This window comes from Spinacia oleracea, chromosome 4, assembly GCF_020520425.1.
Source record: "Spinacia oleracea cultivar Varoflay chromosome 4, BTI_SOV_V1, whole genome shotgun sequence".
Lineage (NCBI taxonomy): Eukaryota > Viridiplantae > Streptophyta > Magnoliopsida > Caryophyllales > Amaranthaceae > Spinacia > Spinacia oleracea.
In genome coordinates, this window is record NC_079490.1 from 128,399,667 (window position 1) to 128,471,755 (window position 72,089).

Here is a 72,089-nt window from a genome sequence, read left to right on the forward strand (position 1 = left end):
GCTATTGATATGAAGATTTGACTAAAATATTACCAAAATTGTCTAATAATGTCATATTACATAATCTTATAATTTTTTCCATATATAAACATTTATAAAGAAAAAGGAAAGAAAATAAAAAAGAATAAAGTAGATTTTTTTTTAAGGAAAGAGTTTTTGGCAGGAAAATTTTTCACCAGGAATTGACACGTGTCATTCGTGGTATCTCTTTTAGTATATAGTAATAGAAGTTAAGCCAACATTTACATAGTTAAGGCAACAGTCTTCGCCAACTTAAGACAACACTTATTAGTTTGGTTTTGGTAGAAGTTTAAACCTAAGGCAACACTTTCTTAACTTATGGTAACACATCCAATTGTATTTATAGAACGCTTTCTATTTAGTGTACGACAACGTTTTTTTTTTTTTATGGCAACACTTTTGTTTTTTATTATGGCAATGCTTTCATTTGAGTTTATGGCAACATTTTCAATTGGTCCAAAGTTATATTCTCAAATGATTTAGTTATCCATATACATGTAATAAATATGAACTGCGTATATTAAGATTTTCATAACAAATAAGTTAAAAAATGTATACATTTCAAATAGCTTAATTTCATAAGCATAATATCTATTACAATTTTTTGAATACTAAAAAAATATAGGTTCTAAAACTAAATCCATTAAAAAAAATATTGCAATCACGGTCCAGTTACTCTTTTATTAAGACCTATCTACTCCATAATATTTATGTACCAAAAACCCTATAAATTTTCACATATTTAAAGTAGCTTGTAATTCTTGAATATATGCACCATCCTGCACAACAAAAGCAAAAAATTAAGTGTAACATTTTTCAAAAGAAACTTATTATCAATTAATAAAACCCAAATACGTAAGAAAAAAGAAGCTGGAAATGAATGACTAAAATTAAACCTTAAGAATAATGGATAAATGACAATTTTTTCAATACCCAATGATTCAGGTAAATTTATCAAGACTCCCATTGTAGACCCTTATCTATTACAAAAGTCTTTAACATAAAATGATAGTGAAAGTGGAAAATCCGGTGGAAAATTTGTTTAAAATTGAACTATCCACAAAAATTGAACTAATTAAAACCTGTTCAAAATCCATATGACAAATAATGTCAATCCAACACAAGAAATTTTGAAACAATAAACAAATCGACAAAGAAAAATAAGGTACAAAAAAATAAGTTCAAATAAGTTAAGTTCAGTTAAATTCAGTTCAACCAAACATACCCTTATCAAAACTAATCTGAACTTATTAAACTTTATTCGAACTTATATTGGTTGTAAAATGAACTTAAAATCCCTAACCAAAACTTAACCAACTTATATTTCCTAAAGAAATTACCTCTCCTGTAAAATATACAGGAAGCTTTTACTTTGCTAATTTGGTTGGGCCAAACTTGCTGCCATCGACCTCCCTTATTTTATGAGAAGCCCGCTATAATGTAGCACCCGGCACAGAGAAAACAGAGGAAAAGAAGGGGAAATATATAGAAAAAAGAATTACAGGGTAACAATTGAAGTACTAGTGTTGCAGTCTAATCTTACATCAGATACAAAATGATAAGAACTCATTCTCCTAAAGCTTAATTATATTGCCTTTGTAAATAATATAGAAGATAGGTATTCCAAAAAGGTTTACCAAGTGATAAATAATGGAAACTGACGGAAAACATAAGAATGTAGTGGGTATATAAAACTAAGAGCGCAAAGAACTATAAAAGCCTATTATCTGACCTTATAGGTTGAGGGAGTGGAAAGTAAAACTTATTTTCTAAAGCTGCAGAATAATAAACAATAAAAATGAGATAATCTCCTCGGTCTAGTCTGATTTAATTTCTACTTAATATACACAAATCGAAACCCGATATAAAGCCTGAACTTAAATTTACACATATCTAAAGCATTAATATGAAAATAGTGAACATCAAACAATAATATTCAACCGTAAACAAGTACCTTAAGACCCTAGATATTCAAATGGTGAAAAAAGGACAAAAATTAAACTAAGAGTGGAAATTAGAGGGATATTGGCACAAACCTTAATTCAGTTTACCAAAGCCAAATAATAAATAATATCAAGATTTGAACTTTTTCCAGTAATAGCCTTGCAACTAGAACCACTTAGCTATACGTGACAGTGATAAGAAATGTAAATAGTCTCAAAAGGATAAGTAGAAATACCCAATACATATAAGAAGAGTAACAATATCAATACAATAAAGCATCAGACTTGTCCAAAAAGAATTTTAATTTGTATAATGAAGATCCTCAATCTCCATCCAATATTTTCAGAAGCATCCATCCCTTTTGTCAAAAATTATTAAGCATATAATCAAAGTATAGTCCCTGAACCACATACATTAACAACACAACTGAGAGTAGGCAATTTCACAGCTCCGTATTAAAAGGGACGAATGAAAATGCCCTTTTTCGGCAACAGTTTCATTAACCATGAACCACATAAATTAACAACACAGCTAAAAGGGAATGTCCGACTTCCTGATCCAGTATATGAGTGTAATCATTTGCAAGGGTAAAGATCAAATTCAGATTTTATTAGTTAAAACATGTGTAAATATATTGTAAAATGGAATTTTTGACAGAATTTATGTCCTGACAAAACATATACTCCGTACTGAATTAGTATACTATGGAACACATGAATGCATGATACAAACATGAAACAATGGGTTGCTCTTGATTGAAGTGAAAAGATTTGTTCATCAAATAAAGTCGTTTAACCAACATCGTCAACTATAATGGGATAACTCATGGAGGCAGCATAAATTTGCACTACGCTCTAGACCGTAGAGTCAAAATAGAGGAACAAGTGAAGGTAATTATCATATGAAGATTGTTGAGTAATTATTGTTTCATGTTCATACTACATACTAATGCAACAAAATCATTGATTTTCATGATTAACACTCTTTGTCAAGGTTCAACATCGTGTTTGACAATAGAGTGAAACAACATATGCAACCATCAAAAAAAAAAAAAAAACTGTGATCATTATACTCACGTTCTTGATCCAATCCCATGACCTCGAAAGCTGAACCAATTTGTTTGACAGATTCTTGACCCTATTGCAATATCCACTATCCACAGTATGTTTTACTGAAAATCCAGAAGCGCAAATACTGATTAATTCAGGGTAACTATCATGATCACCTAAAAAAGGTAGAATTTCAAACTAAGATAAGTTGAAACGAAGTGAGTATATTAAGAAGAGAGATTCCATCTGTGTGATAGCAAAGAAAAGGATTCTACAACCACCAAGTCAGTCACAACTCACAACACCTAAAGGCACCCTTTCCTGTATTATGTATGCTACTAAAGAAATTACAAAATCTTGATTGAAAACGAATCAAATGGTCGTAGCTCACGTCTTGTCGAGTTGTAGACATGGAGGAATGTATTCTTCTAAAACATACAGATATTTAACCTTTATAAGAGAAACTGTCTTCAAAGTTTGTTTGATATAGGAGAGATGATAACTACATTTTAGAGATGTACCAAAAGAATCCAACAGTAAGGCTTATACCAATACAGTAGTAGTATTCTTTATATTACTTGTATGATAGTATTCGTTACTTTGTATCTATTACCAGGAGCTCCGAGTTACGTTGGATGAATCTCTTTTATAGTAATGGTCCTTCAACTCACAATTTTGTGCCAAACAAATACTACGACTTTGTGTTTCATGCCAAACATAAATAGTTTATACTGGACAAGTATTTAACTTATGAATCTACTGGAAAGTTAAGAATGACCATTTATAATGTTGATTCATGCATACAATGATACGAACTACAATTGTGAAATTAAGGTCACTCTAACAAAGCAAAAGTCAGAAAACAACTCAGCTACGCATCAATATAGATAAGGAGTCACGACAATACGACATAACAAATTTGGCACTTTGATTCCTTATTCTCCCTTCCATCTCATAAAATCAACAACAACAACGCAACTGAAATTACTTCCAATGAAAACAAACAAGAGTTAAGTAGCAGACCCAACAACTACATCAGAACCAGAACCAACAACAGTGCAACCCATCAGATACAGACCCAAACCCAGAACCAACAACTACAACCAACCAGCTGCAAAACACACACAACCTAGCGGCAGCAACACGTGCAAGAACAACACAATCTGCAGAAACAGCAGAACCCCAACAAACTACACAAAATGCACCAGTTAGTCTACCTCTCCATCAGACTATACTAACATCACCACATCAGCAAAGAGCTAGAACCAACACCCAAACACCCAAAAAAAACTAGCAGCATCACATGTGAAGTTGTTTGCTCGTGGCATTAATAATCAGGTTTGTGAATCTAAAAAGGTAAACAACGAAGTGGAAGCATATTGTAGTAGATTAGAAACTTTTAGATAAAGAACTAATAGGAAACAAACTTGCATTTAGAAGAGAAATAGATGCAACTGTATACATAGAAGTAAGAACTCAGAGGAAGAACAACTTCAGAAACTGAAGAATGGGACATTAAAGAACAAATAAATTGCAGCAGAAAGTACCAAAATTCAGAATAAAATCATCCAAAATAAACCATAGATCGATAATACAGTTGACTGATGTTGTGGAATCTACAAAAACAAATTGTAAATAAATCATACGCACACAGAATAAAAATCAACAGAATTCCCAAATTAAGAAACCTAATTTTGGACTCACAACCACACGAAAAAATTCCTATTGAAAACGGTTAATTAAGCAGCGTAACTGTGAAAATTAAGACCAAGTTCGATGAAATATATACAAATTAAACTTACCTTGTCCTTCTTGCCAATTCAGAAACGCAATTTGCAAATTTCTACTTTTCTCCAATGAAAAGACCCAATTGAAATTCAGAAACGCAATCTCCAATTTGCCTTGCTTCTGGAAAAGATGAAGTACAAAGAAAAATAACGAAGCAGATGGAAAAGAAGAACAGAGAAGAAGAAGAACGTATCAGACGGAAGAGACGAAGGGTTTGGGTGAAAAAGAAGGGTCTGGGGACTTTGGGGTGAAACAAAAGGGTTTGGAAGCAGGGAAACCAAAATAATTAACGCTTCACCAAAACTTTTCAATAACTTTTCAGTATGTTTTAATTTTTAAATTTTAATTTTTTTGTTTTTTTAGATACTTGAAAAAAAAACCGTTGCTATATTTCATCAAAGTATTATATAAATAAAAACTGTTGCAATAAAATAATCAAATTATACAATTGTTGCCATAGTTTTTCTATAGTTACGCTTTTTTAAAGTTAAACTCTACTCAAATTAACAATTATTTAACTGTTGCAATAACTATGATATAGCAACGCCAGTGAAAATGTTGCGTAAAAGGTTGTTGCTATAACCCGTTTTTGTTGTAGTGACCATCCGATTCACATATCTCTATCCAAGGGAAAGGGTCCACTGGTGACTTCCCTGACAACATTACCTGACCTAGACGGCGGGCGTAATCTTTATGTCCCCTCGTGGTGGGTCCCCCAGCAGCTGGTGTAACACCCTAATAATTCCTTGATTTTATAAAACCATTTTCCAACTTAAAATAAAGGAATTACTAAAGTATTACCGCCACCGTGATAACGGTTAAGGCTATTACCAGAATTACACAGCGGAATTAAATGTCAACTAACTTTTAAAAACATAATTAATGAAATATTGATGCCTCCTATAATTTGGAACCATAATGGCCCAAAATCCAGAGTATAAATAATTCAAACATTTCAAACATAAATAAAGTAAAGTTAAATAGTTCGAAATACGAAAACATGCAACTCTCTCGATCATCCCAAGCCACATGATTCCGATCTACCAACCTGCTATTTTATTGTACTCCCCATCAATGCAAGTGCAAATGATAGATCATTATAGGGTCATTAAGGCAAAGGCCATGACCAAAACACACAAAGCACGTAGTCAGCAAAAGCTGAGTACTTACAAGAATAGAGTGAAATGAAACTAAAACATGCATCACTCACTAAGTACTAATCAACATGCAAAAGCCATATAATAATTAACAACCAATCATGAATACAAGACTCGACACTTGACTCGACTCTTGACTAACAATTTAATTAGAATAAGCTTCGAACGGGCCAAAAGAATAATCCACAAAGGGAAAAGGTGATGGGAGCCAACCATACACCAAATATATAATAATAAAATCGGGCCATACCGAGTGTCGGGCCATACCGACGGAATTCCTGCGCATAATATAAATGAAACAACGTCTTGTATCATTAGTAGGAGTACGAGCTTTCCGGAAAGACTCCCCCCATTGTTCATACTCAAGGTATATACGTTCCAAGAGTTTTGAAGCTTGTTCTGGTTGCACTTTACGTTTATTAATATATTATTAAAGGCGAACTCAAGACTCACCAACATGCACACATACAATTAATAAACAACAACCAAAACAATCTTATTTTAAATGCTTTAGGACTTGTGATCAACAAGGAATGACACTTGTGATATTACTATCATGTTCCTCCTCACCAAGGTGAGACTCCACATCATGCACATTAACATGAGGGTTGTGCCCTTGCACGACAAATCCCAATTCATTTCATACATAATATTCCCAACTGAACCCTACATGTGCGGTGGCTTACGTGAGCTAACCCTTCACATGTGGTAAAATAAATAGTACAACGAAGTACGAATAATTGGCTCAAAGTATGCTAGACATCCCGTACAATAGCATACAAATAAATAATCCATCCCTTGCATGTGAAATAAACCATACATGCATAAATATTGAACAACATGATTGACAATGAAATCCATACTCATAATAATTCCAACTTGCATGCTTGTTCAACAATTAATCCAATAAATCCAACATCACAAATCACATGCTCGTTCACCAAAATAAACATGATTCCACATAATGTAATTCACATCATCAACAATCATGTAATGTCATTGACAAAAGGTGTGGTCGCCCTAGACTTGTACGTACCTTGAATACCTAAGCGTAGGGGCCACTTTGCAATAACGAGCACTCAACTAGAAATCACCTCCTATCATCAAAATAATGAAACTTAAATTATTTCCATGTTCATTAAATTTCCAGCAACTTTATAAAATTTAAAACCACCTTTAAACTTTAGAATTCAATCGTTTTTCAATAATAAAATCGTCTCAATTTGCAAAATCAATCCCTAGTACAAAAACATACTTTTTCCGCCTTTAAAATCAATAAAAATCGACACTTTAAACCTTTATTCAAATCTGAAAATATAATTGATTATCATAATTAAAATCATCACCTAATTATGCTAATCAAGTGACTCATTAGGTCTAGGTTAAAACCCTAACTTGAAAATCCCAATAACACTAGTTTATTATCATAAAAATCAATGCTTTATTCAATAAACAAATCTGAAAATTCATCCTTTAATAATTAAAACAAACCTAATGAATCACAACACGCAAATCCTCAAACCACGGTATTCATAACCGGTTCCCAGCATTTTAATTACTCAAAACAATATTAATATAATAATTTAAAAAACGGAATTTAAATAGAATAGGTAAGGAAGAAGAGAATTATACCAATCCGGCCTATAGCACGGAACAACCACGAATTTAAAGTGATTGGGCGAAAAATTGAACAAGAACGAACACGAACAACACACGAACAACACCGCACACACACACGCACGACTTGTGTGCGGGTGCGCGCAGCGTCGAAGGGGCGAGGCAGCAGCAGCAGGCGCGAGCAAGAGGGGGACGCGCGCGCTGGGGCGCGAAGGAGAGAGCGAGAGTGTGGGTGCAGCGCTGTGCGCGAGGGCACGAGCGAGAGAGAGCGAGGGTGTGGGTGTGCGATGCACACGAAGCAACAACACATCAGCACAACACCAGCAGCTATGCGTGCTGGCTGGGCGGGCTGCGAGAGAAAAAGGGAGGGCGAGAGTGTGTGTGGGCGAGAGGCGGGCGAGCACGAGGGCTCGAGGGCACGAGGCCGTGCGGGTGCCGAGCAAAGAGAGAGGAGAGGGAGTTGGAGTGAGGGGCAAGAAAAACAAAAGAGGGTTTATGAATTTTAGGGGCTCATTTAATGATGGGGGAGTCCTATTTATAGGCTCCCTAATCCCTTGATGGGCTAGGCTTAGGAGATTTGAGTTGGGCTTAGTAAATAAATGATTTGGGCTAGCTTAGGATTTAAATTGAACTCTTTTGATTGGGCTCGTTTAATAAAACGAATTGGACTTTTTATTTAAAACCCGAAGCTTTAAAAATCATTTGCAACTCATTTAATTTCCCGACTCAAGAATTGAATTCGTTTCGTAATTAATTAAAATAATAAATATTCTAATTAATTAAAATACATTAAATAAAATGCATTTAAATATTATTTAAATGTTAATAAATCGTAAAATGCTTTATAAATATAATAAAATATACTTATAAATATTATAAAAATACGAGGTATTACAGTCTACCCTCCTTAAAAGAAGTTTCGTCCCGAAACTTGGGTTCGGAAATCAAAATTCAACTCAAAACTTGAGACTTTCTGAGACTTTCAATACGTTCATTTACAAAAAATTTTAAGTTGTGTAGACACCTACTTTTGTCCCCATTCCCGGAAGGGAAGGTTCGATGATGAGAACGTAAATCTCCACTTGACAACGCATCTCCTATAAAATAACGAATCTCAATTCCCTTTTCATTTCACCCGAAACCTGCTATTTATAGAAACCTGCTATTTATGGAAACCTGCTAAAAATAGTAACTGCCATAATGGGTAGTTGTTAAAAGTGGCAAGTCATAAAAGATAGAAACCTGTCAGAATTAGGTGTTGCACTCCAACATAAATCCTAAGTGAGATAGAAATTGCGAGAGAATCATATTCCTAATATGATTCGAAAGTAAGAGTCACGTATTAATTAAAATCCTAACGAGCCTAGAGTTCGTAACGGGCCCAGACGCATCCTGTCACAAGGTTAATACGCACCAAAGGACTCAATTAAATCTCAAATACTCTGGATTCTAGGAATCCGAATCTGACTAAGAAAAACAGCCCAGACCCTGTTTTCAACGCCTGGCTCTGGGCGCCGAAATCTTCGGCGCCCAGGCCTGGGCGCTGAAAATACCTGGTACGTGTTTTTTCCTAATTCCTCGTGGATTAGAGTTCTGCAATTCTATCTTTCCACGAACTCTTTTCTATAAATAGGGCCTTAAGTTCGACGTGAAAAGGACACAACAACACACAATTATATTCTGAGTATTGACTCTAAACCCCCAAGCCTAAGCCTCACGCTGCAAAACTGATCACGCGTTCTGTCGCAATCGATCCATAAATCGAACAGAACGTATCTTGTCCCATAATTTGAGATTCGTTAAATAAAAGGAGAAATAGCAAAGTCAAAGTGGTTAGTTTTCTGAGAACCGTGACGCACCTCTCAAGGGTGCGTCGTAATGTGTCCCTTTTCCGTGGTTTAATTGATTTCCTTGCCCTTTTATGAACTGTTAAACTAACTAAAATCTGATTGTTCGATCACGCTTAATAAATATGATATTTTAGGGAAATTGGATTATCATGCTAGGTCCCTTAAAACAATCTAAATCAGATAATCGCGTTCGATCTAGTACTATATGTTGCATATTGATAAAATCAAATCAGATTAGTTTAATAGTTAACGCATGTCCCTTCAATTATTTATGCTGAGCTAGTAAGGATATCCTGCCTCTGGAGTTATCGAAGAGCGAGTACTCCTCTCGGTAGTTACAGTCCCCCGAACCCTCAATCTCTACCATGCGGGTGTACGTTGAGCGATCCCCACCACCAGGGATCACAAGGGAACCTACGGCCGTCGTGGTCAAACATAATTGCACTCCCTTTATGTCACGATAACCGGGTTTTGTCAGTTTTTCTCATTGTCGTTAAAAACTGAATGACGACTCCTATATTACTAGTCAATTGGGTGTAAACTCACAGGAAATCCAATTACACTTGATTTGACAAAAAGAAGCGTCACACCCACGAGGGACGAGGTCACGCATTAGCCTCGTGCTTTTTCGACCCCCTCACAGTGGCGACTCCACTGGGGATAGTGAAGGAAATACTCGTGCTTGTAGGTAATCAAAATAGCCGAAGGGTGAAACGATCCTACCCCGCGTTTATTTCCCAATCAAGTTGGGACGACCTGAAAATCAGCATATTAATGTGAACGGACAGAACCGCATAACGAATCTTGGCTCCCTTGGTGTTTCATCTTGGGAGTTGGGACTAAGGATACCCATCGCCAACCGGGGGGTGCATACGCTTCGAATGTTGTCCACTCGGCACTTTCGCTAGTAGTACACCCGTCCCAAACCCAATCGCTCGCCCATTAGGTCCCTCTCGCCTGCATGCCCCCTTGGCTTGCACTTGCGGGTTGGCCTCTTGAGCGAAATTCGTCTGCTGAAGACACTACCTCGACCGGGGCATGTGTTGGATCTACGATAGAAGCGGTACCAAGCCAGGCGCAAATAACTACCCATAAAAGCCTATCATAAACTACATGACATATTATTATTGCCTCATGATGGAATGTTAGTTATGTGTAGCGAAATATATGATTGTGTGTGACAAACTGTCCTAGAAAAACCAACGACCTTAAAAATTTCCCAAACATTCATAAACCAATTCGCCAAAGAGTTATACCGAAACACGTGTTCCGCAAACCCGAACGATCGCCACAAAAATAAGCGACGCTCGGGATGGCCTGTAACGAATCCCACAAACGCTGCACAACGCGTAAAGGACGTTATTAGGCAAGCACGCAAAATCGAAGTCGCGTAAACAAAAGTAGACGCAAACAGAAAACGAGAACCAGCCAGGGACGCATTTTCAACGCCCCTGGCTGGGCGCCATAATTTCTCACGCCCTACGCTGGGCGCTGAAGTTGCTGCTTGGCCTTCTGGTCAGGCGCAGCAGCCTCGGTGCCCGTGCAAAAGGAAAATACGTAGCACAAAAAAAACTTTCGTAAAAATAATTGCTACGAGGGCGTAAGAAAAGCACTCGATTTGAAAAGCGACTCGTAAAAAATTAATAAAACGACGACAATGCTCGACACTAAAAACCGAACATGCATGCTAATAATTATGAATGTCACACGGGCAAGTGTGTCAAAAATCCAAAGAATGACCAAAAGAAAGAACTAAAAAGTGTACCAACAAAAGAAAGAGTGAAAAACCAATAGAGAGAGTCGAAGTCTAGACTAAGTAATACTTGAAACTTTGGGACCTAAACTTTAGCTTATCTTATGCATAGGACTAGTCCTGCCACTTGGTGGCCATCAGGAAATCAACGGTTAGTGCGCCTCGAAGATACATCACCAACACCAGGTTTAGCGACTCCAAGCTCCGTCCGTCATCCCTCATTTCAAGGATCTCCGCTTCCCCAACCTCGACTCGCACCCTCAAACATGTCCATCGAAGAATTGCAAGAGGAGATGGCTCAAATGACCCAACTCATGGGCCAACTGAAAATGGAAAACGAAGCCTTAGCGGCTGCGCAAGCCAAAAACGACCTCGATAACGAGAAGAGGATTGAAAAAATAGTCCTACAGCAAACCATGGGGAGCAAGTACTTCTCCCTCGATCCTGAACCTTTTCCTGGAAAACTACCAGAAAAGTTTAGTTCATCGGACTTACCAAAGTTTAAAGCCACGGATAATCCCCGTGATCATCTATTGAGCTTTGTGAATGCCATGAACTTGAAAGGCGTGGACAAGTCCATGTATTTACCTGCCTTTCCTTTGTCCTTGGAACCTGTGCCGCTCAAATGGTACTATCACCAGGACCCTAAGCTCTTCCCCACTTGGGGAGACTTTGTCAATGCCTTCATCAAGCAATACTCGTCGAACATGGATTTTCAAGTCACCATGCGCGAGCTGGAAGTTCTCTTCCAAAAGAAAAATGAGGGTTTCACAACCTACTTTGCTAAATGGAGGGATCAGGCGGCCCAGTTAATCAATAGGCCTCCCGAAACAGAATTGGTCCAAAAATTCATGGACAACCTGGACCCGGCCTACAGACAGCACCTTAGGTACCTGGGACTTGACACTTTCAAAAGAGTTTATGATGTGGGAATAAAGATCGAGGATGATCTCGCAAAAACAATAAAAAGTAAACCCGCATACAAAAGCAATACCTACAACAGGAGCAACACATCCCAAGCCCAAGAAGTCCATGCCGTAGAGGAGACTCCCACCCGAAGAAGCCCTGGAAGATGGGTCCGAGACCGAAAATTTGCCCCACTCGGGTCGACTTTGGTACAAGCCTTTGAAAGACTAACCAATCAAGGAAAGTTGAGACCTATAGGCCCCACCCGTGACCCTCCTGTCAAGAACAAATATTGGGTCGAAGGTACTTACTGCAAATTCCATCAAGGAAATGGGCATGACACCGAAAACTGCTGGAATCTAAAACATACGATCCAGGACATGATAGAGGATGAAGTGATACATCTCCCTAACGTTGGCAAACCCAACAACAACAAGAGCCCACTCGGCTCTTGTCACATCTCTCTCGACCAACCAGAAAATGAGAACTTCGACCCTACGGTGTACATTACGCCCCAAGGTGCACCACCCGCTGTGGTCCCTATGGATCGAATCGAGAGAGAAGTGTGCGGTGTGTGGGATGATGATGTTGAAGATATTTACCTATCTTAAGCGTCGGGCCAGGACCTCTTTACTGAAACTTGGCCCGGGTATGCTCTCATTGACACCACCCCTCAGGAGCCCGAGGTCGACAACCTCACCCGATCCGGAAGGATATACTAACCGGATATTCACCCACCTCCTATGGGCGATATCCCAGTTAGGCAAACTCCTGAGAATGGACGGCACACCATCGTCGCGGAAGTCATTGAAAATCCTCTCTTGAAACAACTAAAAAGAATCAAAGCCGAAATTACCATTTGGGATCTCATGTGTACTTCAAAGGAACATCGCGAAAAGCTTATTCGCTCACTCGACCTCATCTCAGTACCTACAGATATCACACCTTACTCACTGGTTAGCCATGTCACGAGAGATGCTGGAGAAGAGAAAAGGCCATAGTTTTCACTGACAAAGACTTGCCCAAAGAGGGGGGTGCTCACAACAAAGCCCTTTATCTTGTGGTTGGATGCAAAGGACAAAACATCCCCCTAGCGCTCGTAGATAACGGTTTAGCGGTCAATTTTGCCCATTGCGAACCGCCAATTGCTTAGGGCTAGGAAATGATGACTTCCAAACCTCCACGCAAGGGGTACGAGCTTATGATAACTCCCGAAGGCCTGTGTTGGGGAAAAATCAACCTCACCATACAAACCGGGCCTGTGGCACGCACCACGGAGTTTCAAATAATTGACATCAAGCCCACTTTCAACCTCCTCTTGGGGCGACCTTGGCTCCATGACTTAGGAGGTGTGGCTTCTACCTTGCACCAAATGGTTAAACTTAACCATAACGGGGTAATACTAGAAATCCGCGCCCCTCCTCTCGACGTAAGTTGTACTATGGTTGGAACGGCCGAAACTGCAGACGACCTTTACGGGTTTCAAATGGAAGAAACAATCCAGTTCATCGAAGATTATGATCCAGCATTCCTAGACCCGCATGCATCCCGAGTCATCCCTAGAATGCTGTTAGCTCAAGGTTATTTCCCTGGAACCCCATTGGGCATAAGGAAGAAGGAATGCACATTCCATCCTTTACCCAACAAATCTACTCCCTTTGGCTTAGGCTATGAACCAACGGAGGAAGATATTGCTGACCGCCTGTCTAGGCTACACCTTAACAAGGCCAAACAAACCACCCTCCTTCCCCCATATCAAAGAACCCTTAACGGGATGTTCGTTCGGGAAGGAGAAGGACACCCATGCTGTTATTTCCCTGAACCCTTCGTTCAGGATGGCTTGCTAAAACCAGGATTTGAAATCTTCCATGACTGCCACACCTTGGATGAGGCACCCCACCTCACCAAGACTAAAACAACTGAAATATTGGACGACCAGGCTCTATGGACATTGTTTAACGAATCGAGGCCCATGGAGGACGAGACTGTGACGACTACCCTAGCTTTACAAGATGAAGGTTTCGATCCAACCCGGTTAATCGCTCCTGCATCAAAACTAGAAGAGATCGAGAACGGATGGGTGAAGACATATCAGTGGGTCAATGCAAAAGGAATAGAATTCAAGATGAGTACCGGTGAAGGACCAAAGTTTTAAGAGACTAAACCCAAGGCTTGAGCCACATAGAGCACCGTAGTAAAAAGCGCCTAGTAGTTCTTTAGATTGGTAGAAAAGTAATAAAGACTTTAGATGGTCCTAAGACCCCTTAGAATATAGGTCAAGTTTGTTTCAGTGTGTTTTCCTTACTTTCCAAATTAATAAAGGCGTAATATTTCTCCTAAAATGTTATTCTAACACTAAGTGAACACCAAATGTACTTGCAAAATACAAAAATAAAGAGGCGGCCCACTCTAGGTCCAACAAACGAGGCCCACTCGGTCTTGAAATAGTGCCATGGGAACTAGCTCCCGTAACCCACAAAATAAACCGCACCATCCCATTCATATCCCCAAAAACCTAAAAAGTCAACCAGTGTTATCACAAAGAGTCAATCCATGCAACCCAAAGAAATCAAAGGAAATCAAAATCCAAAACAATGCAAATGTTACCAAAAAAAACAGATTCATAAAACATAATTCCATCATACCCTTCACTAACAACGCGCACCTCAATCCACCCAAAACGCCTACACAAAGATCTGCATATCTTCCACACCTTAACCCCATTTTCAAAGCCGTTTCGAGTCACAGGATAAAAAAATTAATCCGGAGAAAAATGCATCTCACGCTAACAGTCAAAAGGCCTCCGAATTAGCCTCAAAATTGATTTTAAATACGAGCAAAATCAAAGCACTAAAAAAAGAGAAAAAAGAAATAAATGCAAGAACACGTGAAGCAAAGCGTCAAAAACGACCGCCCAAGTCATTTTCAGCGCCCAGGGCTGGGCGTCGAAATCTTTGACGCCCCAGCCTGGGCGTTGAAACTCTCTGCCTGCCTAAATTTTTTTTAAGTGCTCGTCATTTTATCCGCACATAACGGAAAAATAACGAACACTTGGGGGGTACATCACGTATCCAAATAAGCTCACCAAAAAATATAGCCATACAAAAAGTAGTTGAATTTCATTTTTTACGCGACTTACGGCAAACAAAAAACGGCAGACGAAAATAATGATAATACTTCACTCATTTGACCGATTAAGTTATATGCTACCACCTCAGGGCATATCTATTAAAATCTGGCACCCTAGAACTTATTCTAGCCAGAACTACGCGCGACCTGATTCTGACAAGATACGTAGGCAATCCTTACCAAGGATTCGGTCCAATCAAAAAACAAACATACATAAATTGTGCAAAAAGTGTTAGACATTTAAAAATATAAAAAGAAGGAGAAACAAAAAATGAAAATGAAAAAATAAAATACGCCTTTATTGAAAAATAATAAGAAGGAAAACAAAGTGCTAAGGAATGAAAAAACAAACACAACTGAAATAAATAAAGGGCACCTACACCCTAGCAAGAACAACACTACTCTAGTTCTTCCGGATCATCAAATAAAGTCTTGTAGAGGGCAATGTTCGCAGGATCCATCCCCACAGTCTTCTGCGCTGCCCCAATATCAATCTCCATAAGAACCGGCTCCTGGACACTAACTTCCAAAGATGCCAAGGTTTCAGAAACATTCTCAGTTATAGCCCGCTCAGCCTCAAGGGCACAGACAATGGTGGGAGAAGGATTATTATCATCAACTAGACTAGCCAGTGTTTCTACAGGTGGCTGAGCCTTCTTAACCCATACATTGTTCCGGCGACGATCTCCGCGAGAGCTTGCATTTCTTTTAACAACAGCAGGCACCTTCATGTTAGGCATCTTTTTAGGCCTGAAACTGGAACGGGGAGGAACTTCCTTTCGCTTTCGATCAGGACGAGCTTTCACAGTCTTAATACCATAGGTACGAGGTTTGGCAGAATCAGGACCCTCATACTTAACACGAATACGAGGTATCAAAAGCTCAGCCGGCTCCTCATTTCGAGCCTCGGTCCTCACAGCTTTATCATCGGAGCTCATCCACAACTTGTAGTTTTCGGAAAGACCCACAAAGCCATTTGTAGCTACGGCCCAACGCGGGAGACCATCATAATACTTAGCCCACGCTAGAACCCGTGCTTGTGAAAAGGCCGCTACCTTAGGTGGTACCGTATCAGAAAAGGGGATAGTCTGCCTTAAACCATATTGACGCATGACTCGGTAAGGGAAAATATAAATGGGTCGAGATAGCCCCAACAAGGAAACATAAACCGATACATCAGAACCGCCCGTCATAGTAGTCAAACCCCACCATGGTACCACCCACTTAATGAACAAATGCCATAAGTAAAAAAGGAGGCCCATTCGGCCTCGTCCTGGCCTTGGTGCAAGTATTTTCGGTTACCCTATTTAGGATCGGCAGGAGCTTCCAAGAGTCTAAGCCGTTCCACGAGCCAAATCTGCAAAAAACGTGTACGATCAAAAAATAATAATAAAAGAAAACGGTTCCTGGGGCGCAGTTTCAACGCCCAGGACCAGGCGCCGAAAATTCCAGCGCCCAGCCCTGGGCGCTGAAACTCAGCCCCAAGGCAGGACGAATAAAAAATGTGTATGCAAAAAAAAAAGTGTGTACGTGCGCAAGAAAAATCGATTACCTGTAGTAATAGGGGGCTTCCCTTAAAATGTTCAGATTTGGCATCCTTCTTCAGCTCGTCCGCACTCAGCAAAGTCTCGGCAACAACCAACGGCATAATAGAATAGCAAATTTCCATCTGGCTAATCAAGGGGATCAACCTTATATCACCGAACTCGTCATTGTTATTCGACAGCAAATAATGATTCAACAAGCAAAATACAAGGCCTAAAGTGGTGTTTTACAAGTTTTGCCAAATTAACCTCATCACCTACAACAACTTCAGCAAGCATGTTAGCATCTAGTCCTAGGAAAGCCCCTATGGTTGTTTTACTCTCTTCGATAGTGCCAGGAGTGGCAGGGGTAGCATTAGTAGGATAACCAAGGATCGCAGCAAATTCATCTGGCAAAGGACATATTTCGTTGCCCCGAAAGACAAAAACATGATGATCGGAGTCCCAAAAGCTTAGGGCTGCGTGCAGAAAATTATAGTCAATGTTAATTTGTTGTAAGCCTAAAAGTGCCTCTAAGTGGTATTCTTTCAATAAAGCCTTTTCTGTAGGATTAAGGGCCCGTAGCCAACGCCTAACAGCCCGTTGGAGGGAGAAAGTGGGAATCGACATGACAAAAGCAAGGAGTAATTAAAACACAACAAAGAAAAAAGGAAATTGAGAGTGATGGAAAATAGGGACGTATCTAGCCCCTATATATAGCTGAACGCATCAAGTCACATCCTGATCCCATTCGGAAACGCGTTAAGAAATCCGAAAGTCAAAATTCGCCAGGAAAGGACTTTCAGCGCCCGAAGCTGGGCGCCGAAATATTTAAACGCCCAGCCTTGGGCGCCGAAAATGCAGCCCAAGGCCCAGATTTCACAAAACGCGGAGCAGGAAACGACTTAAAACCATGTTGCTAGACACGAGGCCCTATGTACAATTAAGATCAAGCCCAAAAGCACCTTTAAGCTCCCAAATAGCAAAAATGAATGGTAAAACTTGGTCGAAACTTACACTTGTCTCAAGAAACATATATGTACACTTTTCAAAACAAAAAATATTAACGTCATTCTTCGAAACACCAAAAAATGTTGTTAAGTCATTGGTTTCTCAAATAAAAATGTCTGTCTGTCAAAGGATTAAATCGGGCCAAGCTAAACCGAATGATATTTAAACCTTGTCGCCCGAAGACTGAAGTCGCACCCCATGACTTCGCCAAAGTAGCACACCACTATGAAAGGTCGCTCGCACATACGAGCTCGACCCCAAACATGATTAAAAGACGTTATGAAGTATGCGAAAAATGACCACCAAAGCCCGAGTGCTTGGGGGCTCACGAAAAGTATACTCCAACAGAGAGCGCGCGATCAAAATCACATTCCCGGGCTGCGCTATACACAAGTCCCGTGTTTGGATAATCTCAAAAAAAAAAAAAGGAAAAAAACGGTATTTTAAAAAATATCGTTAAACAGAAATATACTGAGTGTGGGCCCACTTATAAGACACACCTAATCAGGAAATGTTGCGATCCACCAACAGGTTGTAATCACAAAAGCCCTTCTACATAGGCAAAATGAAAAGAAAGAAATTCAAAATGGGCTCGCCCACCTTCCACAGGCGGGGTCTGCGTCACTAGCCGCGCAGGTCCTCAGTTTTCGAAAAATAAAGTCTTCAAATTCAAAATAGGCTCGCCATCTTTAGCCGGCGGGGTCTACGTCACAAACCGCGTAGGTCCTTATCTTCAAATTTCAAAAACAGATTCGTCCACTTCTATCGGACGGGGTGTCCACCCTTAGCGGACAGGCTCGCCATCTTTAGCCGGCGGGGTCTGCGTCACTAACCGCGCAGGTCCTTAGTCGCTGCAGCGATAACCTTTATCGGTTTTCCCTTTTTCCAAAAATTAAAGGATCGGTTTTCCCTTTTTCCAAAAATTAAAGGATCGGTTTTCCCTTTTTCCAAAAATTAAAGGATCGGTTTTCCCTTTTTCCAAAAGTTAAAGGATTGGTTTTCCGTTTTTCCAAAAAAGAACGATGTGATCGGTTTTCCCTTTTTCCAAAAATTAAAGGGTTGGTTTTCCGTTTTTCCAAAAAAGAACGATGAGATTGGTTTTCCCTTTTTTCCAAAAATTAAAGGATTGGTTATCCGTTTTTCCAAAATAGAACGATGTGCTGGATTTTCCTTCGTTTTACGTCCCATAAAAACAAGGGGGTTTTCTCGTTTAACTAGCCTTGAAAATGAGAATCTTTAAAAACGTTTTTACCTCGTGGTTGGGCTTGGCCAGGCCCAATTACACTTTATAGCTTTGATTTCGAAAACATCTGTAGCTACTCCCAATGAGAAAGTGAAGGAGTTTCTACACTTCTTTAGATCCTTCCAATGACAAAGTGAGGAAGTTTCTATACTATCCATTGACAAATCCCAATGACACGTGAGGGATATGTCGACACTCCAAGTGATGACCCTTAAGTCAAATGTTATCACTCGGGGGCTCGTGAGACCCTCGCAAAAACAGGTCACCATGGCTTGTGTGGCGCACTCCTTCTAGTACTTTGACCATCGTCTTATTCCAAGACTCAGTCAAAGTGGGGGCTAACTGTAGACACCTACTTTTGTCCCCATTCCCGAAAGGGAAGGTTCGATGATGAGAACGTAAATCTCCACTTGACAACGCATCTCCTATAAAATAACGAATCTCAATTCCCCTTTTCGTTTCACCCGAAACCTGCTATTTATAGAAACCTGCTATTTATGGAAACCTGCTAAAAATAGTAATTGCCGTAATGGGTAGTTGTTAAAAGTGGCAAGTCATAAAAGATAGAAACCTGTCGGAATTAGGTGTTTAACTCCAACATAAATCCTAAGTGAGATAGAAATGGCGAGAGAATCCTATTCCTAATATGATTCGAAAGTAAGAGTCACGTATTAATTAAAATCCTAACGAGCCTAGAGTTCGTAACGGGCCCAGACGCATCCCGTCACAAGGTTAATACGCACTAAAGGACTCAATTAAATCTCAAATACTCCGGATTCTAGGAATCCGAATCTGACTAAGAAAAACAGCCTAGACCCTATTTTGAACGCCTGGCTCTGGGCGCCGAAATCTTCGGCGCCCAGGCCTGGGCGCTGAAAATACCTGGTACGTGTTTTTTCCTAATTCCTCGTGGATTAGAGTTCTGCAATTCTATCTTTCCACGAACTCTTTTCTATAAATAGGGCCTTAAGTTCGACGTGAAAAGGACACAACAACACACAATTATATTCTGAGTATCGACTCTAAACCCCTAAGCCTAAGCCTCACGCTGCAAAACTGATCACGCGTTCTGTCGCAATTGATCCATAAATCGAACAGAACGTATCCTGTCCCATAATTTGAGATTCGTTAAATAAAAGTAGAAATAGCAAAGTCAAAGTGGTTAGTTTTCTGAGAACCATGACGCACCTCTCAAGGGTGCGTCGTAATGTGTCCCTTTTCCGTGGTTTAATTGCTTTCCTCGACCTTTTATGAACTGTTAAACTAACTAAAATCTGATTGTTCGATCACGCTTAATAAATATGATATTTTTGGGAAATTGGATTATCATGCTAGGTCCCTTAAAACAATCTAAATCAGATAATCGCGTTCGATCCAGTACTATATGTTGCATATTGATAAAATCAAATCAGATTAGTTTAATAGTTAACGCATGTCCCTTCAATTATTTATGCTGAGCTAGTAAGGATATCCTGCCTCTGGAGTTATCGAAGAGCGAGTACTCCTCTCGGTAGTTACAGTCCCCCGAACCCTCAATCTCTACCCTGCGGGTGTACGTTGAGCGATCCCCACCACCAGGGATCACAAGGGAACCTACGGCCGTCGTGGTCAAACATAATTGCACTCCCTTTATGTCACGATAACCGGGTTTTGTCAGTTTTTCTCATTGTCGTTAAAAACTGAATGGCGACTCCTATATTACTAGTCAATTGGGTGTAAACTCACAGGAAATCCAATTACACTTGATTTGACAAAAAGAAGCGTCACACCCACGAGGGACGAGGTCACGCATTAGCCTCGTGCTTTTTCGACCCCCTCACAAGTTGTTGTACTCTTTACATGATTAAACATGACAATAATAAGTGCAAATTCAATAGAAAGCACTAAATTGAGCATAAAATAGGGGAAAACAAGGTAAAAAGCGCGAAATTCTACCGCACTCTACCCCCCTTAAAAGACACGAGTTACCACCTCGTAACTCAACTAACCTCGGGAAAAAGCTCGGGATATTTAATTCTCATTTCGTCCTCCGCTTCCCAAGTTGCTTCCTCAGATTCTTGATTAGACCACAACACTTTGACAATTTTCACATCTTTAGTATGCGTACTACGCACTTTGCTTTCAAGGATTTTGACAGGTCTTTCCTCAAAGGTTAAACTTTGGTCTAATTCTATGGTCTCCGGTTGCAACACATGCGATTTATCCGGGATATATTTCCTTAACTGAGATATGTGGAACACATTATGCACTCTATGCAAGTCCATAGGCAAGGCTAGTCTATAAGCTACCTTTCAAATTCTTTCTAAGATTTCATATGGGCCTATGTACTTAGGGCTTAACTTCCCTTTCTTTCCAAATCTCATGACACCTTTCATTGGTGACACTTTGAGCAACACTTTATCACCTATATTGAACTCTTCATCCCTACGTTTCAAGTCTGCATAACTCTTTTGGCGATCCTGCGCCGCTTGAATCTTGGATTGGATGGTTCGGATTTGGTTCATGGTGTCCTCTATCATTTGAGGTCCCAACACTACGGTTTCACTAATGTCGTTCCAGCAAAGTGGACTTCTACACTTTCGTCCATACAGAGCCTCAAATGGTGTCATTCCAATGCTAGCATGATAGCTATTATTATAGGAAAACTCAATCAAATCCAGGCTATCTTCCCAACTTCCTTGGAAATCAATAACGCATGCCCGAAGCATATCCTCCAGGGTTTGGATAGTCCTTTCAGCTTGCCCATCCGTGGCTGGGTGGAAGGCTGTACTCATTTTCAATGTTGTACCAAAACTTTTCTGCACACTTTTCCAGAAATTCGAAAGAAACCTTGAATCCCTATCTGATACGATATCCTTAGGAACTCCATGTAACCTCACAACATTCTTAATGTAGGCTTTAGCAAGTTGTTCCATTTTCCAGGTTTCCTTCATTGGTATAAACACTGCTGACTTAGTCAACCTATCTACCACCACCCAAATTGTATCATTCCCAGTCTTTGACTTACGTAAACAAGTGACAAAGTCCATAGAAATACAGTCCCATTTCCAGCTTGGAATCTCTAAAGGTTGGACCTTCCCTTGAGGTCTCCTGTGCTCTATTTTAACCTTCTGACAAGTCAGACATCTAGCCACAAATTCAGCCACTTCGTTCTTCATCCTTGGCCACCAATAGACCTTCTTCAAGTCCTTATACAACTTGTCACCACCTGGGTGCACAGAATATGGCGTATTATGCCCTTCTTTCATCAATCTCTCTTTCAATTCTCCACACTGTTGAGGCACGCACCACCTGCCTTTGTACCTCAAACTTCCATCATCATGGATTCGGAATTCTAACTCCTTACCCTGCGAAATCTTTTCCTTGATTCGCTCCAACTTTACATCACCAGCCTGATTCTCCCTAATCTCATCAAATATCGACGGTTGGATGGTTAAGGCATTCATTATTCCCACAAGGCTTTCACCACTTACTATTTCAAGGTTCAAACGCTGCATGTCCTTATACAGCTCGTTAGCAACGACTAACGCATTAACACTATGACTTGATTTCCTACTCAAGGCATCCGCAACTACATTGTCTTTTCCTTCATGGTACTGGATATCCAAATCATAGTCCTTAATTAACTTCAACCACCTTCGTTGGCGCATATTAAAATCCTTCTGTGTGAAGATGTACTTCAAACTTTTGTGGTCCGTAAATATGCTACACTTCACACCGTACAGATAGTGTCTCCATATCTTCAATGCAAACACTATAGCAGCCAGCTCTAAATCATGGGTAGGGTAATTGGATTCATATGGCTTCAATTGCCTTGACGCATACGCAATAACCTTCCCGTTCTGCATCAATACACACCCTAAACCATTCTTAGAGGCATCACTGTACACATCGTATGCACCACTCTCATCTGGTAAGGTTAATACTGGCGCGGTTGTCAATCGCGTCTTTAAGGCTTGGAATGCTTCCTCACACTGGTCACTCCATTCAAACTTTGCTTCCTTCTTCATCAAGGTAGTCATGGGCTTGGCTATCCTAGAGAAGTCTTGCACAAAGCGCCTATAGTAGCCAACTGATCCCAGAAAACTACGAATGTCAGTCACACTCTTGGGTGTAGGCCATTCACTAACAGCTTTGATCTTAGCAGGGTCAACTGCCACTCCTTCTTTTGACACAAAATGTCCCAAAAATGCAACTCTTTCCAACCAAAACTCACACTTTGAGAACTTGGCATACAACTGGTTATCTCTCAAGGTACTCAACACCGATCTCAAGTGTTCTGCGTGATATTCTTCACTCTTTGAATATACTAGGATGCCATCTATGAAAACCACTACAAACTTGTCCAAATAGGCATGGAATACACGGTTCATTAAGTCCATAAATATTGCAGGGGCATTGGTTAACCCAAAAGCCATGACAGTGAACTCATAATGTCCGTATCTAGTCCTGAATGCGGTCTTTGGTATATCGTGATCATCGATTCTCAATTGATGATAACTCGAACGCAAATCGATCTTCGAAAAGATTCCAGCTCCCTTCAGTTGGTCAAATAGGTCTTCTATCCTAGGTAATGGATACTTGTTCTTGATCGTGACCTTATTGAGCTCCCTGTAGTCTATACAGAGCCTCATACTTCCATCCTTTTTCTTCACAAAGAACACTGGTGCTCCCCAAGGCGATGCACTTGGCCTAATGTAACCTTTCTCCAATAGATCCTCTAGTTGGCTTTTTAACTCATTCATTTCTGCTGGAGCCATTCAATAGGGTGCTTTTGAAATAGTGGCGGTTCCAGGCACTAAATCTATGGTAACGTCAATAGGTCGATTGGGAGGCATCTCCGGGATCTCTAGGTTTCTCACATTATATAAGGAGGCTGGGTTCCCTTTACTGACTAGCTTCACGAGTTCCATTGCCGTGATGATTCCTATGTTCTTAGGCTTACCAAAACAACGATATGACACTACTTTGCCTAGGCTAGACCTCAAGTGAACCTTCTGCTTCTCACAATCTATCTTGGCTCTGAACTTGGCCAACCAATCCATCCCTAGAATTACATCTAGCTCTCCTAACTCAAATTCGATTAGGTTAGATAAGAACACGGTCTTGGCTATGGTCAAAGGCACATCTCTATGAATTTTGGTACACTTCACTATACTACCAGTAGGTATGACTATAGGTACCTCAATTGTTTCAGGTTCTTTCATCCCTAGTTTCCCCAAAGCATCTACTGATATAAAAGAATAAGTCGCACCAGAATCAAATAGAACTTTAACTAAAACGGAATTAATAGAAAAAGTACCCGCTATGACGTCAGAGGAAGTCTCCGCTTCTTGCCTAGATATCACATTCAACTTTCCTTGGGCAACTCCTTTGTTATAGCCACCTCCATTGGTGTTCCCATTGTTGTTTCGGTTCCCATTCTGCTGTTGGTTCCCTCCAGGCTTTCCATGGTTCTGGTGATTGCCATTGCTATTGCCATTGTTATTGCCATTGTTACCACCTTGGTAGTTCCTTTGGTTTCCACCTCCATTTCCCCCATTCCGGTTCTGATTGTTCCGGTTATTGCCTTGGTGGTTACCTTGGTTAGGCTTTCCATTCTTAGAATAGAATTCATACTCCCTATGGCCTAACTTCTGACAGAATCTACAAGTCACCAAATTTCCATCACAATCCTTTCCAGGGTGATTCATGTTATAGCACCTACAGTCGTAGGTTCGTACTCCATTCCTTCCAGACTGATTCCCACCACCTTGGTTGTTGCGATTACCACCATTGTCAGCCCTAAACTGGAAATTCCCATTTCCTTTGTGCTTCTTAAAATTCCCCTGATTTTGATGGTTATTCCCTTGATTCGAGCTTCCACCATCCTTTCTCTTTTCAGCACTACCATTCTTCCTTTTCTGTAACCCATACAGGTGAGCAGCTTTTCCGTACAGGGTGTCTAATAAGGTAAAGATCTCTCCAGGCAACAACAGCTGTAAGTCCATGGTCAAACCATTCTCAAATCTTTGAGCCCTGAGCTCTTCCATTGCCACCACTTCAGGTGCAAACCTAGACAGCTCTATAAACTTAGAATAGTATTCTGTCACAGACAGACCTCCCATTTTGAGTTCAATGAACTCCTGCGCCTTTTGCTTCTTCAGATAAGGTGGGTAAAACTGGTTCCTTAGTGCAGTTTTGAATGCTTCCCATCCAAAGTTAGGTGTGGCTCTAAGGGTATTTTCACATAGTTGCCACCATAAATCAGCTTCACCTCTCAGGTAGTACACAACACTATTCACCCTAAGGTTTTCGGGGCAATTCACAGCTACAATGAGCTTATCAAACTCTCTCAACTAGTTCTCAAGTACACTGGGTTCAATCTCTCCGCTATAGAGTGGAGGCTTTCTTTGAGCTATTTTCTTAAACATTTCCCCAGCCGGATCATGCACTGGGTTGGCTCTAGTTTGAGCTAGGTCTCGAACTACCTCAGCTAGTTGTCTAACCACTTCAGAAATCTCTTGGTTAGCCATATCCCTTCTCCTGAATAAATAAAAAGGCTAACTTTAATATTGGTTGGACATGACATTACTAAGGCACTAGTTCAACAACGAACCTACTCACAACAAGAACACATTTAGGCGCAACCTAGGGGAAGAGTTGGCGCCATTCTTGGGCCTTCTCACCCCACTATTCGATGCAGGTAAATTTAGATGGTTGCACTAAACCACCTTGCACATAAAATTTTATTGAAGAAATAACAAGTAATCCCTTTGCGATACCCACAAGACTTAGAATTGAGAATTGAACTTAAAGGATAACGAAAAGGAAATTCTATTCTTTTATAAAACTCCAATGAATAAGTCTTACATCCACTAATGCCATAGCATTTATTCTCCAACTATGATAAAACTAAAACCATAAATAGTAGCTTTGCCACTTTATTAATCAACGAAAAATAAAACTAAGGATTACATTTCTCTAGAGACTAACGTCATCACGACGATCATTTCTTTCCTTGTATTGCTCTGGAGTAAAGTCTTGATCATTAGGATCATCCAAGTCTTCTTCCGGATCCGAGTCTTCATCCATAGCCTCATCATTTTGCTGTGGCTCACTATCAACCACATTATTCTCTTCAAACTCATCTTCAGATCCACTGGATATCTCAATGGTGGGTTCAGGAACTATAGGGTTAGGATTTTCAATCTCTACCACATCATCATCACTATCCTCCTCAACGTCACTAGCTTGCTCATCATGGATCATGCCATCCTCACCATCACTTTCTATTCCTCCATAGCCCATACCTAGACCCGCAGAGTACTTCCCATCCTCATAGCTATTTTCCGCAACCTCTAAGATAGTAGCAAGAACCTCAGAATCATACTTCCACCTACCATCACTAGTCCCATATTTGTACCAATTAGGGGTACCATCACCAAAATGCATGTCACTTAACTTGTTCTTGAGGTCTATGTAAGGGTTCTTTTGGGGTAAACAATGTATAACCATACTAGCCATCATATCTTTGTGCCTAAGGTGGGGCATATTCTTGGTCGAAGCCAAATAGTCACAAGCAAACACGATCTTCTGAACATACGTGCGAGGAGTCTCATTATCCATCTTCTCTTAAGTATCCTAGACTGGTGAACTTAGAAGGTAGCATCCTTAATTCCTGAAAATTCACAACTCAAAAGTCTTACTAACGCGTTTCCATAGAAATTCCAACCCCAAAAGGATACAATAAATAGTTCGTGGAGCCATACAATTTCAATGCACAAGTATATGATCAACATGAAATATGATGCAATCAATCACATAAAGCAAGATAAGACATGGTCAAAACATATACATGGCAATTAATAAATCACATTATCACATGATATGCATTCTTAGACTAATATGCCCTTCTTAGTCTACCCACTCCTCACTTGATAATAATATTAATTTTCGAAATTAATTAAGAAATGACTCCTAACTTAGTTGAAATTATTAAAATTAAAATCGAAAATTAATAAAAATTATTAATTAATTAAATAAATTAATTTCGGAAAAATTAAAAAAAAAGAATCCGGAAATTAAAAAAAAATAAAAAAATTATAAATTCGAAAAAGATTCGAATAAATAAATAAATAATTAAAATAATTCGGATATTTAAATAAAAGAAAATCCGAAAATAATAAAATTAATTCGAATTTAATTCGAAATTTTCGAATAAAAAAAAATTCGGAAAAATTAATTAAATTAAATAATAATCCAAACTTTTCAACTTATTTCAAACGACCCAAAATAGTTGATATTTGACCTTTAAAATATTGAGTACTCAAAATAATACGTTTTGACTTTAGGAAAATAATATTTAAAAATCCTAAAGTTCCGCATTAGTCTCCGATTACCACTTTGTAGTATTGTTTACTACAAAGAAGGAATGAAACTAAGGTCTAGTATACCACTTTGTAACACCCTAATAATTCCTTGCTTTTATAAAACCATTTTCCAACTTAAAATAAAGGAATTACTAAAGTATTACCGCCACCGTGATAACGGTTAAGGCTATTACCAGAATTACGCAGCGGAATTAAATGTCAACTAACTTTTAAAAACATAATTAATGAAATATTGAGGCCTCCTACAATTTGGAACCATAAAGGCCCAAAACCCAGAGTATAAATAATTAAAACATTCCAAACATAAATAAAGTTAAGTTAAATAGTTCGAAATACGAAAACATGCAACTCTCTCGATCATCCCAAGCCACATGATTCCGATCTACCAACCTGCTATTTTATTCTACTCCCCATCAATGCAAGTGCAAATGATAGATCATCATAGGGTCATTAAGGCAAAGGCCATGACCAAAACACACAAAGCACGTAGTCAGCAAAAGCTGAGTACTTACAAGAATAAAGTGAAATGAAACTAAAACATGCATCACTCGCTAAGTACTAATCAACATGCAAAAGCCATATAATGATTAACAACCAATCATGAATACAAGACTCGACACTTGACTCGACTCTTGACTCACAATTTAATTAGAATAAGCTTCGAACGGGCCAAAAGAATAATCCACAAAGGGAAAAGGTGATGGGAGCCAACCATACACCAAATATATAATAATAAAATCGGGCCATACCGAGTGTCGGGCCATACCGACGGAATTCCTGCGCATAATATAAATGAAACAACGTCTTGTATCATTAGTAGGAGTACGAGCTTTCCGGAAAGACTCCCCCCATTGTTCATACTCAAGGTATATATGTTCCAAGAGTTTTGAAGCTTGTTCTGGTTGCACTTTACGTTTATTAATATATTATTAAAGGCGAACTCAAGACTCACCAACATGCACACATACAATTAATAAACAACAACCAAAACAATCTTATTTTAAATGCTTTAGGACTTGTGATCAACAAGGAAAGACACTTGTGATATTACTACCATGTTCCTCCTCACCAAGGTGAGACTCCACATCATGCACATTAACATGAGGGTTGTGCCCTTGCACGACAAATCCTAATTCATTTCATACATAATATTCCCAACTGAACCCTACATGTGCGGTGGCTTACGTGAGCTAACCCTTCACATGTGGTAAAATAAATAGTACAACAAAGTACGAATAATTGGCTCAAAGTATGCTAGACATCCCGTACAATAGCATACAAATAAATAATCCATCCCTTGCATGTGAAATAAACCATACATGCATAAATATTGAACAACATGATTGACAATGAAATCCATACTCATAATAATTCCAACATGCTTGTTCAACAATTAATCCAATAAATCCAACATCACAAATCACATGCTCGTTCACCAAAATAAACATGGTTCCACATAATATAATTCACATCATCAACAATCATGTAATGTCATTGACAAAAGGTGTGGTCGCCCTAGACTTGTACGTACCTTGAATACCTAAGCGTAGGGGCCACTTTGCAATAACGAGCACTCAACTAGAAATCACCTCCTATCATCAAAATAATGAAACTTAAATTATTTCCATGTTCATTAAATTTCCAGCAACTTTATAAAATTTAAAACCTCCTTTAAACTTTAGAATTCAATCGTTTTTCAATAATAAAATCGTCTCAATTTGCAAAATCAATCTCTAGTACAAAAACATACTTTTTCCGCCTTTAAAATCAATAAAAATCGACACTTTAAACCTTTATTCAAATCTGAAAATATAATTGATTATCATAATTAAAATCATCACCTAATTATGCTAATCAATTGACTCATTAGGTCTAGGTTAAAACCCTAACTTGAAAATCCCAATAACACTAGTTTATTATCATAAAAATCAATGCTTTATTCAATAAACAAATCTGAAAATTCATCCTTTAATAATTAAAAAAACCTAATGAATCACAACACGCAAATTCTCAAACCACGGTATTCATAACCGGTTCCCAGCATTTTAATTACTCAAAACAATATTAATATAATAATTTAAAATACGGAATTTAAATAGAATAGGTAAGGAAGAAGAGAATTATACCAATCCGGCCTATAGCACGGAACAACCAAGAATTTAAAGTGATTGGGCGAAAAATTGAACAAGAACGAACACGAACAACACACGAACAACACCGCACACACACACGCACGACTTGTGTGCGGGTGCGCGCAGCGTCGAAGGGGCGAGGCAGCAGCAGCAGGCGCGAGCAAGAGGGGGACGCGCGCGCTGGGGCACGAAGGAGAGAGCGAGAGAGCGAGAGTGTGGGTGCAGCGCTGTGCGCGAGGGCACGAGAGAGAGAGAGCGAGGGTGTGGGTGTTCGATGCACAAGATGCAACAACACAGCAGCACAGCACCAGCAACTATGCGTGCTGGCTGGGCGGGCTGCGAGAGAAAAAGGGAGGGCGAGAGTGTGTGTGGGTGAGAGGCGGGCGAGCAGGAGGGCTCGAGGGCACGAGGCCGTGCGGGTGTCGAGCAAAGAGAGAGGAGAGGGAGTTGGAGTGAGGGGCAAGAAAAACAAAAGAGGGTTTATGAATTTTAGGGGCTCATTTAATGATGGGGGAGTCCTATTTATAGGCTCCTTAATCCCTTGATGGGCTAGGCTTAGGAGATTTGAGTTGGGCTTAGGAAATAAATGATTTGGGCTAGCTTAGGATTTAAATTAAACTCTTTTGATTGGGCTCGTTTAATAAAACAAATTGGACTTTTTATTTAAAACCCGAAGCTTTAAAAATCATTTGCAACTCATTTAATTTCCCGACTCAAGAATTAAATTCGTTTCGTAATTAATTAAAATAATAAATATTCTAATTAATTAAAATACATTAAATAAAATGCATTTAAATATTATTTAAATGTTAATAAATCGTAAAATGCTTTATAAATATAATAAAATATACTTATAAATATTATAAAAATACGAGGTATTACAGCTGGTCCTCCTGATATGACGGCTACATATCCACCTTCGTTGTGATTTCCCTCTGTGGCTTAGACGGGTGACTTGTTTTTCTTATACTGATTCTTCCCTGTGCCGTGAGTGGGCCTTGGAGGCTAGGCCGTCCAGGGCTCTCTTCAGGCTTCTGCACTCTTTGGTGTCATGCCCTATATCTTCGTGGAACTGACAATACAGCTTAGGATCTTGACTTTCAGCTGGAAATTTCATGGGGAAGGGTCGTTCAAGATCGAACCTGGTCCCGACGACCACTAGGATCGTGAGAAGGTCTGTATTGTATTCGAAATATTCTCTTTCTTGTGGACGTCTTCTCTTCTGTCCGGGAGAATTGGTATCATGCTCTTTCGAATGAGCCCAAGTACCATTTACCCGTGGGGCTTTCCTATCTATCTTCTCTTTCTTCCCTGAGGAATCTGTCGCCTTACCCGCCTTTCCATCTTTGGACGCACTGCATATTTCTGTTGCATGGATAAATGCTTCGTCCTCCTCCAAAACTTCAGCCATAGTCCGGACACTCTTCTTAACCAAGTCAAATTTGAATGACCATTTCTTCAATCCTCTGATAAAATTATCGAAGGAGACACCATCAGGAAGATCCGGGATCTGTCCGGCCTCTAGATTGAAGCGCTTAACATAGCTTCTCAAAGACTCATCATTTCCTTGTTGAATGCGTCCCAAATGCATGCTTGTTTTCCTTTCTTCCTTGTGTGCCATGAACCTGGTGGAGAACAAGTTTTGTAGCTCGTTGAAAGAGGCGATTGATCCTGGGGGAAATCGTTCAAACCATTTGGACGCCACTCCTTTAAGGGTGGCCAGAAAGTATTTGCACCACATGGCCTCGTTGGTTCCTTGAACATACATGTGGTGACGGTATGCAACTAGGTGCATGTCTGGGTCGGTGGTGCCGTCATAAGCTTCAATGGTGGGAGTTTTGACTTTAGGTTCTTTCGGGGCGTTCATTGTGTCCTCAGAGAAGGGAGTGCTCATATGCCTCAACGTCAAGTTATTCAACCCCTACTGGATATGATAAGTTGGTTCACGGCGGCTGGAGATCATACGAGGACGCATGCTCACTCTGTTAGGCGTCATCTGGGTTTGTCCTCGAGTAGAGGGGTAAAATGGGGGATACTCCATAACTGGAGTAGATCCAGTGTTTGATAGTTCAGATTCAGCTTCATAGTGTTCCTGACGTCTAGAGGATGGCCGTAAGATGGCCGGTGGGTTTACCCTGGAAGGTGGTCGCACGACCTGCTCTCGCCGAGGCAGAAAGGCTTGATGGCCGCGGTCAATCTCTGAGCGTTCTGCCAAAGGAGTGGCTCCTCGGCTAGCTTGTGGACGGGAACTTTCTCCTGCTCTCCATACGTTGGATCTGAATGGCATTCTGTTTATCTGATTGACGCCAAGACTGAGAGGCCTCTGCGTAGCCGCCCTTTCAGTGCTGTAGATCAACATGTTCCTTCGTATTTTATCCTGCAACGTGGTACTCATCTGCTGTCAGAAGGTTTGATTCATTTGTTGTTGGAATCCTGCCAGGATTTCACGCAGTGATCCTACCGAGACAGGCAAGTCCAGATTTTCATCCAGCACGGCGTCCCGGACACTAGGGCTTAGATGGCCGCCTGGTGGAGGTGCTTCCAAGACGGGTTCCTCTTCTACGAGCACCTCGGCCTCCTGAACTCAGCGCGGCGTGTTTCCAGCGTTTGCAACTCGATTTGCTTCCTCTATATGGCGTTGACTCCTTTCCCGGGGCTGCCTTTCCTCTACTTCACCATTATACTCTCCTTCAGATTGTGGCTCAGCCATGATACTATACCTCCCCACAGACTGCGACAAATGTTGTGGGATGTTTTACGGTGATGACGTGTCACGCGTTCCTCGGAGGTATCAAGTATGAGCTGGCACGATCCTCTAGAAACCTACAAAACTAGAATATTCCCGTAGGAATATTCCCTCCGATGCCTAAGTGAGTATAAGCTAGAGAGAGAAGTAATTTTAGAGAGAAGGCAGAGCAAAGATAGTTTAAGGTAGGTGGGAATAAATTGAATGCCCACTTTTACCTTGGGATCTTCACTATTTATAGTGCTAGGGTTTCTTGGGATTTGATCCTCAAACCCTGACCTGATGATTGGGTGATTTTCCAGATTAGGACATGTGTCTAATAATAGGATGTCTGATTAGACCTGTTGGTCCCGTTATATGTTGGGCTTTCAGTCATAATTTGACTAGGGTCTTTCCAATCAAAATGGGGTCATGGGCCTAAGAGATGGACCCTGGGTCTGGATGCGGATATGGGCTCAGTATGGATTCTGGGTATTCATGCTGGAGCATCTTTGTCCTCCTTTTTGGCCATCCTAATAAGGCCATGTGGCAGTCTTTTATTTTAGGCCACATCAACAACCTAGCTTGTCAAGAATAAAGTAATTTTTTAATATATATATATATATATATATATATATATATATATATATATATATATATATATATATATAATTATCAACATGGACAATATTTATTGATTGACCAAGTAGAGTTATAAAACTACTATCAATATTAACTCAATATATGTTATCAATGCACGACATATCATGCAAGCTAAGCATATAAAAACTGGCAAATGCTTTGGACTTCATGTTCAGTAGTTATACTGGAATCACACCACTAATTTAGTGCAATAGGCCAATAAAGTTTAGTAATTGCAAAACCAACGTTAAATTGGAATTTTCCATTAGAAAAAACAATCGATGAAGAATAAAAGATTTTCAAGGTAACCATCGATGATGGAGCTAACCATTAGACCTCCAATTATAATGAGTGGCAGTTAGCGAAGACGATCATGGCCAATCCCAAAACGTGATTTTAGAATATTTAATTCGAAGCAGAAATACATAAAGAAGTTGTAACCTATGAAGGGGTGTCTACGCCGCCAATGTCTCCATTGCCCCCCCCCCCCTCTAGCATCATGACCCGCAAAAACTTCAAGGACATTCATAGATTTGCTAGGCAAAAGGTCCAAATACGCAAGATTTCGATCAAAATTATGACGGTAAATAACTAAGAACAAAAACTTACATAAATGCAAGAAAGAAATTAACCGAAAAAAAAACAAAACAAAATTGTTAAAGTGATACAATGATGCAATCATAGACGACTCGTAGTACTCCATTTCGTATACCTGAATACCTCCATTCTCAGTTTCGTCTTATGACATCATTGTAATTAATAGTTGGGATTACCGAAATATAACAATACTTTAACCATTATTTTACTTTAACGTAAATAGTCTAAAACAAATTAGGGAACACAAACAATTGACAATTATAATGACTTATATTTGTAACTATCAACCAAAGGATTATAAAAACAATCAACAAAATAATGAAAAAAATCAATAAAAAGAACGGGAAAAAGATCGAGACTAACTTAGATAAAAGAGGGAGATATAGTAAAATTAAAACAATTAGAACACCTTCATGTGATCATGTCTATATAGTTGGGTTGTAATAGTATATGTTAAGATAACTAAACAAAAACCTCTTTATTGATGATCATAATGAATAATCATACTGCGTGAATTGTTAAACCCCACCATACTTAAATATTCCCTCATCAACATAATATATAGATTTATGGGAATGACGATAGTTCCTGAGAATGTATTGCAATGAGAACGTATTGAAATGAGGAATGGAGGAATGAATGAATTATACACAAAACTCAGACATAGTAAGGATTTCTTATATCTTAACAACTACAAATTATATATGGGGTGCGTTCGTCAGTAGCTTTTGAGGTAGTGGGTAGCGTTTTGACTTATTCAAAACGCTACTTGTAAAATTTTCAAGTGTTCGGCAAGATTGCGGTTTAGGTAGCGGTTAGCGGTAGATGTAGCGGTTGAGTAGCTTTTGTCTAATGTTAAAATTAGTAGCTTTTAAGGAAACTAGCGGATAATGTTTGACAAATCTATAGTAAAGTTTTGAACAATATTCAAGCTTTTATTTTATTTTACAATATCAACCGATACTTTTACCGAACACTCATATTAGTTACCCGCTACTTTGGCAGCTAACTGTTAGTACTAGACCTGGTTATTGGACGGGTCGGGGCGGGTCAGGGCGGGTCATTAGCGGGTCGGGTCATTTGCGGGTCATATAAAAATACATGCGGGTCAGGGTCGGGTTAGGGTCATAAGGGTTAGGGTCGGGTCAGGGTCATATCCAAAAGCTAATAGGGTCTATAGAGGGTCATGGTCATAAACCACAAGTTACCAGTTGTAACTTCTCCTCCAACAAGTTGCTGGATGCTGGTCTCTGTGACAAAAAATGTGATCTCAGTAAATATTCATATAATTACTACAGAGTACATATTTTAGGTAAATATTCAATTTGTAATTATAATGATTTCAAAGCAAATATCTACTACAGAGTACATATTTTAGGTATTTTGAAATCATTATAATTACAAATTGAATGAATTGAAAAATTCATATACTTCGCAGCTCAGTAGATAATTTAAAAACATGGACCACAATAAAAAAGCGTTTCAAGCAGGCAGCTGTAGTTGATGGGATGCATGTAGATGAAAGCCCAAAAATGCTTTGTTGTCTTCTGCTAAGATTACAGCAGCTGCACCGCAACTTCACCAATTGCAAAGTACATTGTTGGTCACACAAAGTTAATTAAAGTAATTCAGGACCTTACTATTTCATCAATGGCAACAAAAATTGCTGATAGAAGCAGCAAAAACAAATTTCACAGCACCTCATCAAATCATCCAAGAACAAAGTCAACAAAAAAAATTCCAATCAAACCTACTTCATCAAAATAGACAATGAATTAAACAAACTAAAGTTAGATGGAAATAAAATTATCTGTATTGTATTCTCCAGCATTACAAACAAAAATCCTTAGCAAGAGAACGACAATAGTAGACAAAGTAAACCCAATAATTTTAGCAAATCAAAATCCAACCTGTACGGGATACTCCCGTAGGCCCAATTCTATACCAGAATATCATATTCTAGTGTTATGGGCTCAAAGTGCAATAAAGGCCAAGGCCCAATCTATGACCTAATAATCCATCAAACCCCTATAAATACTCATTTATGGGGGAATGTAAACTTAACTTCTCTGCACTCTCTACTCCCTCCTCTCTGTACTCCATCTCTTTATGATATATTACTAATGTTGGGCGTCGGAGGCTCCGATCCGGGGAACCTCCCTCGGGTTCGGGGTTTACTTTGCAGGAAATCACCTCCACATTCAAGATACGAAGATCCGACCACACCACCGATTCCAATACCGGAACAATTGGCGCTAGAAGGAGGGGCACAATAACATACCATTGTGCCCAGAACTTCCGACAACGAAACACATTCACATCCCCCCAAATCTACAAAAAAAAAATGATGAATATTGTGTACAAAGTACATAAGCCCATCTCCATTTTTCGACATAGATAATTAAGCAAAGACAAAGTAAAATAAAAGCAAAACCATTGTTAGGTCTATTACCCAAAACGAATTGCTCCCCAAAAACAAATTCAATCTCAAAATCATCAATACAGAAGGTAGGAATTTCATATATCATGAGCAAATCCCTTTATTTGTGAAGTTAACTTGACTATAGAGCAGCAAAAATTTGCATTGAGTCGCGAAATGTTCGGAAAATGTTCGGATCTAAGAAAGTCAGTTAAAAGAAGAAAAAGAAAAGACAAGCAACAATGGAAGAGTAAAAGGAAAGTGTGTAATTTGGGCAAAAGCATAGCCAAAAAGAGTGCAGATTCAAAGGGAACGGAGTAAATCAATTTTGTCGGCATATCTCCAACCGGTCAGTTTGCTACCGGCGTTACCGGTTTAGCAACATTTTGTACCAAAGCGCCGTCACCAAAGCTAAGCTTTCTCTCTCCTTATTTATGTGATTAAGAGGGGGTTTTTAATTCTTCAAATGCTCATCCATGATTAGCGTACCCACTAATTGCTGGCTAAGATTACCTGATTAATTGCCGACTGTATTATTGCCGGATAAAACTACCTGATTTTTTGCCGGTGGTTTGCTCCCAGGGTAATCTGAAATTACCTGGTTTATGGTGATTATTAATAAGTGGTTAATTATGTCTTTCCGAAATCCCACGATAATACTAGTGCCGCATACAATGCTATATGCCTCCTACCATCTAATTTATTACTCCATAGCAAAAATGCTGGTTACCGCTATAAAATGAAATCATATTTTCTGCTTGCTACTGGTATAATTTACGTTTGGTTTGAAAGTCATACTTGTTGCCGGACTGATTTGAAAAGCCATGCCCCATGCCTCTAAATTAGCTGTCGGCTCCGCCTGCAAGGTTCTTGTTATTTAATTGTCAGAAATGTGTCTTTTCGAAATCCCACGGTAATGTGAGCATACGAGCATTTTTGTCGGCTACCAATATAAGGTCAAACATTTTTGTTCTGGTTGTCAGCCAACCTTATACCGGTTGAATTTTGCTACCAGTGTAGTCTGAAACTACCTGGTTTGTGTGAAGTAATGTTAAAAAAAAAAATAAAAAAAAGAAAAAATAAAAAAATTTAAGCAAGGAATTATTAAAAAGTGATTAATTATTACCTGATTTACTACCGGCATGATTTACTACCAACCTGATTTGAAAGTCCATAACCCATAGTCTGGTAGTCACTGTTGGAAGTTCTTGTTAGGAAATACAAAAGAAAAGAGTGTAAAAATGTGAATGTTGTTTTTGTCCCACATTGAAACTATAACTCATTTCCTCTTTGTTTATATATTGGGTTGAAGGTGTAACTCTTGTTTGAGAAAGTGTGAGAGTGGTATGGGTGGACACATAGCACACTCACGTGCGCGCGTGTCGGCTGGCCGGGTTGGGTCAGGCCATGGGCCTTGGGCTCTTGGGAATGTGATGCGCGGGCGTGGGGTGGGTTTTGTGGGCCTTACATATTCTTTTCGTACCGGGTTGTTTCGGTTAAAACATTGTTACGGGAATCTATATTGATTACGTAACCGTTGGTTTAATTAGCCTTAATGGCGGCCGTTACAATCTTTATTATTCTAGCCGTTTTTGGTCTCTTGCTTTTCCTAAAATTTGATTATTTAATCAAACTTTGTACCTTCCAAAAAAGATATACGTAATACACAATTCCAGAAAAACCAAACACATGCTTTCTCTCCCAAATTGCTCTTGGTTTTGGGCATATGTTCTGACTCCATTCGGGTTTGTGCGTGCACACAAATTCGGAGTTGTGTTAATCCTGGAGGGCGACCGCTTTTGTTCTACTGCACCAGGAGGTAGTGCGGAATCGTCTTTTAGGACAGTGGTATCCCACGGCACAGCAATTGTTTGTTATATGTTTATCCGATTATTCGCATCTACCAGATAAGTATATTCTATCTACATTCTTATAGCAACATTATTATTATTATATTGTGCTAATTTGCAACAATCTAAAAGACGATTGATCAATGTTGCGTATGTTTTTTATGGTGTTGGTATAAATGTTGATTTCCTTAATTGGTCGGACCTTTAAGACGATCTGAAAATATACGAAATCGGAAATGACGAAAATGTTGTTGGTATTGCTTGGCCTTGCATCAGAGTGCTATTACTAAGGGAGTTTTCTAATTTCTACTCATATTAATGACACCGCATAATCTGTTGTTGGTATATGTGAAAGGAATTCGGTAATTAATTCGATCAAGTTTATTCTTGTTCCATTTTTTGGCATTTCGGAAACTGTGTTATGGAGCTTTTATGCATTTGTTATAAAATTGTTGTGCCTGGTTATGTATGATTCGTTATTGGATCTTTAATACGGAGTATTACGCATGTTAGTATTTTTTCGTTATTGCTACGGAGTATTGCTTCACTATTGTGGATTATTTATTTAGCATAAATGGGCTATATTAGAATTGTTTATAGTCTGTTTGTGGCCTTTGGAAATCACTTGGAATGTAAACCTGTCTGAACCAAATGTCACAACCTTGGATCGGGAGCTTTTTTTTTTCCGACTGAGATCATGTGATCAATATCATCAGAGCAATGCAATTTTACAATGATACGGTATACTCCGTATATGGTTATGCAAAGCGGTTCTCAGCATCTTGATAAGTCATACGTTTTGTATACTGCATTTATTTTCAGCCGGTTTGGTTTTTTGTTTGACTGGCATTTGGTTTTTATTAAGTTACCATTAATTTGGTCAATCATATATGATATATCGTGGTAGTCGTACATTGTGATTAGCTAAGTTTTAGCCTCAAATTACGTTAGTGTCTTTGTACATAAATGGTTCAAGGATCTTTTAATTTCTCATAACTCTTCGTGAATTATGCCGCCTTAATTACATTGGTTCTCCGTGAAACTCAAAGGACTTGTGTGTTGTGTTTATGGTGTTTTATGTAATTCTTGAGATAAGACGCCAAACAAGAGGAGTTTTATTTATTGCGGTTAGAGAAGTGTTCTCTGAATTCTTTCTCCTCGGACAAATAAATGTTGTTGTAATACTCATATAGTACTACCAGTATGTCCTACTCTTTCTGGTTCTTTGTCTAATGTAATACGAAGTAGGAGTACTTGTAGGAGTCATCCCCTTTTCTATTAAGTAGTCTTGATAGTTGGTTTTTTTTTTTTTTTTTTTGTGTTCCTTGTTGGGGCATGAACTCCTCATCCCTCGAGATGGTTATCCTTCTTTATGGGCATAGCAATTAGCGACTCATATTGGGAGGCAGCAGCATGGATTAGACTTGTTGATGTTGTATGAGTTTTTTCAAATGCGTTATAAACTTATAATGTTACGGTCAACTAAATTTTTATTGTTGATTATTAATTTAGTTTTTCTTGTTTGACCTTTGTAACTATTTAATTCATTTTCCTCATACTTTTCTAAGTTAGAACTTGGGGGTAAGGATTGTTATTGTTATGGAATTAAAAGACAAACTTGACCAGCTAATGGAGTTCTTTGGTCTAGTTTTAAGAATCAGATGTCGTACTAATTACCTTTACTTTGGAGGTTTCGAAACGGTCGAGTGAATTTTTATTTATTGAGTGATATAGTTATTTCTCAATTTATTATCATTTTATAACTTATTTACATATTTTAGTTTATGTACCCTCTCATAGGCTCATGTTGGGTACTTTTTTGTTTTTTTTTTTTTAACTCTCTATCAGCTAGACTATGTGGGGGTTGGAGTTAAAATTTGAGCCCTAACGAGTAAGTAAGTTATGGTGCGAAATTGGTCGCTAGTAAGATTATAAGTGTGCTAAATGTACTCACAGTTGTCATGACTACTTTCCTGCGATGCTATCAATACTAATGAGGTTACTCATATTCTACTCGGCGAACAGGTGCAGTGATGGTAGCACACCCATCGAGCACGTTAGTAAGGAGGTCTTTAATCGCTTTCTAATATATGAATATTATTATATGTTTTACTTGTACCCCGTTTATGCATAATATTTATTTTGGTAAATAGTTTTGCAATGTGGGGGTAAGCTAGTATTTGAGACTAACTAATAAGTTAGTTGCAAACCTAGTTATGTTGAGTATGTTTGTAAACCTACGAAAGAATCGTTGCAACCACCTAAATACAAAAGTCATATGAGAAGTTTTATTCTTTTCTTGGGTTATAACGTTTGGGATTTATTGCATGTGTGTAGCCTAAATTTTAGCTTTGAGTGTGCCAATATGGATTGAGGTAATCATGTTGTTGGCTCTCACACGCTATAATGATGTTGGTGAGACTAATGTTTTTAATGTCTTAAGCCAAGATGAAGGTTCGCGGTAAATTATATGATACTTGATGGCTTGGTAAGGCAAATGAGTTGGTACATGTACATTTAATCTTATTCTCACCTCATGGAAAGTGTTTGGTAATCGTCAATTACCTAATGTACACTCGTTGTAGTTCTAGCATATTATTGTTAAATTTTGAGAAAGAACCCTCAAAATATTATGCTAATGTGTTTGTAAGTATAATGCGGTGCCCACTTACTCTTGATTGTTGTTGCTTTACAGTTGGGACGATCATATCATTACTAGTAAATTTGTTCTTCACCAGGTGATAGTGTGTAATGTTATGAAAAGATGCAAAGCATAAGTATATTGCACTTTACAATATGAAGCTGAGCTCATAGGGCTGATTTCAAGATGTCAAAAGAACAAGGTCTGTAAGTTGGTTAAGTCATACGTTGAAAGACTTAAGCAAGCTCCTAAATGACGGTATTACAAGTTTGACAAGACTATGTCTGGTAATGTTTTCATGTCATTGAAGGTGACGCTTGTGTTTATTCTAAGCATGATTCTCTTGATTGTGTTTGTCTTTACGTGGATGATATAACAATGTTTGACACTAACTTGAATCGAATAAATGAGATAAAAGATTTTTTTTAATTCGGAATTTTGAAATGATAAACCATGGATGAGGCAAATATGATTTTGGGAGTAAAATTTATAAGGACTCCAAATGGCGTTTTTCTTGGTCTGTCTCACTAAGCTGGAAAAAATGTTTAAACGTTTTTCTCATTTAATGTCGATCAAGTTAGGACTCCTTTTGATCCAAACATCCACTTAAGGATAAAAGTGGTCTAGTTTGTCAAATCTGAATATGCTAAGATTGTTAGTAGTATTATGTTTCGTATGAACTACACTACGCTTGACATTGATTATTATGTGAGTGGTTTGAGCAGGTACAATCATAGCCCAAGTAATGATTATTGGGATGCTATAAGGTGATTGCTTCGGTACCATGTAGGTACCATGGATTGGAGTTTGCACTACTCCAAATTTCCAGGAGTGATTGGAGGGATCATGTGATTTCTATTTGGTATCTGTTAATTATAAAGTCCACTCCAATAGTCGTTGTTCTTCACCCTAGGGGGTGGAGCTGTATCTTGGAAATCTTGCAAGCAATCTTGTATAGACTGTTATGACTAATATGGAATATGAATTTATTGCTATTGATCGAATTGGCAGGTTATGAGGCAAAATGGTTGAGGAATGTGCTTGCAGATATTCCAGTGTGGGGGAAGCCAGCTCCTTGGCAATTGTTGTTGCAAAGAACCATGCCTATAATGGAAGATAGACACATTCGTTTGAGGTATAAAGCCGTCAAAGATATGTTGTCTATTGAGTAAATCTTTACTGTGTAAAGTCTGAAATGAATAAAGCGGATCCGTAAACGAAAAGGCCTATAATGAAAACTAGTTCTGGAAACATTGGAAGGGATGGACTTGAGGCCCATTGAATGAATTGTAAAATAATGAACTCCTACTCACAGAGTTCAAAGGACGACATTATGTTATAATTCGGAAGCACAAAATTTTATTTTTTGTCCATCCCCTAAATGTTATAATGTGCTTGCTACAATCGGAAAGAGGTTGAGCATACGGCTCTTAATGAACCCATACCATATGTTTGGTGGTGTGAATGTAGCTCACACTTGATGGGATTCACCTACGTAGGTGTGGAAGTGTGGCCGCTTCCTATGAGAATTGCGATATGGGCTATTCTCTAGAGCACCTATGAGCATATCCAGGTCGGACGTATGGCCAGTATAAGGCGTCACTTTATTCGCGGAGTTAGAATATCATACATATTCAGTTGTGTGCTTTGAGTGACGGGTTTCTAACCCCCTATCAAGTTCAATACGAAAGTCACTTGGTAGGAAAGACATCATAGCTCAAATGTCACTAAGTGTTAATTCAAGTCGAAAGACATTGGCACCTATTCAATTGGTATGTTTTGTCCAAAACCAATTCATTCTTTTCTTTCTTTTTCTCATCTTCGAACCTGTGGGGGATTGTTGGAAGTTCTTGTTAGGAAATACAAAAGAAAAGAGTGTAAAAATGTGAATGTTGTTTTTGTCCCACATTGAAACTATAACTCATTTCCTCTTTGTTTATATATTGGGTTGAAGGTGTAACTCTTGTTTGAGAAAGTGTGAGAGTGGTATGGGTGGACACATAGCACACTCACGTGCGCGCGTGTCGGCTGGCCGGGTTGGGTCAGGCCATGGGCCTTGGGCTCTTGGGAATGTGATGCGCGGGCGTGGGGTGGGTTTTGTGGGCCTTACATATTCTTTTCGTACCGGGTTGTTTCGGTTAAAACATTGTTACGGGAATCTATATTGATTACGTAACCGTTGGTTTAATTAGCCTTAATGGCGGCCGTTACAATCTTTATTATTCTAGCCGTTTTTGGTCTCTTGCTTTTCCTAAAATTTGATTATTTAATCAAACTTTGTACCTTCCAAAAAAGATATACGTAATACACAATTCCAGAAAAACCAAACACATGCTTTCTCTCCCAAATTGCTCTTGGTTTTGGGCATATGTTCTGACTCCATTCGGGTTTGTGCGTGCACACAAATTCGGAGTTGTGTTAATCCTGGAGGGCGACCGCTTTTGTTCTACTGCACCAGGAGGTAGTGCGGAATCGTCTTTTAGGACAGTGGTATCCCACGGCACAGCAATTGTTTGTTATATGTTTATCCGATTATTCGCATCTACCCGATAAGTATATTCTATCTACATTCTTATAGCAACATTATTATTATTATATTGTGCTAATTTGCAACAGTCACATCACATACCCTCTAATTTGTTGTCAGCTGTGTGAGTAAAATAGTTGTTATGATGATGTGTGTGCATAAATTTCCACAAGTACTCCTTAACGTTTGATTCGCCGCCGAGTGCGCATCTCGTAAGTTGCTCAGCCAGTTCCAACCTTATACGTTTTGAAAATACTGACAGCTAGTTTATTGTCGGTCATTTTGGTTTGCTGTCGTATTACTTCTCTGTCGGCTGCATTAATCTGATATCGGTCATAGTGTAATATAGTCAGCAGCATATACCTCTTACCAGTTCAAATTTGCTATCCGGCTATGTTATATGCCTCCTACCGGCAAGTTTGGTGAAGTTATTCTCATGTTAGTTCCTACCGGCACTTTAACCACTCCATGCTGTTAGATGATGTTTGGCAAGACTCATAAGCCTCTAATAGTCATAAATCCTAAAGTCATGGGTAGTGACTTCCTGTCTATCTAAAACCAAGTTGCCAGCACTTCGTGGCTGCCCCAATACCTTGTCAATAGCCATGGAGGCATAATACCAAGGTTGTTTAATAAATTAACCAATATTGTTCTAGACCTTGTGTCAGTTAAGATCGTTTTTCTAATGAGCTGCTTAAGACAATTTTTATTTAATACCGGCCTATTAGTCACCCGATACTATTTTAAGATGTTTGGTAACACTTGCGAGGTATAACTTTATAAAATCCTAATACCCAGAGAAAAACTGAACTATTTTCTTTTCAATACTCTGTTTTATGCTACCGGCAGTTATGTTCGGTCTGTCAAAAGTATGCATTCTCTACCGGTCTAATCCTTCCCGGACTCGGACATACGAGTACGAATCACTTAGCAAACCTAATTTGCCTTGCCAACAACAATTTACTTATGAGTCACTATGTGCTTCCCAGCATGAGTAACAAGAAACTTAAGGGAGCTGGTTAGTACTTGCTAAATATCACAATTTTTTCGCATGACTCTTAACTAGAAAGGTGCTTTTAAAACTATGAATCTGAAGTCACACTATCTGCTACCGTTCAAATTGTTACCGGCCTGATTTGAAAGGTCATAACACATAGTCCCATACCTTCTAATTAACCGTCTGTAGAGAAATTGTTACGTTGTCTGAGTGCATTTCATTGTGCTATTTGAGGTTATGTGCTATTCCAAAGCCAAATTGCCGCAAGTGTGTATCTTCAAGATTGAAGGACTATAATCTTGCCGAGCATTCATCTCACGAGTCATGGCAATGGGCTGCAAATGGTCGTCATTATTATTATTCTACCAGCATATTAATCTCCCCATGTGTGATTGTGTGCTAAGACCGAAGCTGAGTTTCATTAGCAAAACTTATCCTTTGGTAGTTAGTGACTCCAATTGTCATAATACACCTCTTACGGTGAAATGTATTCAATTTGTTAGCTAGTAATTGTTGTTTTTTGTCAGAAATGTCAAGCCAATATCGGGCAATGTCATAATCCATATCATTTAATTTCCTGCTTTTTACCAGCAATTTTCTATTTGCCCAATATAAGAGCTTGTTTTGAGCAAACGTTTTAGAAAGAAAATGTCATTTATACCATTTTATTTACTACCGTGAGTTCAAGCACCAAAGGTTGTTAGATGATGTTTGGTAAAGACTCATAAGTCTCCAATAACCAGAGTAAAGCTAATCTACGTCTTAATTGTAAGTCAGAGCTATCTGTCTAGTATCGTAATTTCTGCCGGCCAAGTCCTTGTCGGGCTCATAAAATGCAAACCATAGTGTAAATAATTTTGGAAAAATCGCACTCATGCCATTTAGTCAGACAATGTGGGGCTATCCATATTGCCGTCGCGGTAAGTTTAGTCGTACCCCATTCAGTCTAGTTTAATTGTTGATTGCTCTACAAATTGAAGAAATTTCGGTACCAATCTAAATTGCTGCCCAATAAGTGTGTATTAACCAAGTAAATACTACCGTATTAGCTGGTTAGTCGGTTTGGTTTAAAGACCACCGCAAGTGTGTATCCCACCAAGTGTCCTTTTGTCAAAATTAAGTTGCTTTGTGAGTTTATGATGTTGTCAAAATAATTCTCGATCGTATCGGTCAAGTCTTTTAATTATATGGCCAAGGAATGATTGATGGCACATCATTTCTTTGCTATAAACTCTTTGTTTTGGTTTTTATCAAAAGTTGGCTGATAGTAGTAAAAGTAGTAAAACTCAGAAATTCAATTCAATGTCCTGAACATTAATTCAAGGGTTTTTACATAAATGGCTGGCAGTAAGATAAGTCATAGGGTATTTATGATGGCTTCGTTAAGACTTAAGAGTCCCATTGCAAAGTCAATTTAGCTTGAAAATGAAGAGTGGCCAATTTCAGTTTATATATAATGTGTTTGACGTGTGCATTAGGTGCTTAATCCAGCAAATTGCTTCGCTACTTCCTATCCGGAGTCTAAACATCCCATGACGACCTATGGAAGAACACCTCATCGTGAGCATAAGCAGAAAAACACTGAAAAGAATAAGCTCGCAGCAATTACGATAAAAGTCAGGAAAGTCTCTCTAAATCCTTCTTGTGTATGCTCGATGTTAAAGATGGTTATACTTGATTGTATGCATGAGAATATTGCCATTTCATTTTTCATTGTAAACACATGAGATGTGTGGCTACAAGCCCACCTAAGGCACAAAGGCAACCTAAAAATAAGCATGATAGCACTGTGAACTTTAGATGTTGTTTTGTTCCAAGTATGTTAGATGTTACCAATCATGATGTGTGTTGCAGCAAATCAAGCATTGAGGTATCAAATTTCTATAATGATAGGCCTTATGCGACATTGCCAATCGGCCTAAGGTCCTAATAATCATGTCCAGTTCTCTCATATGTTATTGGTTGTAACCAACAATGCAATCGAGGTGGAATAAGACATTAAAGACAGACTCGTCTAATGTGTCAAGCATGTCACGATAGTTGTACCGCTAATAAAGATTGAGTCAAAGAAACGTTGTTTAAACTCTATGTATGTGATGAGTCCTTCACAATGTTATCCTAGTATGTGTTCCTTAATTGCCAGAAATCTCCTTTTACTAATGTTAGTAAGTAATAAGGTTAGTATCATTATAAAAATTCCACCCGTATTAGTCGTGATAGTCTTGTACCCACAAGAAAACTTTGAAGGGGCTTTGTACCACTATTAAAGTATTGATTGTAAAAGTGATACGCAAAACTAATGGTTAAAATAATCATAGCATCACCAGCGCGTATGGAGGAGGAGGAGAGAGAAAAAACGCTGGGTACTATTTTTTTGGAACTTTCTAAATTTAATTTATATGATTTTTTTAAGGCAACATGGGTATTTTTCTTGACCCTTATATTTTTTGTGTAAAGTTATTGGGCTTTTAAGAAAACCCTATAAAAGCCCTATAAGAAAATACCCTATAAGGGCCCTGTCCAATAATAAGGTTAAGGGTCAAGACCCTTATACCCATTGGACTACCCTGTACAATAACCAGGTCTAACTGTTACCCATTACTATTCACTCCACTACTCTAACCGCTACCCGCTAGTCCGCTACTTAACCGCTAACCACTACAACTAATTTTGTCGAACATGACCTTGGAGTAATAGAATCGAAAAAAGTAGATTATCAACAATTACCTGTAAAGTTATAATTGGAAGTCAAATTCACCATTATACAATTTTGTATGAACAGGGGAATCCTATATAATAATAAGAATGTCAACTTTAACCCGAGGCCTCCAAAATCCAAAAGGAGCAAGATAAGTAACATTGACGTGCATGTGGTTTTTATTAGGATTTTGCAGTTTATTGCGTTGGGGATTTGAAAGTTGAGGGTAGTTGTTGTTTTTTGTATCTTTAATTATGAGTCGTTTGTTCCCTTTTTAAAATAATTTGAATTAGATTGGTGTAAGTTGTGAGTGATTTTGGAGGGAGTGCACAAAATCGCTCCTTTGGGATTTTGGAGGCCTCGCATTAAAATTTACATTATTATTATTATTATTATTATTATTATTATATAGGATTTTTTTTTATTTTATGACCCTTGAACTTATTTGAATGGAATTGAACTTATCTAACCTACTTTTCATTTTATCACACGGATTCATCGGAGTGAAGTATGACTTAAACTAGTTATTGACTCAACTATGTCCGAGAATTTCATATAATTTTCTAATAAACCTTAATTAAAAATAAGTAAAAATCTTAAGGAATTTTTGTGATTTACCACCTAAAAAAAAAACCAAATTTGTGATTTACCACCTTAAAATCTCAAAGTTTTAAATTACTGTAGGGGGTATTTTTTCGTGCTCATTCTTTTTTCTATTTCCCCTACGAAAAGGCTTGGAGCTTTGTATGTTTTTTGATTTCGAAGGAGTCGCCACCAAACAATTTGAAGGGTCCCGTTTGGAAAGACCAAAGTTGACTCTTTAGTGGATAAGGCATTGAATCTTAGAAACGGATGGGTGAGATCCGGACAAGGGAGCGAGATGCTTATCCCGCGAGCCTTAAAAATTGTATTCGAGTGCATAGCAAAGAGCATTTTCGAATAACCCTAGTCATGGCACTATGTGGGTTTGAACTTGGAATTTTAGCTCATAGAATTTCTACTTGTATTGTGACCACTTCACTTTAAAGTTAATTTAAGGGAACTTAAGGCCGGTTTGTCCAAGAAATTATCTTTGTTAAGCGTGGTGTAACTTTGCATTTTGTTGTATTTAGCATGTGAGGTGATGAAAGCAATAAACAAGTAAAGAAACATCACAATAAATAAAGGAATTATTGAAGGTGCGTACAAAACCACATCATCTCAAAGTGAGATGAGTAAAGAATGCGGAATTGAAATAGCAAATAATAAAGGTGCGAAATTGAAGTGTAATATTGAAAGGCATTATTGAAATTGCGGTATTGAAGTGCATAATTGAAAAGATGCGATATTGAAATTGAACTATTGTATTTGAGATCCGAACGCCAAACGACTACTTAGTAATAAGTGCGTCCGACACGGATTCAAGTCTAAAAATCTCAACTTTAGGACAAGTTGCTCATCCAAAAGTGTCTTAGATTTTGGACATAGAAATTGAACTTGAAATATTGAATCTTGAATTTTGAACTTGAATATTGAACTTAGGAGTTTTGAATCTCAAACATTATACCTTTTAATGTTAAAAAGGTTTCATCTTTGATGTGCTCCATAAATTGAAATGATTCTAGTTTAAGGAAGTGATTACAAACAACCTTAAACATCATAGAATCTTGAAAATGAAACTTACACTTGAATATTGAAATAAGGAGTCTTGAATCTCAAAGGTTAGACCTTTTAATGTTAAAAAGGTTTCACCTTTGATATGCTCCATAACTTGAAAATGATTCTAGTTTAAGGAAGTGATTACAAACAACCTTAAACATCATGGAATCTTGAAAACTTGGACTTTAATATTGAAAAGAAGAGTCTTGAATCTCAAAGATTAGACCTTTAAATGTTAAAAAAGGCCTCACCTTTGATTACTCCATATTTTGAAAATGATTCTAGTTTAAGGAAGTGATTACAAACAACCTTAAACATCATGAAATCCATAACTTTGTATTTGAATCATAGAAAGTGTTGATTTTGTAAAAATATGTGATTGTTGTAAGTGACACTTTTGAGAGCAAAAGTGTCAACTTTACTAATCATTTTGAAAGAGAAATTGTAGAAAACATAGTAGATTAGGATTGGGATTCTGAATTACCTAGTTAGGTTTAGGTTAGAATTCCTCTTGGAGCTCCCAATTGCTTGAACACTTGAGATTTTTATGAGAATTCGAAGTTTTTGTATTGATTTTTGAGGGGAAATTTCAGAATTACGACGTTCTTATTGTCATTTGGTGCCCCAAAATGCTTGGAAATTAGGGTTTAAATAGAAAAATAGATGGCTAAACGCCAAATGACAGCTGCGCCCAGTGCATGCAGCAGCGCGGCGCCAGGCGTAGGGCTCGGCGTTCAGCGCGGGGCTGGGCTATAAATTCCCCCCTCGCTGTGCCATTTGAAGAGCAACCACACTCATTTTTCTTGCTTCTCTCTCTCAAAGGTCGACTACTCCCCTTGATCTTGTGGTTCTTTCCTTATCCATGTAAGTATTTCATGTTTTGTTTACGAAATAACCTTTAGGATTTCATGTAGTTTCGATTTCTGTATTTTGAAATGCTTGTTGATAAGATGCTTGTATGATAGTAGGCTTCTTGAATATTGTAGAAGAAAATTGTTTGGTAGCCACTTGAACTTGAACTGTTGGAACTTGCAGGATTTTGAACTGTTGGAACTTGTAGAATTTTGTGAAGGAAATAATGCCCTTGGTCCAAGTATGCATTCAATGCTAAGTCTAATAAATGCGGTTCAGTATTAATTAATTATACAAGTTAATAATTCAGTGAGATCAAGTGAACTGTATGCGTAGCTAGAGGCCGCTTCAGTTCAAGTGGAATTAATAATATTAATCCACAATTTACTCTTGACTGAACCCGTAGGGTCACACAAACAGTACGTGAACGGATCAAGTATTTAAGTGAATTAAATAATCCATTTATGGATATTCGGAATCGACGGATCTCGGTTCCAGTGGGAGCTGAAATCGTCAAAAGGCAAATTATGAATACTCCGGAAACGATGATATTGCCGGAAACGGAAATATGGATCGTATCGGAAATATAAATATTATCCAAATCGTTGATGTTGCCGGAAACGGAAACATGGTACGTATCGGAAAATATTATCGGAAATGGAAATATTGCCGAAATCGGAAATATTGCCGGAAACAGAAATATTGCCGGAATTGGAAATATTATCGGAATCGGAAATAAATTCCGGAAACGAAAATATTAAATATTTGTTCGAAACGGAAATTAATTTCGGAATAGGAAATATTAAATATTGTTCGAATCGGAAATGAATTCCGGAATCGGAAAACGAATTGGAAGCGCGACGTACGAAATAAACATCGGACGAGCTTGCTAGATGCAAGGCCCAACACGAAGCTAGGCCCGCACTTAGCGAAGCCCGCGCTGCAGCGAGCAACAAAGCAAGGCCAGGCTCAGCCACGGCAAGGCAGCAGGCTGGCAGCGCCCTCGCATGGGCCGCGTGCCCGCCGTGTTGGGCCGAGCCACACGCGCGCGCACAACGCCCCTCGTGGGCTGCTCGTGTGTGTGTGTTCTATTCGTGCATGCCTCGAATCCTTAGACGCTTAGGATTTGTCCGGTTAGATTGTTTTCCTAAATCCACTAGAGTTAGTCGTTTAATTAAACACTAAAAACAAAGGATTAGTTTAAGTATAATTCTAATTGAATTAGTAAACTGAATCCTAGTGGATTTCTACGTCCGATAATTCCACCCTATAAATAGGTGATGAATAATCACAATTTATCATCATATTCTCAAGTATTCATAAACTTTTAAGATTAAACTAAGCTTAATAATTTTCCAACTAATTAAGTACGAATAACATTAAAACGTTAGACCAAATTCTAGTTAATTGAATCTAAGGCGGATCCGAACGTGTTGTGGACTACCTACAGAGGGACGACACTTGGAGTCCTAAACTTGTTCTTGTTCGGTTCGGGAGCAGATAGGGAAGGCACGCGTCACATGTATATATCCTAAATTATGCTAATTGATTATGTGGCAATTAATTTGGATTACTGGCTTTATGGTTTTTCCGCATGAAATATATGTTCTATATTTGTCATAACCTAACAGTGGTATCATGAGCCTCTAATTAATTCCATAATCAATTATAGTTAACATGGTTAAATTTTATAAATTTGCAATGAATTAAAGGGGTGATTAATTTCGTTGATTAATTATATGTTCGCAGGATTTTCGGCAGTTTAGTCAATGATGGTGAATTTCACATGTAAACGACTTAAATTTTTGACTAAAATCAGAGATTTGATGCCGGATCCAGAATTCCAAAATTCGAAGTCTAACTATGACTTTTCGGAGGTTTTAGTTTTTCGAACGCAAAATTTATAAGTTTTATGATGTTAAATTAAATATTTGCGAATCTTGCTTGTAAATCTTGAATCTATGATTGACCTACTGTATATGTTTAACAATTTTAATGCCTAAACTTCTTAATTATACAACCTAATTTGTAATTGTAATTAATTTGTTCAAATTCGAATCATTTAGAATTTGATTTGATTTTCATAATTAATTAGCAATTTAATTAGGAATCTATGATTAAAAACCACCATAAATTTTGTTAAAATTGAAAAGTTTTAAAATTTTATGACCTAGATTTGAATCCATGAAAATAAACATAATCGGAAATTAATTTAAATAATAAAGTTTCGATTTGTCGCCCAAAATTTATGAAATTAATATGATTTATTAATTCGTCGATAAATTTAAATAATAAAAGTTTTAATTTTTATGAAATCCGTTCATGAATCTTGCACGCACGAAGCAATGGACGCTAAGTGTTACCCTTAAGGGGTGTTGTATAGTGCGGGCTTGCGACGGCGAGCAAGGGAGCTCGTCGCCCATGCGGTGTCGTGGTACATGCGCGCAAGGCAGCATCCCTGCCGTGCGCTGTATGCTACGTGCACGTGGGCAGAGGGGCGAGGAGCAAGGCAGCGAGCAGTCGTGGCTGTGCGTGCGGGCAGTGATGGCTGGCTCGACCAGCAGCGTTGCCCAACCCATCGAGGGAAGCCGCAACACAACGAGCGAGTGGGCTGCGCGCAAGCGTGGCTTGCTCGGCTTGCTGCGTTTGCGTGTGGCTTCTCGTGGCTTGCGGTACGATCAATGCGAGTAGCAAGGCATGCTACGAGGCCTCGACGAGGCATGGGTGCGAGCCCATGGCCTTGTCTTGGCCCAATTGGTTCGTTTTAATTTTAATTTTACGGTTGAAAACGATTTTAATTAAATATAAATTCGTAATTTAATTTTTTCTCGGAATTTAATTTTGAATAATTTAATTATTATAAATTTATTTATACTAATTATTTTACTAAAATTAAAACCTTGGTAAATATAAATTAATTAATTTAATCAACTAAAAATAAAATAAAGGATTTAAATAATAATTTATATGAGCTTTAAATTTTAATTAAATTTGTAAGTTTCCGGTTGGACTAGGACATACAATTTTATGTTTAAAATTCGTAAAGCATGTAAAATTATTGGTTTTAGGGCGAGCGTTTTAGTCATAAACTCTTGATTAGGTCTACATTCCTTTAAGGTTAAAACAACTCGATTATAATTAATAAGGATTGAATAATTTGTAGATTATTGGAAGCCTTGATTAATTGATGCAAATATTTATGTGATGCATAATATGTTCTACTAACCAGCTATGTGGGCCATTCATTGATAAATGAATGGGTGAATGGTATATTGTAAATGTACTGTTTTGCAGGCTATGGAATGTGACTAGTATGGCCCAAATAGGATAGAAAATATGGTCTGCGTACCATTAATTTGAATGTAAAATTGGTCTAATGTACCAAAGTTTTTAATTTTAAATATGGTCTGCGTACCATCAAATACTTGTAATTAGTTTAAATTATAACTTATCCTATTTGAAGAAAATGGCGTCTCCCATGGAGAAATTCAAGACGGAGTTTCCAATCCATTTTCAAGACGGAGTTTGAAGTTGAAGTTTCAAGATGAAGTCGGGCCATACTAGATCACATTTATATCTTATGCATGCTTTAAGTTATTTATTGCTTTAAATATGTCTTAATTATGCATGAGATTATGGCTTGATTATGTTGCATGATTAAGGATTTTAGTTCACTTAAAATCTAACCAACATAGTAAGAGCTTTAAGTTCCAAACTTTAAAAATTGAGTTAAAAGGTGCCATGCCAAAATAACACTTACTTGGATAACCTTTACGTCAATCTTAGTAATAGTTTTCTGCCATAGCGAGGTGTTACTTATTGATTCTAAAGAGGTAAGGCACACAAATAATTGTGAGTACATGTTAGTTTTGGTGAAACTCAACGATATAAGTAAGGAGTCCTTTTATGTCGTGGCAAATGAGATAGGTTTACCTAATAAGTCCTTAGACGTACCTATCATCCAAGAGTAGTTTCTAGACTATTAGCAAAGGCTTTGCTTACCTAAAATATTTTAGAATTAAGTCTAAATACATAATGTGCTTAATTCTTCAATGATTTAAGGGTCTTGGAATCATTTTATTCACACCTGCCGGAACACATAACTTGAATAAAATGTTTAATAAATAATAAATTATGCATGTATGCTAGAATTTAAGTTTATTAAGAGAAACTGTGAATGGTTATTTATTTGTTTATTCTTTTCAATTGTAGTTTTAACTATGCCAAACAACAATCAAAACATCATCATGGGTTCTGAGCTTATGATCAAGCTGAACCTCAAATTTTCTTGAATGGGAAGCTAAGCTGGTTGAAGTAGTAAGACTCAATGGATTTGAGTATGTACTGTTCAATCCCATGCCAAGCTACTATGCCAGAGACATGACCCCTGAAAGACATGCCGCCTGGGATGCGGATCTCAAGAAGGTTATGAGTCTCATGCTGAACAACATCCCTGATGAATGGGCTAGGAGGTTTGTAGCTTACGAACCTTTTATGCTCATCAAGAATCTGAGGGATATCTGTCGTGGAAACACGGAGGACAGAGACCTAAATGTCCATGAGTTGATCGAAGCAATGTCAGGTCTGAAGGTTAGTTCTCATAACAGATGTTTTAGGATGGAAGTCCAAGAAACTCATGTTCAGGTCCTTCGAACTAAACAAAGGGTTGGTGTTCCACTAAGGTTCCATGTAGACCTTATGCTTTGATATTTTCATCCCCTAAGTCTATTAGGAACACCAATAAGTGAAAGGATGGCAGTCTCTATCTTGCTCAATTCACTCCACAGTGGGTTTGGTCACTTTAAGCAACTATACATGAGTGAACCAAGAGGAGAAACAGTTGCAGAGTTTGTTCACCTGGTCAAAAAGGCTGAGATAATACTCGACTGTGAAGCCAAGAATTTACTCAATGCTAAAGGGAGACCCTTCAAGAAAGGTGGAAAGTCCAAGGGAAATGCTGAGTCAGTTCCCAGAAAGAAGACAAAGCATGATAAGTCCACATCAAGCTATCTTTATTGTGATGGAATTGGCCATTACAAGAGAGAATGTCCAAATCTTAAGGAAGATAAGAAGAACGGAACAGTTGTTCCATCTTCAGGTATTTTCGTTATTACTTGTTGTTCCGGTGTTGAAACGGATGGAACAATGGGCTTCGAATGAAGGCCCTTTTGAATGTGTTGAAGATCTTGTTAGCTTGAATGAGTATTGTCCGAATTTACCTGCACAAAGACAATGTTACTAGCCTCGGGGGTGTTTCCGAGGAAAGCCCCTCCGATGTCTAAGTAAGAACAATGCTCAGATTCTAGAGAGAGAAGTTCTCTAGAGAGTAGTCTTAAGGAAATAAATTGGACGTACCTTGAGGTTTGAGCCTTGGCGGCCTATTTATAGTGTTTGCATAATAAATGCCCATAGGTCATTTATTGCTATTGGGCCTTGGGCCTTGGTTGATGGCTGAATAGCCTTGGTGGTGGAGGCAGATTTGATGTTGTTGAATTGAGCCATTGGGCTTTGGACTTAGTGGCCCAATTGATATTCAATTGGGAGCCCAAACAACATGCCCCCCAGACCCATTCCATTTGGAATTTAATGGGTGGGTTTCCAGGTGTAAGAAGTCCAAAGGTTCCCTCTCTTTTTTCGAAAATAGAGTGGTTTGAATTCGTGAACGGTTGACAAGTGTTAAGGGGTGGAAGTTGGGCGGTTTTCAGAACGTGGCCTATAAATACCGCACTTCCTTCTTCATTTCGAACTTTATTCGCTCAAACGTTCTCCATTCTTCTTAAGAATTCCGGTGATTCCATTTGGTGTTTTCTTCAGATCTTTGCATATTTGCTACGAATTTGCCTCGGGACCTGATTTCATTTGTTTCATCGGCATTTTCCGCTTCCGGAGCGGTAATTTGCTTTTTGTTTTCACTTCTTTTTACTTCTACCCTTTTCTGTGTATCCTCGGCGCTTCCCAACTCTGTCATGGCTGGGGGAAGGTGGAAGAAGAAATCTGGTGTAGTGTCCCCCTCTAGTGGTGAGGAGGAGAATAAGGTAGCTTCCGAAGGGCCTAGATCAACGTATCTCGAGGTTAATGCTGAAGGGGACTCGGGAAATGAGAATCGTGCTGAATCGAGCCTAGGGGCTGGTGCGACGGGCCGCTTTCCCATCCGCCCATTCTTTCCGAGGCGATGGGAGGAGGCTGACCCCTTGGGGAGGCTTGCTTGTCTGTTTGAGGACAAATCCGAGATAGCGGGCCCGGATGGTGTGGATGTTGGTGGGAAGTGGTTGGTGGAGGCCAAGCGCAGAAAGTATCATCGGCTCGCCGAAGATTTTTATGGCATTCAGCATGCCTTGGGCTACTGGTGCGAGCTTCCGACGCAGAAGAATGCGAGGGTGACTCGTACTCCTCCAGAGTACATTGCTGTGTATCTCCACCATTTCGACTACGGGCTTCGGTTCCCCTTGGATCCGTTTATCGCTCGTGTGCTGGAGGAATACAACGTTTCTTTGGGCCAGCTGACGCCGAAGTCTATGCGTCACATTGTGGGGTACCGCTGGATGTGTGACTACCTCGGCTATGAGCCGTCGATCGAGGTTTTCTAAGAGATGCACGAGCTTGTTAGGAACGCAAATGCTGAGGTCGGCTGGTGGGCCATAAATAACAAAAACAAGCGGAAAGGCGAGGACCTTTATATGACTGCCTTTCCGTACGTTTCTTCGGTCCATGGGTGGAAGGATCAATGGTTGCTAGTCCGTGTTCCTGTGGATCCGAGGCACCCTCACTATTTTTCGCCCCCGAAGTGGTTCGTGAAGCCGGATCCTTCGATGTCGCGGGTTGGCCCCGTAGATAGAGAGAATTCTGACCACGCCATGCAGCTGGAGTGGTTCAAGGCCAAAACTGCTTGGGAGCCGATATATTGGCTTCCGAATTTGCATTACATTACACGGGATGTCATCCTCGCTGCTGCCGGTCTCAGTAGAATCTACGACAGGGGTGAGGTTTTTTATGCTGAGATCGTGCTTCAGTTGAGGTGTCAACCTCCCTTTTTATTTCTTTGAATCTCATTCTTTTTATCCTCTTTGCGCAGATCAAGGTGAGAAGGCCATCGTTCCCGAGGTGCTCGGTTATCAGCTCAACGGTGACGGGGTTCTTACTCGTTGCCCGCCGTACGATTTCAAGAAGCAGAATCCTCGGCAGCCGAAACTCGAGGATCACGAGTTCTCGGATCACGCTCTTGCACATCTGGGAGACGTTCGAGCCGACCCTTGGGATTCTCAGAATCCTGGAGAGGCTGTTCCGAGGCGGACAGTGCTTCCTGAATTGGTAACTACCTCTGATCCGGTAACGCTGATTAGTTTGTTCATTTTGTTTAGACTTTGGTTCTGTGGGCTCTCGTGGTCTCGGTTTTGACCCTGTCTTCGGTGTTTATTTTTCTTAAGGACCAGAGGTAACAGCTGCTGCGCCTGTCATTTCCTCTGCTTCGTCTCCTCCTTCTTTTGCTGCTACCGAAGTAAGTGATCTTTCATCCGTGCTCCTTTTGCCTTCTTTCTTGGCGTTTTAATCGCTTCTCATGTGCTATTTCTTTCGTAGGAATCGAAGAAGTTGAAGAAGAGGAAGGCTTCGGGAAGAGAGACTTCTCCCAAGAGGCATAAGAGAGGGAGGTCCCCTTCGAAGTTGAAGAAGAAAGTTACTTCTTCGTCGAAGGTAATGTAGACACCTACTTTTGTCCCCATTCCCGAAAGGGAAGGTTCGATGATGAAAACGTAAATCTCCACTTGACAACGCATCTCCTATAAAATAACGAATCTCATTACCCCTTTTCATTTCACCCGAAACCTGCTATTTATGGAAACCTGCTAAAAATAGTAACTGCCGTAATGGGTAGTTGTTAAAAGTGGCAAGTCATAAAATATAGAAACCTGTCAGAATTAGGTGTTGAACTCCAACATAAATCCTAAATGAGATAGAAATTGCGAGAGTCCTATTCCTAATATGATTCGAAAATAAGAGCCACGTATTAATTAAAATCCTAACGAGCCTAGAGTTCGTAACGGGCCCAGACGCATCCCGTCACAAGGTTAATACGCACTAAAAGACTCAATTAAATCTCAAATCCTCCGGATTCTAGGAATCCGAATCTGACTAAGAAAAACAGCCCATATCCTATTTTCAACGCCTGGCCCTGGGCGCTGAAAATACCTGGTACGTGTTTTTTCCTAATTCCTCGTGGATTAGAGTTCTGCAATTCTATCTTTCCACGAACTCTTTTCTATAAATAGGGCCTTAAGTTCGACGTGAAAAGGACACAACAACATACAATTATTATTCTGAGTATTGACTCTAAACCCCTAAGCCTAAGCCTCACGCTGCAAAATTGATCACGCGTTCTGTCGCAATCGATCCATAAATTGAACAGAACGTATCCTGTCCCATAATTTGAGATTCGTTAAATAAAAGGAGAAATAGCAAAGTCAAAGTGTTTAGTTTTCTGAGAACCGTGATGCACCTCTCAAGGGTGCGTCGTAATGTGTCCCTTTTCCATGGTTTAATTGCTTTCCTCGCCCTTTTATGAACTGTTAAACTAACTAAAATCTGATTGTTCGATCACGCCTAATAAATATGATATTTTTGGGAAATTGGATTATCATGCTAGGTCCCTTAAAACAATCTAAATCAGATAATCGCGCTGGATCTAGTACTATGTGTTGCATATTGTTAAAATCAACTCAGATTAGTTTAATAGTTAACGCATGTCCCTTCAATTATTTATGCTGAGCTAGTAAGGATATCTTGCCTCTAGAGTTATCGAAGAGCGAGTACTCCTCTCGGTAGTTACAGTCCCCCGAACCCTCAATCTCTACCCTGCGGGTGTACGTTGAGCGATCTCCACCACCAGGGATCACAATGGAACCTACGGCCGTCGTGGTCAAACATAATTGCACTCCCTTTATGTCACGATAACCGGGTTTTGTCAGTTTTTCTCATTGTCGTTAAAAACTGAATGGCGACTCCTATATTACTAGTCAATTGGGTGTAAACTCACAGGAAATCCAATTAAACTTGATTTGACAAAAAGAAGCGTCACACCCACGAGGGACGAGGTCACGCATTAGCCTCGTGCTTTTTCGACCCCCTCACAGTGGCGACTCCACTGGGGATAGTGAAGGAAATACTCGTGCTTGTAGGTAATCAAAATAGCCGAAGGGTGAAACGATCCTACCCCGCGTTAATTTCCCCATCAAGTTGGGACGACCTGAAAATCAGCATATTAATGTGAACGGACAGAACAGCATAACGAATCTTGGCTCCCTTGGTGTTTCATCTCTGGAGTGTGGACTAAGGATACCCATCGCCAACCCGGGGGTGCATACGCTTCGAATGTTGTCCACTCGGCACTTTCGCTAGTAGTACACCCGTCCCAAACCCAATCGCTCGCCCATTAGGTCCCTCTCGCCTGCATGCCCCCTTGGCTTGCACTTGCGGGTTGGCCTCTTGAGCGAAATTCGTCTGTTGAAGACACTACCTCGACCGGGGCATGTGTTGGATCTACGATAGAAGCGGTACCAAGCCAGGCGCAAATAACTACCCATAGAAGCCTATCATAAACTACATGACATGTTATTATTGCCTCATGATGGAATGTTAGTTATGTGTAGCGAAATATATGATTGTGTGTGACAAACTATCCTAGAAAAACCAACGACCTTAAAAATTGCCCAAACATTCATAAACCAATTTGCCAAAGAGTTATACCGAAATACGTGTTCCGCAAACCCGAACGATCGCCTCAAAAATAAGCGACGCTCGGGATGGCCTGTAACGAATCCCACAATCGCTGCACAACGCGTAAAGGACGTTATTAGGCAAGCACGCAAAATCGAAGTCGCAAAAGTAGAAGCAAACAGAAAACGAGAACCAGCCAGGGACGCATTTTCAACGCCCCTGGCTGGGCGCCAGAATTTCTCACGCCTACGCTGGGCGCTGAAGTTGCTGCTTGGCCTTCTGGTCAGGCGCAGCAGCCTCGGTCCCCGCGCAAAAGGAAAATACGTAGCACAAAAAACACATTCGTAAAAAGAATTGCTACGAGGGCGTAAGAAAAGCACTCGATTCTAGAAGCGACTCATAAAAAAAATAACTCTTTGCGTCGTTGTTAGGCCTCCCACGACGACAATGCTCGGCACCAAAACCGAACATGCTAATAATTATGAATGTCACACGGGCAAGTGTTTCGAAAATCCAAAGAATGACCAAAAGAAAAAACTAAAAGTGTACCAACAAAAGAAAGAGTGAAAAACCAATAGAGAGAGTCGAAGTCTAAACTAAGTAATACTCGAAACTTTGGGACCTAAACTTTAGCTTATCTTATGCATAGGACTGGTCCTGCCACTTGGTGCCGATCAGGAAATCAACGGTTAGCGCGCCTCGAAGATACATCGCCAACACCAGGTTTAGTGACTCCAAGCTCCGTCCGTCATCCCTCATTTCAAGGATCTCCGCTTCCCCAACCTCGATTCGCACCCTCAAACATGTCCATCGAAGAATTGCAAGAGCAGATGGCTCAAATGACCCGACTCATGGGCCAACTGAAAATGGAAAACGAAGCCTTAGCGGCTGCACAAGCCAAAAACGACCTCGATAACGAGAAGAGGATTGAAAAAATGGTCCTACAGCAAACCATGGGTAGCAAGTACTTCTCCCTCGACCCTGAACCTTTTCCTGGCAAACTACCAGAAAAGTTTAGTTCATCTGACTTACCAAAGTTTAAAGCCACGGATAATCCCCGTGATCATCTATTGAGCTTTGTGAATGCCATGAACTTGAAAGGCGTGGACAAATCCATGTATTTGCCTGCCTTTCCTTTGTCCTTGGAACCTGTGCCGCTCAAATGGTACTATCACCAGGACCCTAAGCTCTTCTTCACTTGGGAAGACTTTGTCAATGTCTTCATCAAGCAATACTCGTCGAACATGGATTTTCAAGTCACCATGCGCGAGCTGGAAGTTCTCTTCTAAAAGAAAAATGAGGGTTTCACAACCTACTTTGCTAGATGGAGGGATCAGGCGGCCCAGCTAATCAATAGGCCTCCCGAAACAGAATTGGTCCAAAAATTCATGGACAACCTGGACCCGGCCTACAGACAGCACCTTAGGTACCTGGGACTTGACATCAAAAGAGTTTATGATGTGAGAATAAAGATCGAGGATGATCTCGCAAAAACAATACAAAGTAAACCCGCATACAAAAGCAACACCTACAACAGGGGCAACACGTTCCAAGCCCAAGAAGTCCATGTCGTAGAGGAGACTCCCGCCCGAAGAAGCCCTGGAAGATGGGTACGAGACCGAAAGTTCGCCCTACTCGGGTCAACTTTGGTACAAGCCTTCGAAAGACTTACCAATCAAGGAAAGTTGAGACCTATAGGCCCCACCCGTGACCCTCCTGTCAAGGGAAAATATTGGGTCGAAGGTACTTACTGCAAATTCCATCAAGGGTATGGGCATGACACTGAAAACTGCTGAAATCTAAAACATACGATCCAGGACATGATAGAGGATGAAGTGATACCTCTCCCTAACGTTGGCAAACCCAACAACAACAAGAGCCCACTCGGCTCTTGTCACATCTCTCTCGACCAACCAGAGAACTTCGACCCCACGGTGTATATTACACCTCAAGGTGCACCACTCGCTGTGGTCCCTATGGATCGAATCGAGAGGGAAGTGTGCGGTGTGTGGGATGATGATGCTGAAGATATTTACCTATCTCAAGTGTCTGGCCAGGACCTCTTTACTGAAACTTAGCCCGGGCATGCCCTCATTGACACCACCCCTCAGGAGCCCGAGGTCGACAACCTCACCCGATCCGGAAAAATATACCAACCGGATATTCGCCCACCTCCTATGGACGATATCCCAGTTAGGCAAACTCCTGAGAATGGACGGCACACCATCGTCGCGGAAGTCATTGAAAATCCTCTCTTGAAACAACTAAAAAGAACTAAAGCCGAAATTACCATCTGGAATCTCATGTGTACTTGAAAGGAACATCGCGAAAAGCTTATTCGCTCACTCGACCTCATCTCAGTACCTACAGACATCACACCTAACTCATTGGTTAGCCATGTCACGAGAGATGCCGGAGAAAGGGCCATAGTTTTCACTGACAAAGACTTGCCCAAAGAGGGGGGTGCTCAGCCCTTTATCTAGTGGTTAGATGCAAAGGACAAAACATCCCCCTAGCGCTCGTAGATAACGGTTCGGCGGTTAATGTTTGCCCATTGCGAACCGCCCATTGCTTAGGGCTAGGAAACGATGACTTCCAAACCTCCACGCAAGGGGTACGAGCTTATGATAACTCCGGAAGGCCTGTGTTGGGAAAAATCAACCTTACCATACAAACCGGGCCTGTGGCACGCACCACGGAGTTTCAAATAATTGAAATCAAGCCCACTTTCAACCTCCTCTTGGGGCGACCTTGGCTCCATGACTTAGGAGGTGTGGCTTCTACCTTGCACCAAATGGTTAAACTTAACCATAACGGGGTAATACTAGAAATCAGCGCCCCTCCTCTCGACGTCAGTTGTACTATGGTTGGACAGGCCGAAACTGCAGACGACCTTTACGGGTTTCAAATGGAAGAAACGATCCAGTTCATCGAAGATTATGATCTAGCATTCCTAGACCCGCAAGCATCCCGAGTCATCCCTAGAATGCTGTTGGCTCAAGGTTATTTCCCTGGAACCCCATTGGGCATAAGGAAGAAGGAATGCACATTCCATCCTTTACCCAACAAATCTACTCCCTTTGGCTTAGGCTATGAACCAACGGAGGAAGATATTGCTGACCGCCTGTCTGAGCTACGCCTTAACAAGGCCAAACAAACCACCCTCCTTCCCCCATATCAAAGAACCCTTAACGGGATGTTCGTTCGGGAAGGAGAAGGACAACCATGCTGTGATTTCCCTGAACCCTTCGTTCAGGATGGCTTGCTAAAACCAGGATTTGAAATCTTCCATGACTGCCACACCTTGGATGAGGCACCCCACCTCACCAAGACTAAAACAGCTGAAATATTGCCACACCTTGGATGAGGCACCCCACCTCACCAAGACTAAAACAGCTGAAATATTGACGACCAGGCTCTGTGGACATTGTTTAACGAATCGAGGCCTATGGAGGACGAGACTGTGACGACTACCCTAGGTTTACAAGATGAAGGTTTCGATCCAACCCGGTTAATCGCTCCTGCATCAACACTAGAAGAGATCGAGAACGGGTGGGTGAAGACATATCAGTGGGTCAATGCAAAAGGAATAGAATTCAAGATGAGTACCGGTGAAGGACCAAAGTTTTACGAGACTAAACCCAAGGCTTGAGCCACATAGAGCACCGTAGTAAAAAGCGCCTAGTAGTTCTTTAGATTGGTAGAAAAATAATAAAGACTTTAGATGGTTCTAAGACCCCTTAGAATATAGGTCAAGTTTGTTTCAGTGTGTTTTCCTTACTTTCCAAATTAATAAAGGCGTAATATTTCTCCTAAAATTTTATTCTAACACTAAATGTACTTGCAAAATACAAAAATAAAGAGGCGGCCCACTCTAGGCCCAACAAACGAGGCCCATTCGGTCTTGAAATAGTGCCATGGGAACCAGTTCCCGAAAACCCACAAAATAAACCACACCATCCCCATCATATCTCCAAAACATAAGGGTCTAACCCGTGCAAACCAAAGAAACCAAAAAAAAAAAAAAATCAAATCCAAACAATGCAAATGTTACCAAAAAAACAGATTCATAAAACATAATTCCATCATACCCTTCACTAACAACGCGCACCTCAATCCACCCAAAAAACCTACACAAAGATCTTCATATCTTCCACACCCTAACTCCATTTTCAAAGCCGTTTCGAGTCACGGATAGAATAAATTAATCTGGACAAAAATGCATCTCACGCTAACAGTCAAAAAACCTCCGAAATAGCCTCAAAATTGATTTTAAATACGAGCAAAAATCAAAGCACTAAAACAAAAAAAAGAAAAAAAAGAAATGCAAGAACACGTGAAGCAAAGCGTCAAAATTGACCGCCCAAATCATTTTCAGCGCCCAGGGCTGGGCGTCGAAATCTTTGACGCCCCAGCCTGGGCGTTGAAACTTTCTGCCTTCCTAATTTTTTTTAGAAGTGCTCGTCATTTTATCCGCACATAACGGAAAAATAACGAACACTTGGGGGGTACAGCACGTATCCAAATAGGCTCACCAAAAAAAAATATGGCCATACAAAAAGTAGTCGAATTTCATTTTTTACGCGACTTACGGCAAACAAAAACGACAGACGAAAATAATGATAAAACTTCACTCATTTGACCGATTAAGTAATATGCTACCACCTCAGGGCATATCTATTAAAATCCGGCATCCTAGAACTTATTCTAGCTAGAACTAAGCGCGACCTGATTCTGACAAGATACGTAGGCAATCCTTACCAAGGATTCGGTCCAATCAATCAAAAAAAAAAACATACATAAATTGTGAAAAAGTGTTAGACATATAAAAATATAAAAAAAAGAGGAGAAACAAAAAATGAAAAAAATAAAATAAAATACGCCTTTATTAAAAAATAATAAGAAGGGAAACAAAGTGCTAAGAAATGAAAAAACAAACACAACTGAAATAAATAAAGGGCACCTACACCCTAGCAAGAACTACACTACTCTAGTTCTTCCTGATCATCAAATAAAGTCTTGTAGAGGGCAATGTTCGCAGGATCCACCCCCACAGTCTTCTGCGCTGCCCCAATATCAATCTCCATAAGAACCGGTTCCTGGACACTAACTTCCAAAGATGCCAAGGCTTCAGAAACATTCTCAGTTATAGCCCGCTCAGCCTCAAGGGCACAGACAATGGTGGGAGAAGGATTATTATCATCAACTAGACTAGTCGTTGTTTCTACAGGCGGCTGAGTCTTCCTAACCCATACATTGTTCCGGCGACGATCTTCGCGAGAGCTTGCATTTCTTTTAACAACAACAGGCCCCTTCATGTTAGGCATCTTTTTAGGCCTGAAACTGGAACGGGGAGGAACTTCCTTTCGCTTTCGGTCAGGACGAGCTTTCACAGTCTTAATACCATGGGTACGAGGTTTGGCAGAATCAGGACCCTCATACTTAACACGAATACGAGGTATCAAAAGCTCAGTCGGCTCCCCATTTCGAGCCTCGGTCCTCACAGCTTTATCATCGGAGCTCATCCACAACTTGTAGTTTTCAGAAAGACCCACAACGCCATTTGTAGCTACGGCCCAACGCGGGAGACCATCATAATACTTAGCCCACACTTGAACCCGTGCTTGTGAAAAGGCCGCTACTTTAGGTGGTACCGTATCAGAAAAGGGGATAGTCTGCCTTAAATCGTATTGACGCATGACTCGGTAAGGGAAAATATAAATGGGCCGAGATAGCCCCAACAAAGAAACATAAACCGATACATCAGAACCCCCCGTCATAGTAGTCAAACCCCACCATGGTACCACCCACTTAATAGAACATATGCCATAAGTAAAAAAGGAGGCCCATTCGGCCTCGTCCTGGCCTTGGTGCAAATATTTTCGGTTACCCAAGGCTATAGGGCGATAATGTTTAGGATCGGCAGGAGCTTCCAAGAGCCTAAGCCGTTCCACGAGCCAAATCTGCAAAAAACGGATACGATCAAAAAATAATAATAAAAAGAAAACGGTCCTGGGCGCAGTTTCAACGCCCAGGACCAGGCGCCGAAAATTCCAACGCCCAGCCCTGGGCGCTGAAACTCAGCCACAAGGCAGGACGAATAAAAATATATATAAAAAAAACGTATACGTGCGCAAAAATAAAATAAAATCGATTACCTGCAGTAATAGGGGGCTTCCCTTAAAATATTGAGATTTGGCGTCCTTCTTCAGCTCATCCGCACTCAGCAAAGTCTCGGCAACAACCAACGGCATAATAGAATAGCAACTTTCCATCTGGCTAATCAAGGGGATCAACCTTATGTCACCGAACTCACCATACTTATTCGACAGCAAATAATGATTGAACAACCAAAATACAAGGGCTCGAATATTCAATTTCTGTTCGGTCATATTCTTACTAGGCCTAAAGTGGTGTTTTACAAGTTTTGCCAAATTAACCTCATCACCTACAACAACTTCAGCAAGCATGTTAGCATCTAGTCCTAGGAAAGCCCCTATGGTTGTTTTACTCTCTTCAATAGTGCCAGGAGTGGCAGGGGTAGCATTAGTAGGATAACCAAGGATCGCAACAAATTCATCTGGCAAAGGACATATTTCGTTGCCCCGAAAGACAAAAACATGATGATCGGAATCCCAAAAGCTTAGGGCTGCGTGCAGAAAATTATAGTCAATGTTAATTTGTTGTAAGCCTAAAAGTGCCTCTAAGTGGTATTCTTTCAACAAAGCTTTTTCTGTAGGATTAAGGGCCCGTAGCCAACGCCTAACAGTCCGTTGGAGTGAGAAAGTAGGAATTGACATGACGAAAGCAAGGAGTAATTAAAACACAGCAAAGAAAGAAGGAAATTGAGAGTGATGGAAAATAGGGACGTATCTAGCCTCTATATATAGCTGAACGCATCAAGTGACATCCTGATCCCATTCGGAAACGTGTTAAGAAATCCGAAAGTCAAAATTCGCCAGGAAAGGACTTTCAGCGCCCGAAGTTGGGCGCCGAAATATTTAACGCCCAGCCTTGGGCGCCGAAAATGCAGCCCAAGGCCCAGATTTCACAAAACGCGGAGCAGGCAAGGACTTAAAACCGTGTTGCTAGACACGAGGCCCTATGTACAATTAAGATCAGGCCCAAAAGAACCTTTAAGCTCCCAAATAGCAAAAATGAATGGTAAAACTTGGTCGAAACTTAGACTTATCTCAAGAAATATACATGTACACTTTTTTAAAAACAAATATGAAATATCAAGGTCATTATTCGAAACACCAAAAAATGTTGTTAAGTCGTTGGTTTCTCAAAATGTTTGTCTATCAAAAGATTAAATCGGGTCAAGCTAAACTGAATGATATTAAACTTTGTCACCCGAAGACTGAAGTCGCACCCCATGACTTCGCCAAAGTAGCACATCACTATGAAAGGTCGCTCGCACATACGAGCTCGACCCCAAACATGATTAAAAGACGTTATGAAGTATGCGAAAAATGACCACCAAAGCCCGAGTGCTTGGGGGCTCGCGAAAAGTATACTCCAACAGAGAGAGCGCAATCAAAATCACATTCCCGGGCTGTGCTATACGCCGTCCCATGTTTGGATGATCTCAAAAGAACAGGTTCGACCTCAGAAAAGGGTCGTCATTGACATTTGTACATGGTCCACTGATCAAAGACCAAGAAGTGGCAAAAATCGAGCCATAAAGACTAGCTCAAAACCACGAAAGTAGACGGTCGTAAGACAAAGGTCCGTCTGAACACGTTGTCAGCCCACGTTCAGGTTACAACTAAATTCGAGCATCCCTCGAAAGAATTCGCTCTTGCAAGAATGAACAAAAGAAATTCTCAAAAAAAAAAAAAAAAATCACAATGAACAAAAAATAGAGACTTGCCCACCTCAATCAGGCAAGATCGTGCCATGAACCACGCAAGTTCCAAATCAAGGAAAAAACGAATTCAGGGATGTCCACCCTTAGCGAACAGGGCTCGCCCACCTTCAGCGGGCGGGGTCTGCGTCACTAGCCGCGCAGGTCCTCAGTTTTCCAAAAATGAAATTTTCAAAATTCAAAATGAAACTGGCTCGCCATCTTCAGCCGGCGGGGTCTACGGCGCAAACCACGTAGGTCCTCATTTTCAAAAAATAAACACAAAAGAAATTTCAAAATAGATTCGTCCACTTCTATCGGACGGGGTGTCCACCCTTAGCGGACAGGTTCGCCATCTTTAGCCGGCGGGGTCTACGTCACAAGCCGCGTAGGTCCTTATTTTCAAATTTCAAAAATTGATTCGTCCACTTCTATCGGACGGGGTGTCCACCCTTAGCGGACAGGCTCGCCATCTTTAGTCGGCGGGGTCTGCGCCACTAACCGCGCAGGTCCTTAGTCGCTGCAGCGATAACTTTTTTGGTTTTCCCTTTTTCCAAAAATTAAACGATCGGTTTTCCCTTTTTCCAAAAATTAAAGGATTGGTTTTCCGTTTTTCCAAAAAAAAGAGCGATGTGCTGGATTTTCCTTCGTTTTACGTCCCATAAAAACAAGGGGGTTTTCTCGTTTAGCTAGCCCTGAAAATGAGAATCTTTAAAAACATTTTTACCTCGTGATTAGGCTTGGCCAGGCCCAATTACACTTTATAGCTTTGATTTCGAAAACATCTGTAGCTACTCCCAATGACAAAGTGAGGGAGTTTCTGCGCACCTTTAGATCCTTCCAATGACAAAGTGAGGAAATTTCTATACTATCCGTTGACAAATCCCAATGACACGTGAGGGATATGTCGACACTTCAAGTGATGACCCTTAAGTCAAATGTTATCACTCGGGGGCTCGTGAGACCCTCGCCAAAATAGGTCACTATGGCTTGTGCGACGCACTCCGTCTAATACTTTGACCATCGTCTTACTCCAAGACTCAGTCAAAGTGGTGGCTAACTATAGACACCTACTTTTGTCCCCATTCCCGAAAGGGAAGGTTCGATGATGAAAACGTAAATCTCCACTTGACAACGCATCTCCTATAAAATAACGAATCTCATTATCCCTTTTCATTTCACCCGAAACCTGCTATTTATGGAAACCTGCTAAAAATAGTAACTGCCGTAATGGGTAGTTGTTAAAAGTGGCAAGTCATAAAAGATAGAAACCTGTCAGAATTAGGTGTTGCACTCCAACATAAATCCTAAATGAGATAGAAATTGCGAGAGAATCCTATTCCTAATATGATTCGAAAAGAAGAGTCACGTATTAATTAAAATCCTAACGAGCCTAGAGTTCGTAACGGGCCCAGACGCATCCCGTCACAAGGTTAATACGCACTAAAAGACTCAATTAAATCTCAAATACTCCGGATTCTAGGAATCCGAATCTGACTAAGAAAAACAGCCCAGATCCTATTTTCAACGCCTGGCTCTGGGCGCCGAAAGCCAGGCCTGGGCGTTGAAAATACCTGGTACGTACTTTTACCTAATTCCTCGTGGATTAGAGTTCTGCAATTCTATCTTTCCACGAACTCTTTTCTATAAATAGGGCCTTAAGTTCGACGTGAAAAGGACACAGCAACATACAATTATTATTCTGAGTATTGACTCTAAACCCCTAAGCCTAAGCCTCACGCTGCAAAACTGATCACGCGTTCTGTCGCAATCGATCCATAAATCGAACAGAACGTATCCTGTCCCATAATTTGAGATTCGTTAAATAAAAGGAGAAATAGCAAAGTCAAAGTGTTTAGTTTTCTGAGAACTGTGACGCACCTCTCAAGGGTGCGTCGTAATGTGTCCCTTTTCCATGGTTTAATTGCTTTCCTCGCCCTTTTATGAACTGTTAAACTAACTAAAATCTGATTGTTCGATCACGCCTAATAAATATGATATTTTTGGGAAATTGGATTATCATGCTAGGTCCCTTAAAACAATCTAAATCAGATAATCGCGCTCGATCTAGTACTATGGGTTGCATATTGTTAAAATCAACTCAGATTAGTTTAATAGTTAACGCATGTCCCTTCAATTATTTATGCTGAGCTAGTAAGGATATCCTGCCTCTGGAGTTATCGAAGAGCGAGTACTCCTCTCGGTAGTTACAGTCCCCCGAACCCTTAATCTCTACCCTGCGGGTGTACGTTGAGCGATCCCCACCACCAGGGATCACAAGGGAACCTACGGCCGTCGTGGTCAAACATAATTGCACTCCCTTTATGTCACGATAATCGGGTTTTGTCAGTTTTTCTCATTGTCGTTTAAAACTGAATGGCGACTCCTATATTACTAGTCAATTGGGTGCAAACTCACAGGAAATCCAATTACACTTGATTTGACAAAAAGAAGCGTCACACCCACGAGGGACGAGGTCACGCATTAGCCTTGTGCTTTTTCGACCCCCTCACAGGTAACTCCTAGTCCCGAAGTTCTCGAGTTTTTGAGCCGTCGTCCTTATCTGACTGAGGAAAGAATTCGGCAGGTTGTTGCCGCAGATCCCAGTCTCGCCGAAGCAGGTGAACGCTATCTTGCTCGGCAGAAGGAAGAGATAGGTCCACCGTCGAGCCTTCGGAGTAAGCTTCCGCTCCCTGGCCAGAAGCTGAAAAGTGTGGTGATTCTGGTACAGGACGAGCCTGTGAACCAGCCCCTGGCCGAAGAGGTTGCTATACCTTCGCCTCTGAAGCCTTCGACTCCAGTGGGGGGGACTATCGCTGATATTACTCCTATGGTGGAGAAGTTCGAGGTTGACCCCCCTCTTGATTCTACTGAGGTTCCTGGGTCCGAGGACACCGCTGCGGCCGGAGAAGGGGATGATCTGCAAGTTCCCCCGAAGGTGGTAGTCGACCTTACCTCTTCGGGAAATGAGGAAGGTGGTCCCTCAGCCAGCAAGGGCGCTGATTTTGTGATTCCCGAAGGTGGGGAGCCTGCTCAACAACACGGACTGAAGAGGAAGTTTCGTAAGACTTTGGGCTCTACATCTACCTCGGTGTTGGAGCGTCTGGCTTACCCCTCCTTCGATGTGCCGATCAGGAGGGTTCCTCGGAAGGTGAGGGACACCATGGCTCGGTTTGCTCGGGCCTCTGTTCTGGGTGAAGACCCCGAGGCACACCCCGAGTCCATGATTGGCCCTAGTGCTGCCAGGGAGAACATGCTGCGGGGCATCCCTGACTGGCGTGTTTCTGGACAGGAGGCGAACCACCCTACTCAAATGGCTCAGTTTCATTTGAATGAGGTAAACATTATTTCTTTCTTGTGAACTTTGCTTTTATCTTCCTTTAGTATTCATTATTCTTTTTCATCCTCGTAGGTGCACTTCTAGTCCTCCTTTGCTGCTGAGTGTCAGTATTTTGACGAGGCGAAGCTGGCCAGATTTGAGGAGCGCTACGATCATGACATTCCTCTTCTGGATGAGAAGGCGAACACTCTCCTTGCCGAGCTTGAGGAAACAAAAGGCTTGGTTGCCGAGTTTAGAACAGACGGGCACACTTGAGCTGCTTGGCAAGGGGATTAATGATCTGAGGTCGAAGATGGAGGCTAATGTTCGGAAGCACGAGGCTCTGAAGAAGGAGAAGGCCGAGGAGAAGGCAAGCTTTGAGGCTGCGCTGAAGAGCAAGGATGTTGTTATCCTGAACCTTCGTGAGAGTGCTCAGAAGTTCATAGCTGCCCTTGAGCGAATTCCCGTGCTTGAGCACGAAGCTGATGAGCTTAAGGCTAAGGTTCGCCAGCTCGAAGCGGAGAAGGCCTTGCTGTATACTGTCGACTAGTGTGGAGACCAGTATTGGGAGGGGATCCTCGTTGCTCGTCGGATGTTTGCCAAGCATATGCCTGACTTCAAGTGGACCGAGCATGTGCCTCAGTGGCTCTAGGCCGAGGACAACTTGGTGGAATGTCAGGCTGACAGGGACGACGCTGCCAAGGAGCGTGAAGAAGCTGCTAAGGCGCAGCAAGCTCGGAAGGTCGCCTCGGAAGGTGATACTACTGCTGGCGCCTCTTCGCGATCTGCTCCTCAGGGACATGTTGGTGATGTCCCTTAGGAACTCGGGCAGTCGTCTTCTTCAGAGTCGGTCGGTTCCAGTTGAGTACCTCCTAACTCGCGCTTGACTCTCTCCCATTTTGCCTCGGCGCTGCGTTGTACTTTAATTTATTTTTGCTTTCTTAGTACTTCGGTAGGCCAATGTTTTGTCTGTTGATGGCTGCCGAATTTAGCTTTTCCTTTTGGTCATTTTGCTTTCAATTTTTGAGGACTCCTCGGGCTGTGCCGAGCTTTAGTTGATATGATTGTACTTGTCCCCCAAAATATTGAATGAAAAATGACTTTGCAGTTTCGTATGTTTTTGTGTTTCCGAAGTATCTGTTTTTGCCTTCGAATTCACCGTTTTGCTAAGTTGTTTCCTCGTTTGCGAGTTCTCCAAATCCGTAGATTTTCTAAGACTCGTTTTGAGTTTTGCTTAGGCTCTGCGGGTGGATTCGGTAACTTTGGACTTTAGTCTTTGATTCCTTTGGAGTTTCGCTTCCGAGCTCTTCAGATCCGAGGATCTGTTAAGAGGCTACTTTGAGATTTTTAACACCTATAAACGTATTTAGAGTCTGCTTCTGAGCTCTTCACATCCGTGGATCTGCTAAGAGTCTTCTTTTGAGCTCTTTAACGCTTGTAGACGTGTTTAGAGTCTGCTTCTAAGCTCTTCAGATCCGTGGATCTATTTAAGAGTCTGCTTTTGATCTCTTTAACGTCTGTTTCCGTTCTTCCGACTTCTTGTGGTTCGGAAACCTAGGCAAGAAGTCGCAAGTCTGACTCCTGGTTATGAGCTTCGGGGATCCTTGGATCTGAGCCGAACTATTTATAACTATTCGAGAGACCCTGTTGCGAACGGAATTTCCCTGGGTATCGCGAATCCGGGGATTCCCTGAGTTAGCTGCTCCTTGGGTTTAGTTTCCAAGGAGTGGCTGCCTCAGATTATTTTTATCTTCGGATTGATCAGATCCGAAGTTGCATGCAGGCATATGTATATATATAAAAAATGGTAATAGGACAAAAGACATTAGAGAAATGATTAATGAAACACATGGTGCCAGTGGCTTTCCTCTTCTCATTAAACTTACTCGTTTAAACTTACTTGGATTACAAAGGGGTAAGGTCATACAAAATATTTCTTGAGAACATCGGCATTCCAATGGTTCTTCAAGATTGTTCCGTCTAACTGTTTAAGCATAAAGGTGCCAGTCCTCTTTTCGGAGTGGATGATGTATGGCCCTTCCCATGTTGCCGAGAGTTTCCCATGGACCCTTCCCTTTTGAACTGCCGCGGCATTTCTGAGCACTAGGTCGCCGACCTTCAGAGGTCTGGCA

At 40.2% G+C, this 72,089-nt stretch overlaps 1 protein-coding gene and 1 long non-coding RNA gene across 3 annotated transcripts; both read right to left on the reverse strand.

The window, feature by feature from the left end:
* Window positions 1–519: 519 nt before the first annotated feature.
* On the reverse strand, window positions 520–5,105 carry LOC130472483 (uncharacterized). 2 transcript variants are annotated; one of them, XR_008932869.1, is made up of 3 exons: window positions 4,817–5,100; window positions 3,042–3,136; window positions 520–800 (listed from the first exon to the last, which is right to left on the reverse strand). It is a non-coding gene; the product is annotated as an uncharacterized lncRNA (long non-coding RNA). The 2 variants fall into 2 exon arrangements; XR_008932868.1 differs by having other exon boundaries at window positions 520–3,136; window positions 4,817–5,105.
* Window positions 5,106–30,459: 25,354 nt separating this feature from the next.
* LOC110790314 (uncharacterized) lies at window positions 30,460–31,362 on the reverse strand. Its single transcript, XM_021995095.2, has one exon. It carries the CDS (start codon window positions 31,360–31,362, stop codon window positions 30,460–30,462), a length of 903 nt encoding a protein of 300 aa, XP_021850787.2.
* Window positions 31,363–72,089: the final 40,727 nt, after the last annotated feature.

Bases quoted from the DNA above. Each gene is read 5' to 3' on its own strand.
- LOC110790314 (XM_021995095.2), bottom strand. From the start codon at position 31,362: ATGAACGCCCCGAAAGAACCTAAAGTCAAAACTCCCACCATTGAAGCT.